The sequence below is a fragment of the Salvia miltiorrhiza genome, chromosome 2 (genome assembly GCF_028751815.1).
Source record: "Salvia miltiorrhiza cultivar Shanhuang (shh) chromosome 2, IMPLAD_Smil_shh, whole genome shotgun sequence".
NCBI lineage: Eukaryota > Viridiplantae > Streptophyta > Magnoliopsida > Lamiales > Lamiaceae > Salvia > Salvia miltiorrhiza.
This window is the reverse complement of record NC_080388.1, coordinates 20,098,941-20,170,717: the sequence shown is the minus strand read 5'-3', so window position 1 is coordinate 20,170,717 and position 71,777 is coordinate 20,098,941. Positions and strand designations below refer to the sequence as shown.

Below are 71,777 nucleotides of genomic sequence, written 5' to 3'. Positions count from 1 at the left end.
TCCTTATACAAGATGTTTACAGCGCTGCCCGAATCCATGAAAATACGGTGAATAATGCAGCCGGCAATGTCCGCCGTGATGACCAGCGCATCATCATGCGGATACATTAGTGTGCGTATATCCTCTGCTCCAAAAGTGATTGCCGGCTCCTCTTCCGCGCTGGTGACTTCCATGACCCTTTTAGGATAATACCCTGTTTTAACTGCTCTGACGACTTGCTTTTTAGCCCTATTTGATGTGGGCATCCCGTTCTCCCCACAAATCATGTGAACTTCCCTTCTATACGGGGGAGGAGGAAGAGCTTGCCTGTCTGCCCCCTCTCTGCGATTATCCTGGTTGTCATCAAGCCTCCGATCTCTGTTGTTGTTCCCCTGTTCTCGCCGCTGATCCCGGTTATTTCTTTGATCCCTCTGATCTCGCTGATCTCTCTGATCCCTCTGATCCCTCTGATCTCGCTGATCTCTCTGATCAGTCCTCCTCTGACCTTCATTTCCCCTATCAATGAGATGGTCGAGATATCCCTGACGCACCAGTAACTCCAATTGGTGCTTAAGGTGCCCACAATATTTCGTGTAATGCCCGAAGGAATTGTGATATTCACACAACTTATTGTTAGGCCCTTCCTGCGGCGGCCCAGTCCGGTAGGTCCCCGGTGCCCTAAAGAACGGCTGATCCTTTATCAGATGAAAAATTTCTTCTTGTGGTTTAATCAAGGGCGTGTATTCAGTAAACCGCGTTACTTCATTCACTGTGCGCTGTTGATTAGATGGCATTCCTCCCTGGGGTGGGAGTACCCTGGGAGGCAACCCTCTGAATGGGGCCCTATCTTGCTGTCTCTGTCTTTCGGGTGCTTCCTCAGCTTTCTTGACTCTGTGTTTCTCATTTTCCACCTTCCTCGCCATTTTGGCATCCTCCAACTGTAGATAACCCGGCAGCCTTGCCATGATGTCATCAAAATCCCTTGCTGGTCGAATTTGTAATTCGTCAAAAAAGATCCCCGGCCTGAGTCCTCTGACATAGGCGCAGTTTTTAATTTGCGATTCTGCCTCTGGCACCTCCAGAGCGGCAAGGTTAAACCTCGCTGTGTACTCCCGTAGCGTTTCTCCCTGCTCCTGCTTAATATCCATCAGCGAAAGGGCTGACTTCCCTACCCTCCGTGAACTCGCGAACTGACGCAAAAAACGAGTTTGTAATTCTTCGAAAGAGTGAATGGAATTTGGGGGCAGCGTCCCAAACCATAATTGAGCTGGTCCAGTAAGGGTAGTGGAGAAGATCCGGCACTTGATGCCCTCCGTGTACATGTGCAACGTAACCAACCCTTCAAACCGATTGAGGTGTACCTCCGGATCGGTAGTGCCATCGTAATCCAGTGAGATGGGCTTGTAGCTTCTAGGTAAGGTATCTGTCAAAATATTGTCCGAGAAAGGACTGCGGTTGTTAATCGGGTGGAACCTCGATGTCTTAGCTCTCTTGTCCCCCTTATGCCTCCCCTGTTCCCTCCTGTCCCTGGGTACTTCATGAGCGTGGCGCTTGTGGACTCTATATTCATGTCTGCCAGAGGAATACTCCGGCTCTCTTTCCTCTGACCTCTCTGTATAGCGCGATTTTTCCGATCGATGGGACTTCTCCACCCGGTGCGATTTTCCTGACCTTTGTTCCCTGTCCTCCCTTCGGGATTTCTCCCTCAGTGATTCCTCCAGATCCTGGAGTTGATGTTTCAGCTGAGACACTTGGTTTTTTAGCCGAGCTTTCTCCCTCGGTCTCTCTTCCTCGAACACCAAGGAGACGGATTGACTATCAGACTCGTCAACCCTCTCCTTTCTCACAACACTGTTGAGTCTGACCCGGCTCCCCTCTGGTCTTCTTTCCACTTCCCTGTCAGCCGGGTCCCCTTGCACTTCCAGAGGCATCGCAGCTTGTTTGTTGATCGCTAAAGTGTTTACCTCCTGAGCAGCGGGAGGTGGGGCCTCAGTGCCCTGCAGAGTAGCCGTTCCCACCAGTGGAGCTACAGTGGGAACAGTGGACAACATAGGAGTTCCTAGTGCTTGGCGCACAGCGGAGTAGTGAAGCAGCGCCATCATCTGTTCCATCGACCCAAACATGAGTTGTCCCGCTCCAGACGCGGGAGTTAAGCATGGCATGTCAGATCCTGGAGTCACCAGAGCAGATCTCTGGAGGCTTGCATTCAACCCTGTCAACGGAGTGGCGGAGATAGCCTGAAACCCTGGTGGGGCAGTGAAGGTAGCATTGCCCTGTAGGCCGGTGAACAATGAAGGAGGCACCTCAGTGGTAAGAGCAGCGGAGTCGAACTCCCTCTCCAGGTTGCGGTGAGCATCTGATGATCCCATGGTACCTACATGTAAGCAAAGTGAGAAAAGTTCCAAGGACAAAAGAACAAACCCTCCGTTACCGATGGGAGTCCCAATATAAGAAATCCAATAAAGAATCCCGAGCACCGGTACAAAGACCGTTAAAAAGTTCCGAGTAATTCTACACTCTGGAAAATAAACCCAGAGTATAGATTGAGAAAAACAGAGCCCTCAGTAAAATCCAGCAGACGCGAGATACCCAGAGATAAGTACAAACAGAGCAACCACCAGAAGACATGTTAGCACGATTCATTAAACATGATAACAAAAAGAATTATGTAAAATACTACCATAATATGAAGATTAGTCAAGGAAAACATGGAGAACATGAATAATAGTTTCCCATAAGTGAAGATCGTCCACAAAACAACGATACGAATTTCATCGCAACAAAGACAAAGTGTTTAATTATCATATTACTGAGGTAAATCCCTTGCATCGACGACAATAAATACTCTTGAGATCGAAGACTAGCCACAAAACCCATAGATCCACAGCAAGAAACCCCAATATATCAGGAACAGAACAGAACTTCCAATTCAATCATCGAAATCGAAGATCAACCACGAAAAACATGGAAAACGCCCATAAACCCCTTCCCTTAAACGAAAAACGTCTATAAGCCCCCGGCACAGAACTTAACGTAACAAAAACAGATTATCACCCCCGATTCAGCGATACAAAGCGAGGATTAGTCACCAAAACATAGGAAGTAACGGTAATTATCAATTGCAAACAAAGAATACCCACGGATTAGCAACGCGAACCCGAGCACAACAGAAGCAAAGTATTAATCGGCGTATTATCGATGTAAACCCATGAATTAACAGTAATAACCACACGCGTTACCGAAAACAAGATAAAACACGAAGATCGCCCACAATTATCGTATTAACACGCAAAACAACCACATACAAGCAACATAAACCCAAAATATCGGGGATCCATAAGGAAACGACGAACACAATCGGAACAGAGCACCCAATCACAATTTCCTCATGCAAAACATTAGATCGGCGAAGAGAACCTCAATTCTACAAGAGAACCCCTTATTCGCAGATAACTACCCCAAACAAACGGTAAATAAACGTAAATTTCCCATGATTCATGTTTTACGCCCGTCGCCACCTTTCCCCATGCACCCAAAACACAAATCAACGCAGAGCTCAGCAGATTAACCACATATTAAACCAGAAAACGCAATTAAACGATTAAACACAGTTGGATATCCGGATTATCGGACCAATCGGTGCCAACGCCCGCAAATCCGATTGAATTCACAGATCTGCGTACGCCGGCGACCGTAACCTCACGTCTTAATTCAGTAGCTTTCCCACAGACGGCGCCAGTTGGTGTTTACGGAACCAACACCTAAATCTATAAAGGGAAAACATAAAATTCTACCTAGTCGAGAAGGCTGGAAAGAGTAAAAATAGCTGATCGGAAACCTTGCACGAGAAAGAAAACAACTATTGTATTCGAAAATATGAGAGAGCGTAAAATCACAGTACACGAGCTCGGGCCCTATTTATAGATTTACAAGCGGAGGGGTAAAATAGTAAACACATCTTCGGTGCATGCGTCTTGCGTGGTGGAAGGGTACGCTGGTAATTTTGATAATACGCGGGAGACCTTCCCGCGCATTTAACAACTCCTCTGATAAAAAATGTCTCCTCTGGCAAAAGCGTCTTCTCTGGTGATGTTGACATCTCTGGCGGAAGTGACTCTTCTGGCGAACACATCTTCTTTGGCAAGGACGTCTCCTCTGGCGGTAGTGGCTTCTCTGGCACGGATATATTTTCTCTGATGGCAACGACTTCTCTTGGTATTGACGACTTTTCTGACGATGACGACTTCTCTGATGGCATTGACTTCTCTGGCGAGTGTGTCTCTTCTGTCATATTTGACCCGCCAGTGGGGTTGATTCCTCTGATTTGTATTCTTCCCCTACTCTGCACATATTACTCCTCATCAACCACTCCCCCCTCTGGTCTGGTTGAACCGGGTATTCTTCGTGTTCAACCAGTGGGGTATTGTGAAAGCCCAAACTATGCTGTTTTCCTTGATCCCTGCAAGTCATGAAGACATAAGTACTCTAATTTCATAAGAAAGCAAAGATAAACCCTGTAAATTGCCCTCTGGTATTTTTATTATTCCCACCCTCCCTGGTCTGGCTAGTTCACTCTGGAGTATTGCCACTAGCCAGAGGACTCGCCCGCGTGGATGACGTCACCTGCATTAAATGCCTGCCCGATCTACAGTACTTTTCCCGTATCCCGAGGTTACTTTTTAACCTTTGCGTCCTTTCGTCTCTCCGTAGGAATCCTCATCCGTCGATTATTTCCCGTGTGCCACGCGTCGTTCATCCCGTATGCTGGTGGTTACCCGCGTACAATATTACTTAGTCGATTCGAACTCCCACTTTTCACTATTCTTCTTCTCCAAGCTTTCCGAACGATTTTTCTGCATTTTCCGGCGATTCCCTCACTGTTCCGGCATCCTCCCGCGACCCTTCCGCTCCAGGTTTTACCGTCCATCTTTCTCTGGCCTAGGTAACTCGCGCATCCTCTTCACTGCAATTTTGTGTTTAATCGTAGCGTAGTGGTATAATTGTTGGTGCTCTGATTGAGCGTGTTAGAAACCCTAGGATTGGCATTTCCCATCATGGCCTGCACCTCCACCCCTCAACCCTCTCGCTCGCCTTCTCCTTCTGCCCGAGACCCTTCATCTTCCTCCCCCTCGCAGCAAGATCTCGAAAATCTTCCTTCCCCCTCTGTTTCTGACGAATCTCAAACTGCGCCCTCTCCCCCTCCACCTAAGAAAAAGGGGAAGAAGACCCCCCAACCCCCCAAAAGTGTTCCTCCATCCCGTCTTAGTGTCGCGGAGGTGGAAAAATTGAGAAGCAAATGTAGGCGTCCTGATGGTTTAAAGTTCGAGGCCTTCTCTAAGGGTTCAACGCCTCCCGAGAACCTTCACCATCCCAAGATGATAGTTGTTTGGAAAGCCCAGATAGATGCTGGTTTAAGGCTCCCTCCTCCTACCTTGCTGGTCGATGTTTGTAATTATTTTCACATCCCTTTCTTCCAAGTCGCCCCTTCTGCTATCCGAAGGCTATATGCCTTCCATGTTTTGTGCCGGGCTCACGGTGTTGGGGACACCGCAAAACTGTTCTGTCAGACCCAGACCCTTCGCATGCAGGGCAGTCCCCTGTATAGCTTTGCCGCTCATCCAAAACATCCTACTACCTTTCTCTCCTCTTTGAATTCTTTCGATAAGGGCTTCCTGAAGCATTATTGTTATGTGCGCACCCTTTTCGGCACCTGGCGCGATTATCATGCTTTGGAGCTGGAATGGCATAAGCTTCGCACTACTTATAAACCAGCTTCTCCCGAGGTCCCTTCTACCCGTGACCAGAGTATTATAACCCACCTTAACGCCTTGAACAAGGCCCAGCCCCTAGACTGTAGGTACCTTGCTGAGAATAATTCATCTCTGGCATACAATGGTCTATTTCCCATGTACCCAGAGAAATCAATAGGTAAAAAATATACATTAAAAAACATATTAGCTTTTGTTACCCTGATTTTAATGTTGTGAAATTTTGGTTCGCAGATATGGCTTGGAGGCGCAAGTGTGGGGACAATTTGCCCGACATTCCCTCTCTTGCTGGCAGCGGGGAACATGGCACAGGTGGTTCTGCCTCCGGGACAAATCCCTCGGAGCAGCCTACTGGGGCCAAGCTGGCCTCTATTCTTCCTGTAGTTGAAATCCCAGAGGGGAATGTGGAAGCCTCACGTCCTTTTGACGCGGAGGAAGTTGATGCGGGAGCCCTTGTTCATCGGGGTAGACGCTCCAGCGCTGGTGATGCTGCTGGTACCTGTGAAGAAGATATCCAAATCGTGGATATTACTGATGAGGTTCCTTCGCCCGATTCAGCTCCCGGTGCCCCCCTTGCTGAGCTTTCGAAGAAAAGGAAGAGGGGCTCCCTAATCTCTGTAGGTGAGAAGGAAAAACAGGAGGGCCTGAAAAAGGCCGGCAAATCTTCAGAGCCAGCAAGGAAGTCTGCTGGTGGTGTAAAGATTCTCCCCTCTGCTGGGGATAAGGGCAAGGGGCCAGCTAAGAAGTCAGCTGGTGGCTCTAAGGTTCTCCCCTCGACCGGTGGAAAAGGTAAGGGCAAAGATGTGGTGCCCTCGGCTGATGAACCAGAGGATCTTGTTCCTGGGCCGATTTCGAGTTTATCGGGGCAGGAATTGATTGATGCCTTGATAGCTCGTGTCCACTCAAAGGACCAAGAGAAAATGGAGAAGCTGTCCCGACCGGCTTTAGCTACTCAGCTCTGCCGGTTGGCTCTTCAGGTATCCTGCATCTTATACTCTTTGTTAAAAATTTTAAATTACTAACCTTTTATTGTTTTGTTGGAACCCATTTTATTTTCCTGCAGGTGGAGTCGGGGATGTGGGGGGCTGTTAAATGCATCCATGACTACGAGGTGGCAGAGAAAGAGAGAGAGAAGGAACAAGCGGACGTTGCCAAGCGTGACGATGCTGTCGCTGGGGTGGTGGAACGCCTGAGTAAAGCTGAAGCGGAGATTACTGATTTGAAGGCCCGGCTAGCTCAAATAGAAGTAGAGAAGTCCTCTCTGGTTTCTGAATTGACCAGAGCAACTAAAGAAAGCCATACGAGCCTTGCCAGGTTCAAGGCAGAGTATGAGCAGGCCTATAATGCGACTCGGCGTGATTGGAAAAAGACATCTGCAGAAGCTCAGAATCGCGCTTATATCCTGGGGGTACGAGATCAGCGTCTGGAGTATTTCTTATCTCCACAGGGCCAACACTTCCTGGGGGTGATGCTGGAAGGCACTCTGGAGGCTTTCAAAAAGACTCCCGAATACCTGGAGGATTTTGGACCCCTTTTTGCTTACGTGATAGAGCGTACTGCTACAAAGGCATTGGAGATGGCGGGAGCCACCCCAGAGCAACTTGCTACCCTGAACCTGCACGCCTTGATGGACAACCTCAAGGATGAGGAGATAAATAAGCTGATGGGAATCCCTGCAAATTCTCCAGGGAAGCCAGAGTGGTGGTATCCAGTGCTGGAGAAGGCCATTCCCTATTTTACTCTTGGGATTGGATCTGACTCGTTGCCTTATGCTCCCATGTATATGCCTGCTTTCTCCGCTTCCCTGGTGCATTTTGTAAATCGGCTGCGGGATCCCTCTGGCCAGGTCACCCGAACGTTTTCTCAGTTCGGCATGGAGCCTCCCCTACCCTCTGACTTGACATCTTCTGCCTTCACCGACTCCGCCTCTTCCTCTGCTGCAGTGGATCAGCTGTTTGACCTGTACAGAGATGAGAATCTGTATGTGCAGGAGGCTGCGAAGCTGTTGGATCTGGGAGCTCGTCTTCCGAAAGTGAAGAAAGCTAGCATGATGCCAGTATTTGCAGGGGGAGCCTCTGCTAGCCAGCCCTCCGCAAGTGGTGTCCCTCTTCTGGTCTCCTCTGCCTCTGTCCCTGCTTCCTTTACCTCCCCTGCGAATGCCTCCGTCCCTCCTGCCTAACTTGATGACAAATTTTGTAATTTCTCTAGTTTGTATAAATTGGATACTTACTTCTTGTTTTGGGGTGTACAGCTCTGCCTCATTGGCATATTTATGTAAAGTTTTTTCCTTGCTTGTGCCGCTTTTCTCCCTTCGTTCTAAACGTTGTTCTCACTGCTCATTGATGTTTGAGTTTATATTCCCGTCTTTCCCCTGCTGATTTGAGTTGACTTGTCATACTTGTTGTTGATGCTTCTCTAATCCCCTCCCTTGAGATTTCTTTTAATTTCCGCTATAAGGATCCCGTTGACTCCTCTTGGCGAGGATTTGGACGACACCTCTGGCGAGGATTTCGATGATTCCTTTGGTGAAGATTTTGATAACTCCTCTGGCGAGGATAGTGATGACTCCTCTGGCGAGGATTGTGATGACTCCTCTGGCGAGGATTTTCGTGACTCCTCTGGCGAGGATTTTGATGACTCCTCTGGCGAGGATTGTGATGACTCCTCTGGCGAGGATTTTGATGACTCCTCTGGCGAGGATTGTGACGACTCCTCTGGCGAGGATAGTGATGACTCCTCTGGCGAGGATTTGGTTGACTCTTCTGGAAAGGATTTCACCGCCTACTCGGACGAGGATTTGGTTGATTCTTCTGGAAAGGATTTCACCGCCTCCTCTGACGAGGATTTGGTTGATTCCTCTGGAAAGGATTTCACCGCCTCCTCTGACGAGGATTTGGTTGATTCTTCTGGAAAAGATTTCACCGCCTCCTCTGACGAGGATTTGGTTGATTCTTCTGGAAAGGATTTCACCGCCTCCTCTGACGAGGATTTGGTTGATTCCTCTGGAAAGGATTTCACCGCCTCATCTGACGAAGATTTGGTTGATTCTTCTGGAAAGGATTTCACCGCCTCCTCTGACGAGGATTTGGTTGATTCCTCTGGAAAGGATTTCATCGCCTCCTCTGACGAGGATTTGGTTGATTCTTCTGGAAAAGATTTCACCGCCTCCTCTGACGAGGATTTGGTTGATTCTTCTGGAAAGGATTTCACCGCCTCCTCTGACGAGGATTTGGTTGATTCCTCTGGAAAGGATTTCACCGCCTCCTCTGACGAGGATTTGGTTGATTCTTCTGGAAAAGATTTCACCGCCTCCTCTGACGAGGATTTGGTTGATTTCTTTGTTGGCGATTTCGTGCTTCCCATCCAAGCTGCTTCCCATCCGCGCTGCTTCCCATCCAAGCTGCTTCCCATTCAAGCTTGAGCACTCTGCGCGGAGCATGGAAGACCCGGGGGGTGCAACCAACTTTCACGGCTTACGATTAAATAGTAACCCTCTGCGTGAAGCATGGAAGGCCCAGGTGGCACGACCAACTTTCACGGCTTACGATTAAATAGTAACCCTCTGCGTGGAGCATGGAAGGCCCGGGTGGCACGACCAACTTTCACGGCTTACGATTAAATAGTAACCCTCTGCGTGGAGCATGGAAGGCCCTGATGGCACGACCAACTTTCACGGCTTACGATTAAATAGTAACCCCCTGCACGGAGCATGGAAAACCCGGGGGGTGCGACCAGCTTTCGTGACTTACGGTTAAGGACAACCTCTGCGCGGAGCATGGAGGACCCGGGGGGCGTAACCAACTTTCGCGGCTTACGATTATGTGCCACCTCTGCGCGGAGCATGGAAGGCCCGGATGGCACGACCAACTTTCGCGGCTTACGATTGAAAGAACACCCTGCACGGAGCGTGGAAAACTCGGGGGGTGCGACCAGCTTTCGTGGCTTACGGTTAAAGCAACCTCTGCGCGGAGCATGGAAAACCCGGGGGGTGCAACCAACTTTCGCGGCTTATGATTAAGTGCTATCGCTGCGCGGAGCATGGAGGGCCCGGGCGGCACAACCAACTTTCGCGGCTTACGATTGACAGGAACACCCTGCACGGAGCATGGAAAACCCGGGGGGTGTGACCAACTTTCGTGGCTTACGGTTAAAGCAACCTCTGCGCGGAGCATGGAAAACCCGGGGGGTGCAACCAACTTTCGCGGCTTACGATTAAGTGCTATCTCTGCGCGGAGCATGGAAGGCCTGGTGGACGTCGTATCCCACCAAAATAATTCCTGCAGAATTATCAAAATATATTAGTATCGTGATAAGCAGGGTCGATCCCACAGAGAGCAGATAAAATCATTCAATTCCCTAAATCTATTAAATTTTGGTGATGCCACCACGCCTTAACCTTGAGAAAATATTAATTAACTAGGAATGCAGAATTAAATCAAATAAAATACGCTTGAAATAAATATATGAAAAGGGTAATTCGGCTCAAATAAATCCACTCTAATTCAACTCTGATCCTCGACGCAATAATTAATCAATCCCTATCAACCAACCAGTTATAGGATACCGTGAAACGCAACGGACGTACCCCAATTCCTACTTACTGTGTCGGTTGATAGGGATTGATTAATTATTGCGTCGAGGATCAGAGTTGAATTAGAGTGGATTTATTTGAGCCGAATTACCCTTTTCATATATTTATTTCAAGCGTATTTTATTTGATTTAATTCTGCATTCCTAGTTAATTAATATTTTCTCAAGGTTAAGGCGTGGTGGCATCACCAAAATTTAATAGATTTAGGGAATTGAATGATTTTATCTGCTCTCTGTGGGATCGACCCTGCTTATCACGATACTAATATATTTTGATAATTCTGCAGGAATTATTTTGGTGGGATACGACGTCCACCAAATTGGCGCCGTTGCCGGGGAACGGTGTTAATTAATTTCTTTTTCCTATTGATTCTATTCTATTTTATTTTATTTTTCTGTTGTTTTTTTTAGCAGGATTAAAAAAAAAGACTCCAGGTTAAGGAAAGGAAGCTGCAAGGTCTGTTGGATTCGGAGATTGCTCTGTCTGCCCGAACGGAACCTTTTTTTTTCATGGCTGATCTCAGTGCCTCTACTGCGGAAGAGGATCTGTTTACCCAAACAGATCCTGATTCAGAGGCAGAAACAGAAATCGAAGAGGATCGTGAATCTATTTTCATGACTGTGATTGATCCTTTGGTTGATGATGTTGTTGAGAATTTCAGGGAAGAGGAGCTCGATCAAGTTATTTTCAGTGTGCTGAATGATGAGGATGCCAAAATAGAGGAGAATGATGCTATTCGAGAGATTATCATGCAGCTATACTCCACGGACGAAATTCCAATTCGGCACCTATCGAGCAGGATGCCCAAATCGACCAGCACAGAACCGATTATGCCAGCTGTTGTGAAGCCATCGAAGGTAGACTTGAAAGAGGTAGGGTTTGAGTGTCATTTTGAAGATTCTGGAGAATTTGGGGTCAAATTGGACACTATGTTAAGTGTGGTGGAGTCAACTGCAATTCTGGGATTTGATGGAGGATTTGACCTAGTCAAAATTTCCCCCATCGTTTCCCTCTCAATTCCACCTCCTTCAAAACCCACTCCAGCCATCTCCACTCGCATCTCTCCGCCTGAAACACCGCCGCCGCCGCGACCCACACCAGAACCGCCGCCGCAGCCACATACCTCCAGCCTCCATCTCCAACCTGCACCCGCCGCTGCTCTCCAATTCCACAATCTAACACCTCCCTGTTCCCGCTGTCATATCTTTTCATCTGCATCTGGAAATTACCACCGCCAGCCTCCATTACTGCCCTCCATCTCCACTCGCATCTCTCCTCCTGAAACACCACCGTCGCCGCGACCTCCTCCAGAACCGCCGCCCTCCGCCCTCTGTCGGCATCTCCACAAGGAAGCGTGCACGGTGATATCCTTCTCTTGTGTTTGATTTTTCTTTTTGTTTATCTTTGTCTTGTTTATTGTCTTGTGTTTTTGTTAGTTTTTTGTGTGCTTCCCTTTTTTATGTTTTTTCTTGTTTGCTTGAGGGCAAGCAATGTCTAAGTGTGAGGAGGGGGATGCATCTTTGTTTTTGTGTGTCTATGTTGAGTTGTTGTTTTCTTGCATGTTAGCCAAGTGAGTGTTAGTTTGTTAGTTTTGTGTACGCATGCTGCCAAGTTGCACTTTGTAATGAAGTAGATGACTTGATACTTTTGGAATTGAAGAATTGTGATTTTTTTGGATGAATCTTTATTAGATGAAAATTGGGATGACAAATAAAGGCAATAAGTGAGTAAAAAACCACACATAAGTGAGATTTGAGCTTAATAGAGTAGAGCACTCTCTACTATATTCCCTTTTGAGTGATTTGATGTTCATGAGGTCGTGATATTAAGTGTGTCATATGTGACAAATGATAGAAGGCACTAGGAAAGCCCATTTGGCCTGCGTTTCATTGCCTACCCATACATTAACCCCTAGTGAGCCATTTTTGAAGCCTTGACCATTTTTGTTCTTACTAGTCACTAAATAATTAGCCAAGGCCTGTTTTGGACTCTCTCTTTGGCCCAGTGATGCATGTCTAATTTTGAATTTCATTCCATTAATTACTAGAGAAAGTTAAGCTGTGGTTACATATGCCGTTTGCCCAAACTGCTGTCTTGTGCTAGATGATAAGGGTCTGTGATCCGTTTGGCCAAACAGTGGCAGTGAATTCAGATGGGTTTGGGAGATGATTTGTGGGGATATTTTTGTAGATGATGATTGCATGTTGATTGGGGATATAGAAAAAAGAAGGGTGCTGCTGTTTAAAAAAAAAATGAAAAAAAAAAAGAAATAAAAAAAAGAAAAAAAAGAAAAAAAAAGGAAAAAAAAAGGAAAACAAAATCGAAAAAAAAGAGAAAAAAAAAATTGTTGCACCAATTTGAGTTGAGCATGTAGTATCATTATTATTGTTGGAGTTTTCCCCAAGATTAGTTGGTTGCTTTCTTTCTCTATGAACTTGAAATTGTGGATGATGATTTGGATTAGATGTGCACACTTTGATCTTCATTGCTTGAGCCTAGGAACCCCTTTAGATCCTTCCAATCTTATGAATGGTCCCTAGCCCCATTACGCCAAATGAACAAAGTCCTTTTTGAGTCACTATTTGACCGCGATATATCTTGATCGAGTGGATCTTTTCTTGTGTGTGTGTGAATTACCTCATATCTTATGGATAAAATTGAGCGAATGAGTGAAACCGTGAGCTGTACTTGCTATTGCCTTATTTTGACTAATTTGATGATAGAGATGCGTTCTTGAGATTCTAAATTTTTCATTTTGAAGGTTGAGAGTTATTTATGAATTATTTAGTTCATCTTGGCAGTATAAGTTACAAGCTAGCAGTTGGCATTTACTTGGCTGTTGTGTTTTCGTGTCTCACTTCTTATCTTCCATATTTCTTTTTCCTTTTCGTGTGTTTTTGTGTTGAGTCGAGGGGAGGTCGTGTCTAGATAGTTTTTCCACTATTGAGTCTTTTCTTCACTTCATACTTGAGGGCAAGTATGATTCAAGTGTGAGGAGATTTGATGTGTGTGATTTAGTTGTCTAGATTCGAGTTATTTATCGTGTGATTTTATTTGATATTACCCAAGTTGTTGGTATTTTGGGGCAGGAATTGCGTGGATGGAGAATGAAGATGGCAGATGTCGGGAGATGATGAAAATCGGGAATTTTGGATCAAGTTGAATGCTTTTGGAAGAGAATTAGAGATTGGGCTTGAAGTTATTTATTTTACATTTAATTGAGCCCAAAACTCTTATTTTAATAAATATTATTATTTATAATAAAATTTTATTTTTAATAATAAATTATTATTTTAATAAATATTAAATTAAATTTAATATTTTTTTATATTAAAAATATAAAGCGAAGCTTATCCAGGAGATGTTTTTTATTTGCATTCACGCCTTTTAGAAAGAGCCGCTAAATTAAATTCTAGTTTAGGTGAAGGGAGTATGACCGCCTTGCCAATAGTTGAAACTCAATCGGGAGATGTTTCGGCCTATATCCCTACTAATGTAATTTCTATTACTGATGGACAAATATTTTTATCTGCCGATCTATTCAATGCTGGAATCAGACCTGCCATTAACGTGGGTATCTCCGTTTCCAGAGTAGGGTCTGCGGCTCAAATTAAAGCCATGAAACAAGTAGCCGGTAAGTTAAAATTGGAACTGGCGCAATTTGCAGAATTAGAAGCCTTTGCACAATTTGCTTCAGATCTTGATAAAGCTACTCAGAATCAATTGGCAAGAGGTCAACGATTACGCGAATTGCTTAAACAATCTCAAGCGGCCCCCCTTAAGGTAGAAGAACAGGTAATGACTATTTATACCGGAACAAATGGTTATCTTGATTCATTAGAAATTGGACAGGTAAGGAAATTTCTTGTTGAATTACGTACTTACTTAAAAACCAATAAACCTCAGTTCCAAGAAATCATATCTTCTACTAAGACATTTACTGAAGAAGCAGAAGCTCTTTTAAAAGAAGCTATTCAGGAACAAATGGACCGGTTTCTACTTCAAGAGCAAGCATAAATAAATTGGTCACTTTTATCTTATCTTCAAAAAGGAATCAAGTGTCTCGGGTTCAAATTATGCAAAAAGTCTTTTTTGTTATCGAAATAAAAAAAATAGATGGAAATAAATTGCGTCCAATAGGATTTGAACCTATACCAAAGGTTTAGAAGACCTCTGTCCTATCCATTAGACAATGGACGCCGTTCATTTCGGTTTTTTCGTATTTTTCTTGAGTTGAAAACATAAAAATCGGATTATATGTGAGAGAATTTTTGGAATTGTATATTCAACGATTCACTAATCATAATCAAATATCAAGTCATAATGTATTATCTATATTCTAGAATAGAATTCTAATAGAATATTTCGAAAAAAAAAAGAAAAAGCGGGTAGCGGGAATCGAACCCGCATCGTTAGCTTGGAAGGCTAGGGGTTATAGTCGACGTCGATTCAGTTCTTTGAACGTCTCTAATTCAAAACCGAACATGAAACTTTGGTTTCATTCGGCTCCTTTATGGAAAGTGAGTAAATTCTTAGATCTAAGAGGTGAACAAAACGAACAAAATTATCCCCATAACACCTACGTCAGCTTTTTATTTGAATACAGACAAAACGAATCGCTTTCTAGATGATCCTTCTAGGAGAAGGTGATTCTGACAACCTTTCTAGTTACTTCGTTCTCTATTTCTATTTCATAGGATCCTAAGGAAAAAGATTTTGTTTCCACCGAGCTAAAACAATACGCCGATGTCTCTAGTAAACCAAAGTCATCGCTGAATAGCTATTTTGCTCCAATTTATTTTTTTAGAAAAAAATGGAGGATTTAGTTACGATTAGAAGTTTCTTTTTATCTTTAGCCATGGATCCTTTACTCATACTTATTCAATTGGAAGTCTTGGTCCAATTCAAAAATTATGTTTCGCAATTTCATAATCCAATTTTTCAATTTATTAAGTGACTCATGGATACAAATCACGAGAATTCGTATTTTTTCTCGAATTTCTCATTGAGAGGTAAAGGATTGAATCCTCTTAAGAAATAAAGTTTTTGATCGGAATATGAATAAAACCGAAAGACCCTTTAACTCTATAAGGGTTAATAGAACGAGTCGCACTTTTACCACTAAACTATACCCGCTACAATATGATTATTGTATACAAATGGACCTTTTGTCGAGCATGTTAATTGAGTATGATCAAGATAGGATTATCAAAGAATCGTCAAAAGGAGCGTGCTGAACTTTTTCACGAGTAGATCCAAATTTAATGAGATTCGGAAAAGAGGCTCCAAAAAATTATTTAATTGAAATTATTAAATAACTAAAGTTTTCGCTGAAGAAGTTAGATACGGATCAAAAAAAACATTAAAATCATAACACAAAAAAGTATTGTAGAAGAATCGATAGTTTTTTTTAGTTCGGGTAAAATCTAACAAGAAAATAATTGAAATAGTATTTTTTCTTTTTGTTGTTGCTTGAATATTTTATATTGAATTGAATATAATAATAAAAAGTCTTTTTTGTTTTCAAAAAAAAATAAATCATTATTTCTCTATAATTTGTTGGAACAAAAAAAAAAGAGCCCGGCTAGGTACTAACCATGCCGGGTCGTGAGAATAAGAAGGGCCTTTCGAACAAAATCAACACAAAGAGGTCTTGCTTCTTTTTTTTGTTCGAGTGTTGGCGCGTTCGAGTCCATCTTTTAGATAAAGGAAATTCCTGATTTGTGGATCTCTATATAGAAATAATAGAATAGAGAAAGAAACGAGAGAAAGAAAAACTCTTTAGATTATGTGTAATGTAGTAATTCTCTTTTTCATTTGGGAGAGATGGCTGAGTGGACTAAAGCGTCGGATTGCTAATCCGTTGTACGAGTTATTCGTACCGAGGGTTCGAATCCCTCTCTTTCCGTTTCCGTTGGTTACTTTATTTTATATTTTTAATATAAAAAAATATTAAATTTAATTTAATATTTATTAAAATAATAATTTATTATTAAAAATAAAATTTTATTATAAATAATAATATTTATTAAAATAAGAGTTTTGGGCTCAATTAAATGTAAAATAAATAACTTCAAGCCCAATCTCTAATTCTCTTCCAAAAGCATTCAACTTGATCCAAAATTCCCGATTTTCATCATCTCCCGACATCTGCCATCTTCATTCTCCATCCACGCAATTCCTGCCCCAAAATACCAACAACTTGGGTAATATCAAATAAAATCACACGATAAATAACTCGAATCTAGACAACTAAATCACACACATCAAGGCCCGAATGGCACGACCAACTTTCGCGGCTTACGATTGTCAGGAACCTCTGCGCGGAGCATGGAGGGCCCGGATGGCACAACCAACTTTCGCGGCTTACGATTGTCAGGGACCTCTGCGCGGAGCATGGAGGGCCCGGATGGCACAACTAACTTTCGCGGCTTACGATTGTCAGGGACCTCTGCGCGGAGCATGGAGGGCCCGGATGGCACAACCAACTTTCGCGGCTTACGATTGTCAGGGACATTCTCTGTTCTGGTTGGGTGTAACCCCTCTGCTCTGGTGAAGCATGATCCCTCTGTTTTTCCCTTGGCTTGCTGAGAAGCAATTTTTGAATTTAAAAATTGGGACCTACGGGTATACACCCTACTCCCCCCTCTGGTGACATGTGCAATACTCCGTTATGAACATGTTGGCCCAAATACTTCTTACTCCCTTCTTCGGCCCATAAGTTCGTGCGGGCCCAATATCCCTTAGCCCATTTCTTAAGCTCCATATTGCCTCTATATATATCCTGCACCCTTCGCGATTTAGGTTACAATTCCCTCATTTCTTTTCCGCCGCCCCAAACTGCTCTCTTTTCCAACCCTAGATCTCCTAATCCTTTGGCATCAGCTGCCTCCTCATCCTGGTTGTAATGCCCTCAGTCGGGGGAGCGAGTCCTTTTGAGAAAGTACGCCGGCGCCCGTTGGTGACTGAAAAAACAGGACTCCCCCCCGCCTGAGGGTTTTATCTCCAAGATTCCTGAAGAAAATTTTCTCGTTGCCCTTTCTGCTCTCTCAAACCCTAGATCTGCCGACATTTTGCCTCCCTAGATCGGTTGTAAAGCACTCAAGTAAGGGAAGTTCCCCTCTGAACACTCACATCCCTGAGGGCTCCGCCCTTTCCTCTGTGCTTCTGGTGCAGATCCCTAACTTTGTGGTTGTAATGAGCGGACTTCCCTTGCTTGAGGGCGTTATTACCAGGTTTCCCAGATCTAGACGTTGGTCCTCCGGATCTGAGCGTTGATTCCTCGGATCTGGGCGTTGATTCCCCGGATCTAGTCATTGGTTTGCCCCTTTTCTGTATTTCTTCTTTGTAGCATTTTGACTTGTTATTTTTCTGGATATTCTGCAGGCATGTGGTGGAGCTAAAGTAGATCTGAGAGATGAGCATGTCCCGGCAGCGAAAGAGAACTCGAAGTATTGGATCGTAGAAGAAGAGACGTCCATCCCTGATGCTTGCTTTCCCTTTGACCTGCTAAGAAGCAGTTTTTGTATTTGTTTCTCCCTTGTCCTGCTAAGAAGCAGTTTGCATTTTGAATTTAAAAATTGAGGATTACGGGTATACACCCTACTCCCCCCTCTGGTGACATGTGCAGTGCTCTGCACGAACATGTTAAGTAGCATATGTAATGTAAGAAAACAAGAATTGAAATAAACAAACACAACACCAGGGAATTCCCTAGAACCACATATCTGTTTTATTGATATTATGGCCCCGGACCTCGTTAAAACCCCTGTGGGGAAAAAGAGTATCCGGTCTACAAGTGATTACTCCTGCTAAGAAGCAGTTACACATAGAACTTCTTGAGTGTGTTTATATTCCATGGTCTGGGGAGAGCTCTGCCATCTGAATCCGACAATATGTACGCACCGCTTCCCAAGACCTCTGTGACGATGTATGGCCCTTCCCAATTGGCCTCGAACTTGCCCACCGCCTTTAACGCATCAGCGCGCTTAAGAACCAAATCGCCCTTTGACAATTTCCTCACTCTGACCCGTTTGTCATATCCCGCTTTGATGATGCCTTTGTACTTGGCCGCTCTGATACGGGCTTCCTCCCTCTGTGCTTCCACCAAGTCCAACTCTGCTCGGCGGAGCTCCTCATTGTGCTCAGTGTTATATGTGGTAATCCGATATGATTCTAGTCGTGCCTCTGCTGGTATCACCGCGTTAGATCCGTACACCAGCGTGAATGGTGCCTCCCCTGTTGCCGTTTTTGGACTAGTTCGGTAAGCCCAGAGAACAGTGTCCAATTCTTCCACCCACTTCCCTCTGCTCTGAGTTAGCCTCTTCTTGATTCCCTCACATATGGTCCTGTTAGCTAATTCCACTTGTCCATTTGCCTGTGGATGAGCCACTGAGACAAACCTCTGTGTAATATCCATTCGATCACAGAAATCCGCGATTCTCTGCCCTGTAAATTGAGTCCCATTATCAGACACAATGATTCGTGGTACTCCGAATCTGCAACAGATATTCCTCCAGATAAAGCGTTCCACTGTAACTTCATCGATCTTGCTCACAGCCTCAGCCTCGACCCATTTAGAAAAATAGTCTACTGCCACAATGAGAAAGCATTTCCCTCCAGGTGCTGTAGGCAGCTTGCCGACTATATCAATGCCCCATTTGTCGAACGGACAAGCAGCATACATGACCCCCATGGGCTCCCCTGGTATGTTGATTCTCCCGGCATGCCTCTGACAAGCTTCACACTTGCGGACGAACTCTCTGGCTTCCTGGTTGATATGAGGCCAATAGAACCCTGCCCGAATGATCTTGCGTACAAGGTCCCGAAATCCCGTATGACCACCACAGCAACCTGCATGAATTTCTTGCAAAGCAAAATTAGCTTCCTCTGGAGATAAACATTTTAGCAAAGGTTGAGTGAAAGATCGTTTGAAGAGTTGATCGTTGATTAGACAGTAATTCTCATAACGGGCCCTCTGGTTGGACTCTCTGCTTAGCCGCTCCCCTGTCTTTAGGAAGTGTATGATCGGAGCCCGCCAATCATCCCTGATCTCTACCGAGAACACCTGCGAAGTCTCCATCTCTCTGGTATCACAGAGTAGAATAATCTCGTCGCTCCAAGTTTGCTCTACTGCGCTAGCCATGCGCGCCAGTAGGTCGGCCTTCGTATTCTCCTCCCGAGAAATCTGTTCGAGCTTAAATTCCATGAACTTTTCTTTCATTCCGTTAATTTTGGTATGGTACGCCTTCATCCTCTGATCCTTGATATTATAACTTCCCGAAAACTGTTGTGCAACCAGCTGGGAGTCTGTCTTTATAATAACACACTCGGCTTTAAGCTCTGACAAGATGTGAGCTCCTCTGACCACGGCCTCATATTCTGCTTCATTGTTAGATAACCGACAAGTGAATTTGATGGCGAACTGGTATGTCCCATAACCTGGTGAAGTGATATAAACCCCGATCCCACATCCTTCTTTCGTCACGGACCCATCCACAAAGGCCACCCAAAACTCTGGTATAGGATGTCGAGTTGTTTCTTGTATGAAGTCTGCCAATGCTTGTGCTTTGATTGCTGTTCTCGGCTCATATTCGACATCATACTCCCCTAATTCCACGGCCCACTTGACCATTCTTCCCGACAAATCCGGGAGCCCCAAAACTTGCTTGAAGGGAAGAGACGTGCGTACTATCACTCGGTGTGAAAGGAAATAGGGCCTCAACTTTCTGGCCGTGACTATGACTGCCAGAGCAGCCTTCTCAATCTTTGTGTAATTCTGCTCAGGCCCTTGTATGATTCTGCTGACAAAATAGATAGGTCTCTGATGACTTCCCTCCTCTCTGATTAGCACAGAGCTGATTGACTCCTCCCCCATAGCTATGTATAAATACAACGTTTCTCCCGGGACTGGCTTGGTCAGGGTTGGGAGTTTCGCTAGGTATACTTTAAGATCCTCAAACGCCGCGCGGCATTCCTCTGTCCACAGAAACTTGGTTCCCTTCCTCAGTACTTTGAAAAACGGCATGCTCCGTTCTGCCGATCTCGATATAAACCTGCTTAGGGCAGTGATACGCCCGTTCAGAGTCTGCACCTCCTTGATTCCTCTAGGCGGTGTCATTTCCAAAATAGCTTTGACCTTGTCGGCGTTGACCTCAATCCCTGCTGGTGTGACTTTATACCACAAGAATTTCCCTGTTGTGACCCCAAAAGTGCACTTGGCTGGGTTCAACATGAGTCTGTGATCTCTGACTACTGTGAAGATCTCTTCCAGATCAGACACATGGTCCTCTGCTCTGTCACTCCGTACGAGCATATCGTCTATGTATACTGAGATATTCTTAGCAAGTTGTTCTTTGAAAATTTTCTCCATCATTCGCTGATACGTGGCTCCTGCATTCTTCAGACCAAACGGCATACTTTTCCACCCATATACTCCACAACAGACGGCAAAGGCCGTTTTGGCGATGTCTCCCCTGTTCATCTTTACCTGATGATACCCTTGGTACGCATCCATCATGGATAATAAGGCACATCCTGAAGTGGAGTCCACCAATTGGTCAATCCTCGGCAGAGGATAGTGATCCTTCGGACAAGCAGCGTTTAAATCTCGGAAATCCACACACATCCTCCAGGTGTTTGTTTTCTTGGGTACCATCACCGCGTTTGAGATCCACTCTGGGTATTGCACTTCCACAATATGCCCAGCTTTCAATAGTTCATAGACCTGCTCTCTGATGGCAGCGTCCTTTTCAGCCCCAAAATTCCTTGTCCGTTGCTTTACCGGCTTGACCTTAGGGTCCACGTTGAGGCAATGCTCCGCCAACCCTCTATCGATTCCCTTCAAATCTGCGGTGCTGAAAGCGAACACATCCGCATTTCGCCGAAGACAACCAATGAGCTCTTCTCTGACTTGATCACTCATGGCCGATCCAATCTTGGTCTGGAAACCCTCTTTCCCTGGAAATAACTCTATCATATTGCAAACATCGCTAGTGGACACCAGCGCGGTTTTCTCTGTGGAGTCTCTGTCTTTTAATAAATCCGCCAACTCTTGGCGCTCCTCTGCTGGGGCATGCACCTCGCCCACTTTCCCCTTCTTCCGGGCGTTCGACCCCTCTGTCCATCTTTCCCTTTTCTGCCCCGCTGACTGTGTGAGCATTTGCACGTGGCATGCTTTTGATGTCGTTTGATCGCCACAAACTTCTCCCACTCTTCCACCCTCGATTGGAAACTTCATTTTTAGGTGAAACAAAGAGATAACCGCCTTGAACGCCGTCAAGGCGGGCCGGCCGAGTATGACATTGTACGAGGGTTTAGGCATATCTACCACTAAGAACCGTACCATCCTTGTTTTGTTGCCTGCAGCTGTATTGCCGAGAATCAACGGCAACTCTACATACCCCAGGGGCATGACCATCTCTCCTCCAAACCCAAACAGAGGAGCATTTGTCGGCTCAACATGAGCGTTAATTCCCATATTTTGGAGACATTCCTTATACAAGATGTTTACAGCGCTGCCCGAATCCACGAAAATACGGTGAATAATGCAGCCGGCAATGTCCGCCGTGATGACCAGCGCATCATCATGCGGATACATTAGTGTGCGTATATCCTCTGCTCCAAAAGTGATTGCCGGCTCCTCTGCCGCGCTGGTGACTTCCATGACCCTTTTAGGATAATACCCTGTTTTAACTGCTCTGACGACTTGCTTTTTAGCCCTATTTGATGTGGGCATCCCGTTCTCCCCACAAATCATGTGAACTTCCCTTCTATACGGGGGAGGAGGAAGAGCTTGCCTGTCTGCCCCCTCTCTGCGATTATCCTGGTTGTCATCAAGCCTGCGATCTCTGTTGTTGTTCCCCTGTTCTCGCCGCTGATCCCGGTTATTTCTTTGATCCCTCTGATCTCGCTGATCTCTCTGATCCCTCTGATCCCTCTGATCTCTCTGATCAGTCCTCCTCTGACATTCATTTCCCCTATCAATGAGATGGTCGAGATATCCCTGACGCACCAGTAACTCCAATTGGTGCTTAAGGTGCCCACAATATTTCGTGTAATGCCCGAAGGAATTGTGATATTCACACAACTTATTGTTAGGCCCTTCCTGCGGTGGCCCAGTCCGGTAGGTCCCCGGTGCCCTAAAGAACGGCTGATCCTTTATCAGATGAAAAATTTCTTCTTGTGGTTTAATCAAGGGCGTGTATTCAGTAAACCGCGTTACTTCATTCACTGTGCGCTGTTGATTAGATGGCATTCCTCCCTGGGGTGGGAGTACCCTGGGAGGCAACCCTCTGAATGGGGCCCTATCTTGCTGTCTCTGTCTTTCGGGTGCTTCCTCAGCTTTCTTGACTCTGTGTTTCTCATTTTCCACCTTCCTCGCCATTTTGGCATCCTCCAACTGTAGATAACCCGGCAGCCTTGCCATGATGTCATCAAAATCCCTTGCTGGTCGAATTTGTAATTCGTCAAAAAAGATCCCCGGCCTGAGTCCTCTGACATAGGCGCAGTTTTTAATTTGCGATTCTGCCTCTGGCACCTCCAGAGCGGCAAGGTTAAACCTCGCTGTGTACTCCCGTAGCGTTTCTCCCTGCTCCTGCTTAATATCCATCAGCGAAAGGGCTGACTTCCCTACCCTCCGTGAACTCGCGAACTGACGCAAAAAACGAGTCTGTAATTCTTCGAAAGAGTGAATGGAATTTGGGGGCAGCGTCCCAAACCATAATTGAGCTGGTCCAGTAAGGGTAGTGGAGAAGATCCGGCACTTGATGCCCTCCGTGTACATGTGCAACGTAACCAACCCTTCAAACCGATTGAGGTGTACCTCCGGATCGGTAGTGCCATCGTAATCCAGTGAGATGGGCTTGTAGCTTCTAGGTAAGGTATCTGTCAAAATATTGTCCGAGAAAGGACTGCGGTTGTTAATCGGGTGGAACCTCGATGTCTTAGCTCTCTTGTCCCCCTTATGCCTCCCCTGTTCCCTCCTGTCCCTGGGTACTTCATGAGCGTGGCGCTTGTGGACTCTATATTCATGTCTGCCAGAGGAATACTCCGGCTCTCTTTCCTCTGACCTCTCTGTATAGCGCGATTTTTCCGATCGATGGGACTTCTCCACCCGGTGCGATTTTCCTGACCTTTGTTCCCTTGTCCTCCCTTCGGGATTTCTCCCTCAGTGATTCCTCCAGATCCTGGAGTTGATGTTTCAGCTGAGACACTTGGTTTTTTAGCCGAGCTTTCTCCCTCGGTCTCTCTTCCTCGAACACCAAGGAGACGGATTGACTATCAGACTCGTCAACCCTCTCCTTTCTCACAACACTGTTGAGTCTGACCCGGCTCCCCTCTGGTCTTCTTTCCACTTCCCTGTCAGCCGGGTCCCCTTGCACTTCCAGAGGCATCGCAGCTTGTTTGTTGATCGCTAAAGTGTTTACCTCCTGAGCAGCGGGAGGTGGGGCCCTCAGTGCCCTGCAGAGTAGCCGTTCCCACCAGTGGAGCTACAGTGGGAACAGTGGACAACATAGGAGTTCCTAGTGCTTGGCGCACAGCGGAGTAGTGAAGCAGCGCCATCATCTGTTCCATCGACCCAAACGTGAGTTGTCCCGCTCCAGACGCGGGAGTTAAGCATGGCATGTCAGATCCTGGAGTCACCAGAGCAGATCTCTGGAGGCTTGCATTCAACCCTGTCAACGGAGTGGCGGAGATAGCCTGAAACCCTGGTGGGGCAGTGAAGGTAGCATTGCCCTATAGGCCGGTAAACAATGAAGGAGGCACCTCAGTGGTAAGAGCAGCGGAGTCGAACTCCCTCTCCAGGTTGCGGTGAGCATCTGATGATCCCATGGTACCTACATGTAAGCAAAGTGAGAAAAGTTCCAAGGACAAAAGAACAAACCCTCCGTTACCGATGGGAGTCCTAATATAAGAAATCCAATAAAGAATCCCGAGCACCGGTACAAAGACCGTTAAAAAGTTCCGAGTAATTCTACACTCTGGAAAATAAACCCAGAGTATAGATTGAGAAAAACAGAGCCCTCAGTAAAATCCAGCAGACGCGAGATACCCAGAGATAAGTACAAACAGAGCAACCACCAGAAGACATGTTAGCACGATTCATTAAACATGATAACAAAAAGAATTATGTAAAATACTACCATAATATGAAGATTAGTCAAGGAAAACATGGAGAACATGAATAATAGTTTCCCATAAGTGAAGATCGTCCACAAAACAACGATACGAATTTCATCGCAACAAAGACAAAGTGTTTAATTATCATATTACTGAGGTAAATCCCTTGCATCGACGACAATAAATACTCTTGAGATCGAAGACTAGCCACAAAACCCATAGATCCACAGCAAGAAACCCCAATATATCAGGAACAGAACAGAACTTCCAATTCAATCATCGAAATCGAAGATCAACCACGAAAAACATGGAAAACGCCCATAAACCCCTTCCCTTAAACTGAAAAACGTCTATAAGCCCCCGGCACAGAACTTAACGTAACAAAAACAGATTATCACCCCCGATTCAGCGATACAAAGCGAGGATTAGTCACCAAAACATAGGAAGTAACGGTAATTATCAATTGCAAACAAAGAATACCCACAGATTAGCAACGCGAACCCGAGCACAATAGAAGCAAAGTATTAATCGGCGTATTATCGATGTAAACCCATGAATTAACAGTAATAACCACACGCGTTACCGAAAACAAGATAAAACACGAAGATCGCCCACAATTATCGTACTAACACGCAAAACAACCACATACAAGCAACATAAACCCAAAATATCGGGGATCCATAAGGAAACGACGAACACAATCGGAACAGAGCACCCAATCACAATTTCCTCATGCAAAACATTAGATCGGCGAAGAGAACCTCAATTCTACAAGAGAACCCCTTATTCGCAGATAACTACCCCAAACAAACGGTAAATAAACGTAAATTTCCCCTGATTCATGTTTTACGCCCGTCGCCACCTTTCCCCATGCACCCAAAACACAAATCAACGCAGAGCTCAGCAGATTAACCACATATTAAACCAGAAAATGCAATTAAACGATTAAACACAGCTGGATATCCGGATTATCGGACCAATCGGTGCCAACGCCCGCAAATCCGATTGAATTCACAGATCTGCGTACGCCAGCGACCGTAACCTCACGTCTTAATTCAGTAGCTTTCCCACAGACGGCGCCAGTTGGTGTTTACGGAACCAACACCTAAATCTATAAAGGGAAAACATAAAATTCTACCTAGTCGAGAAGGCTGGAAAGAGTAAAAATAGCTGATCGGAAACCTTGCACGAGAAAGAAAACAACTATTGTATTCGAAAATATGAGAGAGCGTAAAATCACAGTACACGAGCTCGGGCCCTATTTATAGATTTACAAGCGGAGGGGTAAAATAGTAAAAACATCTTCGGTGCATGCGTCTTGCGTGGTGGAAGGGTACGCTGGTAATTTTGATAATACGCGGGAGACCTTCCCGCGCATTTAACAACTCCTCTGATAAAAAATGTCTCCTCTAGGCAAAAGCGTCTTCTCTGGTGATGTTGACATCTCTGGCGGAAGTGACTCTTCTGGCGAACACATCTTCTCTGGCAAGGACGTCTCCTCTGGCGGTAGTGGCTTCTCTGGCACGGATATATTTTCTCTGATGGCAACGACTTCTCTTGGTATTGACGACTTTTCTGACGATGACGACTTCTCTGATGGCATTGACTTCTCTGGCGAGTGTGTCTCTTCTGTCATATTTGACCCGCCAGTGGGGTTGATTCCTCTGATTTGTATTCTTCCCCTACTCTGCACATATTACTCCTCATCAAGTAGTAATGCCACCCCAGACGGCAGAAAGCATGATTACTATGCTAAGTATTACCCCCGACCTACGGTCGAGGATAGTCACCGCACAAAGAGAGGACGAGAAGTTTGAGAAGTTAAGATCGAAGATCCGAACCGAGAGAGTAGATGGATATCATGAAGCAGCCGACAACGCCATCATGTTCGAGGGACGATTATGTGTGCCTAGTATAGAAGTGTTAAAGAATGAAATCATGAGCGAAGCTCATGACATACCCTACGTTGCACACCCGGGAAGTACAAAGATGTACCAAGACTTGAGAACAAAGTTTTGGTGGGAGGGCATGAAACGAGAGATTGCATCCTTTGTTGAGAAATGTTTAGCATGTCAACAGGTGAAGGCACTTCACCAACGACCCTATGGCAAATTGCATCCACTAGAGATTCCCGAGTGGAAATGGGACCATATCGCTATGGATTTCGTGACTGGATTGCCAAAGTCGAAAAGAGGGAATACAGCTATTTGGGTAATCATTGATAGATTGACGAAGAGTGCACATTTCATCCCAATTCCGATCACCTATGGATCTGACAAGCTAGCCCAGATCTATATTCGCGAGATAGTGCGATTGCATGGAGTACCGATGACGATCACATCGGATAGAGATTCGAAGTTCACATCGAGATTCTGGATGAGCATGCAAAAGGAATTGGGTACTAAATTGAATTTTAGTACGGCGTTTCATCCGCAAACGGATGGACAATCAGAGAGAACCATACAAATCTTAGAGGATATGCTTCGAACGGTTGTGTTGGACCGAGGGGTCCAATGGGAGCAAGTTTTGCCCCTAATTGAGTTTGCCTACAACAACAGCTTCCAATCAACTATCAACATAGCTCCATACGAAGCCCTTTATGGAAGAAAGTGTAGATCCCCACTGTATTGGGATGAGGTAGGAGAAAGGAAGATACTTGGTCCCGAGGCCATAGATGAGATGATCGCCGTTGTCCGACAAATTCGGCAGAGAATTAAAGAAGCACAAGACCGACAGAAGTCTTATGCGGACACCCGGAGAACAGAGATTTATTTCGATGTGGGTGATAAAGTTTTTCTTAAAGTTTCCCCATCCCGAGGAGTGCGCCGTTTTGGAGTCAAAGGGAAACTGAAACCGAGGTATATTGGACCGTATGATATACTAGAGAAAGTAGGCCCTGTAGCCTATAGACTTGCGTTACCGCCGAGTATCGCGAATGTCCACGACGTTTTCCATGTTTCGCAATTGAGGAAGTATGTGTTTGATCCCAGACATGTCATCCACCAGGAAGAAGTATCTCTTGAACCAGACTTGAGCTATGAAGAGAGACCCGAAGCCATTCTGGACAAGAAGATTCAACAACTACGAAGCAAAGCAATTTCCCTGGTGAAAGTACAATGGAGACATCACGACAGAGAAGAAGCAACATGGGAACTTGAGGAAAAGATGAAAGAGAAATACCCCGAGCTTTTCCCGAATGTGAGTAACACAAATTTCGGGACGGAATTTTTCTTAAGGGGGGTAGGATGTAACACCCCGTATTTAGTTACCTTACAATAGTATCGAAATACTATCGAGAGTTAAAGACTAACGGACTATAGTCGTGAGGAAGTTATCGATGGATGGTGATATGAGTAAGATAGAGATGTTATGATAATTGAGAATGATGATAGATTGAGATGGAGATGTTTGTTTTCGAGTTGAGACGAAGAACGAGAGATAGAGTTGAGGTAGTAATTGAGAATTTCTATAGAGAGGATTAAGCTAGAATGACCATTAGATTAATGGCGAGTGATGATCTGTTATAATGTGATAATTTTGTGAGTAATTGTTTGATGTTATATGATTTAAATGTTATGTGCGCACTTATGTTATTTGAGTCAGTATGATTTTCAAAATCTTGGCTTATATGATTTTATTGCCGTCGCACACCCCTACACTCACAATCTTATTTATAATTCCTTTTCCCACATGTGTGATTAGCCGGATGAGACTTGCTGATTAAGGGGAGATAATTCACTATTCACGCATTTAATGCTTCTAATCCTTTGGGATAAGAATATTGTTAAAACCGAAGCGTCTCTCTCTCTCCGTCATTTCTCATCAGTATCAGCCCTTCAACTTCTTCTCTCTCTCACGATATTCTCTCTCTCCTCCATTGGAGACTAAGCTCAAAGCTTCACCAGTCACCACTGAGACCAAATACTCCGCTAAATCTAGCCTTAAACACTTTCCACGCCTATTTCAAGAAGATTTGCTGTGTTATAATCTGAAGAATCGAGAAAAGACGCCCTTTCTCTTGAAACTTTTGGAGTAAGTGTTCTGATTTTTAGAGTCTAGACTTGTTTGCGAGAAGTATGTGGTGATTTATGTGAGTAATAAGATGTATTAAGCATGAGAAACTTCCCCTTCTTCTCTTTTCTTCATTTTCGAAAAACTTGGGTTTGTGCCCTGTAAAAATCCTTATTTTCTTAAACCAAGTTGAGATGTGTGTTACGTGATGTTTTGTGTGTTATGTGATGATCTGAAGTGGTTAAAATGTGTTTTACAAAACTTAGGTTTGAGCATGAGTTTTTGCAAAACTGAGTTGGAGATAAGAGTTTTTACAAAATTAGTTGATATGTGATTTTGGGAAAATCTGCGAAACGATGTCTTGCATGATGTTTAAATGTTTGAGAGTGTTTGATATTTGAGGATGAAAAAGTTGATGAGTTTCCGAGTTACTCTTGATTGCAATGTTCTGCCTTGAGCCTTGTTCTCGGAACCGAGAAGTCATTCCTGGAGCATGCCAGGGAAATCGTTTCCCCACTGACATGCCAGAGAATTCATTTCCCCGCTGCCCTGTCAGCGAGTTCGATTCCTCTGGAGTTTGTTTCCTCTGGAGTTTGTTTCCTCTGGAGTTTGTTTTCTCTGGAGTTTGTTTTCTCTGGAGTTTGTTTTTCTGACGATCGAGTCCTCTGACGATCGAGTCCTCTGACGTTTGATTCCTCTGGCGACAGAGAGTTCGCCATTCCTCTGGCATTTCTCCGCTGCTCTGCCAGAGAGTTCATGTTTTCGCTGCCCGGGCAAGTTGATTCCTCTGCCCTGGCAAGCATTTCTCCGCTGTTTCGCCGAGCTACCCCGCTCTACTCAACTGAGTTTTTCCACTCTGACCACCGAGCATTCCTCTGCTCTGGTCCCCGAGTCAACTTGTGTCTATTCACTTATGACTTGTTTTGTTAAGTGTTTATGCATGCTTATGTGCTTGATTGCTTTTAATCTAGCCTTCTGAGCGTTAAGTTGAGGATAGGATTAGAATTTGTTTATCATAGAGTCGAGTGATTAGAGGGAGATAAGCTGGAGAATGAATATGAGGGGTTGTTATATAGGATTAAGGTTAAAACTTTTTGTGAGGAAGTTTCTAACATATTCCTCGCAACTACAGAGACCAGTCGAGGACGCAAGTAAAGATCTCTCGGAGATACCACCTGCAACACGCCAAGTTACTACAGGTGGGCAGTATGTTGAGAATATGATGAGTATGAAATCACCGAGTTTTCTAAAATGAATTATTGATGTTATGAGCTTATCAAATGTTGAGTTAAAATGATGCTTATGAACTGTTTGACTTGCCAATATTTCTAATGCTGAACTTGCGTGTTACCCTCTACTGATGAGACGAATTCGGATCCTGCCACAAGCGGGGTTGTGTACACAGAGGTGACTGTGAGCCGTCTTCGGGTCGGCCGGTCACGGTGCTTGAGAAGGATGCCTACTTCTCAGTACCTTGATGATGATAATTTGTAGATGCGGTACATACATGTTGATTATTTGTCTGCAGACACTTTTATATGATGATTTATTATGAAAACTGCATACACAGCCTCTTTGACGTTAACTTAATTTTTCTGTGTATTGCTGATGTTATGGCAAGCTTCAAACATATAGCTCTAAGAGCACTTTTCTTGTCTTTCAGCGCCTGCCCACTGAGTATTATGTACTCACGCCCTGCATATATTTCTAAATGTGCAGGTTAAGCATGGTCGGAGGATGGTATGGTGTTGGCAGGGATCGTTGTTTCGAGTGATCACCTTTTGATGCTTTTCCGCCTCTATGGCAGCATGATGTTTTGAAGTCATTCTTGGCTTAGTTAAGAAATATACTCTCGGCTATATGTCTCCATACATATAGTTCGATCACCTTTTATTGTGTAACTCTGTATATATATTAGAATCCTTGTACAGGTTTGAACTACGACCTTTTGTTTATGTTAACCCAAAATTCCGATGCTTGACCTTTATAGAAATGTCAATGTTTATAATCTAGAAGAATGTTAAAATTGTTACGAGTTGTTTACGCTTCCGCACAAAGACGAGATTAGTTTTTCAGCCTTCGTTTCCTACTTTCATTTAGTCGTATCGATACCCGGTCTACGCTATCAATGGCTAGGCGGCGGGCTGCGACACTGAGAGTTGAGAGTGATGGAGGACGGAGCTAGAGCAAGATTGAAGATTCTCGATTTCAATATGGTTTTTCATTGTTGAATGTTTATTTGTTCTATTGAGATATTGATTTTTAGTCATATGTCTATGTGTGGCTAGAATCTCTTTTTCCCAGGGTTTAGGGAGTAGACATGATTTGAATTTCTGACTGTTTAATTCAATTAATTGATATTGTTATTCATTTTTATGTTCTTGTTATAATTGTTTGCCTTATTGCTTGATCACCAATTTAGCATATTCATAGGTTTTAATTTGTGGTCGGGAGATGATGATTATTACCTGAACTAAGAACATAGAACACATTTATTTTAATTCTAAAGGGAATTGATAATTGTGAGGGCATAAATCCTAGGAACTTTTAGGAGTTACATGTTAGAAGTGCGATCCAGGGATGGTAGCCTTGCATGTAATCAACGGTTTGTATGCCACGGGAGTGGGTATGAACTAGCTTAGAGATTGCCTTAGGAATCATCTTATTAATTGAACTGAACATGTTAGTTAGGAGAATCTGTTGAAACCTTTACCTTGGGAAATCTTCTCTTATCTGTTTCTCTGTTTCGCAGCTTTATTTATTTTATTTCCTGTTATTTATTTATTTAGTTTTAAAAACAAAACTCATCTTTCCGATTTTCCAGATAGAGGAATAATAATTTAGGATAGGAATTAGTTAATTCAGTCTCGGTTGAATACGACCTTGCTTGCTACTGTACACAATTGCACCCGTACACTTGCGGCATGTCAAATAAAATAGCGAACAAGTTTTTGGCGCTGTTGCCGGGGACTGATTTTTATCAGTACTATCTGTTGATTGTTTGAGACTAATCTGAATTTTTATTTCTGTTTTTTTAAATTTCTGTTCTTTATCTTTCCTGCGGTTCTGATTCTTGCGTTTGGAGTTTTCTAGGTAGTGCATGAACACACGATCTCAGAATCTTCCTCTTGAAGATTTTGATCCCGAGATTGAAGCTACACTCCGCCGCAACAACAGCCAGGCAAAGCAAGATAAAGTGGATTCTATGGCTACCGCGGAAGAAGTCTGTGCTCTCAAGGAGCAACTGCAGCGTTTGATTGAGGCGTAGGAAAACCGCAATGCTCAGAAGCAGCCTCCCATCAATGAGGCGTTCGCTCCGCAGTATCAGTATCATGAGCCTCCAAGAGTCAACACGAATAATTTCGAGCTTAAGACTGGTTTGATCACCATGGTGCAGCAAAACCAATACGGAGGAAACGCAGTGGAGGACCCAAATGCGCATCTGGCGCAATTCCTGGAGTTGTGCAGCACTGTCAAGATGAACGGAGTCCCTGATGACATTATACGACTTCGCATTTTCCCATTCTCACTCAGGGATAAGGCGAAGCTGTGGTATCAAACTCTACAGTTGGGAGCCAATCCAGTATGGGGGGACCTGGCGGATCTTTTCCTGCGGAAGTTCCATCCTCCTGGGCTTACATTGAAGTTGAAGATGGATATTCTTCAATTTCAGCAATTTGATGGAGAGACTTTGGCTGAAACATGGGAAAGATACCAGGAGAAGTTGAGGAAGTGCCCGTCCCATGGCTTTGATGAGGGGACTCTGGTGGTCATGTTTTACAATGCATGTGGAGAGCGTACGAGGATGTTCATGGATACAGAAGCTGGAGGTTTCCTGCTCAAGAAAGGGAGCTCGGAGGCAATGGAGATCATTGAAAGCATGGTGGCTACCAGTTATCAATGGCCGTCCGAGAGGGTACAGTTGAAGAAAGTTGCTGCAGCGTCCAGCTCATATCCCATGGCATTGATCTCAACTCAGTTGGCAGAGCTAAACTCAAAAATTTCAGCGATATCTAGGGGGAATCATGAGCTGGCTGTGGAGATCCCAACAGGCGTAGAAGATGCCAACTATATCAATGGCAGAAACTATGGGAACTTTCAGCACGGGTAAGGCGGATACAATAGTGGACAGCAGTTTCATCATGGAGGGCATCCATACCCAAATTTGGCATATGGGAATCCCAACAATGCAATTCAACCTCCACCAGGCTTCTCGGTAACCAATGGAATGATAAATGAAGAGAAGAAGCCGAATATAGAGGAGTTGCTGATGAAGTTCATGTCCAAATTCGACGAGATGATGGAAAAGCTAGAGTCCAATGCCGCTGCTGTGGGGACTCAAATGAAGATGTTCGAGACCCAATTGGGTCAAATAGCCACCGCTGTCAACAAACTCCAACAGTCGGCCAACTTCATAAACAATGTCAAGGTGAACCTAAAGGAGTAGTGCATGGCCATTGGATTAAAGAGTGAAGTCACCTCTGAAGGTAATCATGGTTCTCATGAGATGGAGAAAGGAGAGCTCTCGTGGAGAGTCCATGAGGAAGGCCGACGACTTCCACCTCATCTGCGTCCTTCTGGGTGGATGTCGTTTCCCCAACGTCATTTTAAGATGGTTGATTTGCCGAGCGGGACTACGCAGGAAGGGGCCATGACGACAAAGTATGAGAGTGCACGGCTGATTGAAGAAAAAGCTGAGCAGGTCACTGTTGAGGTTTCTGGCAGAAAGAATGATGAAAAGCCAGAAGCTACTTCGCCAGCAACTGTGACTATACCTTTCCCTCAGTGCCATAAGAAAGAGAGGGTGCAAGAGCAGTTCTCCAAGTTCTTAAGGATCTTCAAGAAAGTGCATATTAATATTCCATTGGTGGAAGCACTACAGGAGATGCCTCAATATGCTAGATTCTTGAAGGACATTATCTCAAGGAAGAAGAGGCTGAGAGAGTTGGAGACGGTGAATCTCAATGAAGAATGCAGCGCGATTCTGCAGAGGAAGCTGTCGGCGAAGGTCAAAGATCCGGGCAGCTTCACACTTTCCTGCATTATTGGAGGCCAGCATTTCGGAAGGTCACTCTGCGACCTGGGGGCGAGCATAAATCTCATGCCTCTATCTGTTTTTCAGCAGTTGGGGATTGGGGAATTGAAGCATACATCTATGAGGCTGCAGATGGCGGATAGGTCGGTCACTTATCCTCGTGGAATTGTGGAGAACGTGCTCGTGAAGGTGGGGGATTTTATTCTCCCTGCCGATTTTGTGGTTCTAGACATTGAGGACGACAACAAAATTCCACTGATTTTGGGGCGCCCATTCCTTGCAACGGGAAAAGCTTTGATTGATGTGGAGAAAGGAGAACTGACGCTGAGAGTTCACAATGAAAGCCAAACGTTCTATGTCTATGAACCGTGCTGCATCCACAAGAATGAAGTGCCCAAGAGAGCAAAGGATCCGGGTAAGGTTAGAGTTGATGTTCTTAATACTTTTAATGAGAATTTATTTTCTTGGCAGGACCCAGGTGATCAAAAGTTTAAAGGAGGAGATTTGGATGAAAAGCATGGAGCAGGGAGCAGCTGGTCGCAGCACTGCTTGTACCAGCCTCCTTGAAGAGTTTGTTGTTCTGTCGAGCTAACGACGTTAAAAATAGCGCTTATTGGGAGGCAACTCAATCTTGGTTAGTTCGTTTCTTTTTGTTTGCTTGTTTGTTTTTGTACCCCACAATTCCTTTTCAAACTTATTCTCCTTGGTGGTGAATAAGTTTGGGGGATGTGTCTTTGTGGGTGCATTTTTTTATTTTGGTTGTTTGTTCTATCGTTGAGTTTGTTTTAGTCTTGCTTTGGTGGTTCTCTCTGTGATGTTACCTTGATGATGATGTGAGTAGTGTAGAGATTGGTTCGATAACTGGCTCATGATGATTTCTGTTTAAAACTTGTGAAATTGCATGCGTTTGTGTTGAGATTGAGCATGAGTGATGAATGATAAGCATGGTCTCATTGTGTTTGCAATCAATGAAATAAGTTGTGAGGATTTGAGCCTTGACTGTCATTAATTTACAGTCTTATTTTTTATTCTTGAGTGATTGTTCGAGCATGCATGTTTCTCACTAGAACTTGTCTTGGTTTCTCCCTCGAGGTCACATAGTGTGTTTAATAACTTTGAGATGATAGAAGGCCATATTTGCTAGCTTATATTTCCCATAATTGTCCTTTTACCATATATGATCCTAGTTCGCCCCTTTTGAGCCTTATTTTTCATTTTATTTGATTTAGCTTTGGGTGGGAGCTTGAAAATTATTGATATGGGATAGTTGGTTTGTGGAGATGTGTGATTATGGATTATGAATTTTGTTCTTGATTAGAAAAATCGTAGTACCCTGACTTGTTTGAAAAAAAAAAGAAGAAAAGAAAAAAAAAAGAAAAGGAATGGTGGAGAAAAGAAAAGAAAAAAAAAAACAAAACAAAAAGAGAAAAGAGAAAAGAATTGAAAAAAAAATGGGTACATAGGATGCATTAGAGAGACATAATGTTATGAGAAATAATTGTTGAGTTGTGATGGTTTTCGTATTGAAAAATTTGGTTTTGCGGAAGGTGGAGGATAGAATTGAGTAAGAATGCTATAAGGTTGGTGATTATGCTACATTGAGAGTATCTATTAGTCACTTAGCCAAATATATCCTACCCTACCAAAGAGCCTACATTACAACCCTCAATAAAGACCTTTTTGATCTTAGTTATAGGAGCGCACATTAAGTGGTGGAGAGGTGAGACGATTGACAAGCTTATGGTTGAGTACTTGTTTTTCTTGAACTGAGCGTATACACATCCATGTTGATTGACACTTGAGAGTTGAGAGTTCTTATATTCTATATCTTTTTGGTGAGGATTGCAAGTCATTGAGACCATAATTTGAAGTTTGTCATGTGTTAGGTCCGGGGGGGTCTCGAATAGGTGTATGGGGGGGGAATACACCTATAGGCTATTTTTTATCTATCTACCAACCTCAATCAGAGGGATCTCAGTCAGAGATAGAAAAGAAACTTTACAAGCAAATCAGACACCTGTTTAACCGAAATTAGTTTTGACCAACAGGGTTGACGACTGATACTGAAAGCTCTTCAGTAAAGAGTTATCAGTTATGTAATACCCCGAACCTTTTTAATTTATTTATAATTTAATTACAATATATTAGAGATGTTTATGCGTAAATTAATTATTTTATGACTTCATTAAAACTAACGGATTTGATTTTTAAATGTTTTACAGGTTGTCCGACTTAGAGCAAGGATCCGCCCTAGCAAAATTAAAATTTACTTATAAATAAATCTTAAAGAATAAGATTAATAAAATAAAATACAAGAAAACTCTAGAATATGTTAGATATTAATATGTAAATTGTTTATAGTAAAAGTATAAATAAATGGAATATTCTAGAATTGATTTAATAATTAATATCTAAGATTTTTTCTTAAACAATAATAAATAATTTAAATATCTAGATTATTTTAATTGTAATAGATGCATATAAATACAAAAGGGAATTAAACATTCTTACTAAAAAAGAAAAAGATTGCAGAAACTATCTCTCTCTTCTCTCGCTCGCTCACCTCCATCTTCTCTGCGTTCACCACTTTTCTTTCATCCCTCTCTTCATCTTCAAATCCCAACAGCATACTAAGGTAATTTCTCCTAATTCTTGTTTCTGCGATTTTGCTTGTTGAATTTGAAAGGGTTTTGCACTTCTCTTCCATTCTTGTTCTTCTTAATCGATGGCTAAAGGTCTTGAGTAGATATTGGTGGGATGGAGTCTGTTGTGTGAGTGAGGAGGAGGGATTACCGGAACAGTAGTTCCGGCGGCGTGGTGGCTGCCGGCATGACTTTTGCTGTGTTTTTATTTCCCCTGTTTTTGACAGCAGCAAGGTCGTATCTTGCGATCCGTTTTTCATCTGTTTTCTGTCATCAAACCCTATCAGTATAGGTACCATTGGAAAGCTATCGTCGTTGTCTTTCCAACGGTACCTTCGGATCGTCAATCCGACACCGGACGAGGGAGTTATGAGCCAATCAAGTCAGGGTGTCGGGTCTGTGCGCGAAGGTTTCCGCGCGAGTTTGAGTCGACCTTCCGGCGTCAAATCGATGCCGTGAGGGAGAATAAGTTTAGGGGTTTTGTAGCTCATGTCGTAGACGTTCTAATCATAGGTTTTCTTCTTGAAATCTAAGGTCGAATTGGCCGGAATAGACGTCGAGATGTAGCTCCATATGTGTCGAATATGAGTTTTAATATGTTATGCTTATTTTAATTTTTATTTGGGAATTTGAATTAGATTTTGATGATTGTTTCACCTTGAACACATAAATAGATAATCAAGACATTTGCTTTTAATATTATTAGCCAAGAATTGAAATAAATTATAAAGATTATGGTGATCTAAACTTGGTATATTATATAATTAAATTATATGATTATAATGAAGTTTGATTAGTATAATTTATACTAGTAATTGAAACTATGAATTTATAATGTGTAGATTCATAAAATGTTCAAATATGGTCTTCGGCTTCAAGTGTATTGTAGAATTATCAAGAATATATTCAAGAGAGATTAAAAATATTGTTTAAAGAAATGAGAGCTTATTCAGGAATAAGTGCTTGTAATGAAACTAAGTTTAAAGTGTTTCAAGTGCTAGGAGCGGAGCATCCAAGGCTCGAGGAGGACAACCGAAGCAAGCTTGAAGAGGTTTGAATTCAATCACTTAAGGTGGGGTTTACTTTTATCTGTAAGCGTAGTTGTTACATGGTTATAATCATTGTTGTGTTGTGCGTCATTCATATGAACTAATGGGACCCACAAGGGGTCGGATCCACAAGGGATCAAAGAGCTGAACGGCCCACAAGGGGTCAGGTCCACAAGGGACCGAGACTAGTCTCACAAGATGTCAGCTAAGTGAAAAATATAAGAGTTCAACATGTTATGATTCATTACACAATTGGTTATAACTGCTTGCAGTGTTTACCCCACTGAGTGTGCTTGCACACTCATACCCTATTATTTATGATTCTTTTCAGGTTAAGGAGTTGACGGCAAGACGGCAGACATGGAGCTCCACATTCTCCCGTTCTATTATATGATGAAGTATTATATGTTGTTGTTTTTGGTAAATATATCTTGCTACTAACCAACTTAGCCTCTTCCAATTTTGGTGGGTCGAGACTTTATATATATTGGTTTATGATCATGCATTTTGATGACGGCTGTGACCGAATATATATATATATATATTTTGTTTACCGTATGTGTAGTTACGAGCTGTGCCTCGAACACGTTAATTATACTTTTAAACTTGATGGTTTTGTATGTACTCCATCTTTTATATATATAAATATGATGCTTAGATAAAGTTATTATTGAATGTCGTTTATATAACTTACAGCTTCCGTTGCCTTTGAAATATATATATATATATATATATATATATATATATATATATATAGTGTTTTGGCAGAATTATTATTGTAGTTTTACAGCTTCCGTTACATATTTTTTTATTGGAAAAGAGAAATAAAATTTTGATAATTTTTCTATTACACATATAGTATATTTTAATAACTCATTGGTTAAGTATTATTACTTTTAATAGTAATATTTATTAGATTACTATATAATCAAAAAAAGGAAATATTTTCTATTTTTCTTTATAGCCTATACTTAAATTAATATTAGAGAAATGAAATAAATGAATATTTTTGGTAGCATCTCCTATTCGCAAGGGATGGGGGCGTTACACCTCGTATAGGATTTCAGCACCTACACAACTCGCGTAGGATTTCCCTGCTAAGCACACCTCGTGTGAAGGAATATTAAACTGAATTAATGCTCCGTTTGCCCGATGATCGTTTCTTGGATTATTATTAATTTATCATACAACGATTAATCCTAACATGCTCCTATGAATTTAACAACTGCACGTTGGAGTTAGAAAATACCTGAAGAATTCCTAAGAATTCGTCAATCTGTCGCTGAACAGGTCAGTCAGCTTCAAGCCTTCGTTTGAAGCCTCAAACGTCCTCAAATCGACTTCTTCGTCTTCGAGAGAGCTTTCCGTGGCCGCCTGATTCGTCTGAATCGGAGTTCTGTGGAGGAAGTTATGGCCGTTTTACGGAGACTGCCAGAACTTGGTTTCCTGCGAAAATCTGACTCCAGCTCTGATCTTCTCGACTGTATCCCGCTCAATTCCCAACGTTGGATGGACAATGAGCTATGGAAATTCCCAAGACAGAAATCACCTCACGTTTTCCTGCGCCTCTCTCTGCTCTCAAAAACCCTAATTTTATCAGTGTATTTTCCTGAGAGCTGACAGCTGTATTTAATAATACAGAAAACTGAGAGGGGGCGCCAGTTTCTATGTGAGGGCCGAAAATCTGCCCTACTTGGGCTAGGAGACATTGGGCCAGCCCAGGGACCAGATACAAGGAATAAAGATGGGCCTCAAATAAATTAATTTATCTATGGTCAGCCCAGACCATAATTAATTTATAAATATCAGTTCATTCCACTAGAGAACCGATACTGACTTACCCATTTATTGTCGGTGATGAGTCGGGGCTTGTATTTAGACTTATTAAATCTCCGTATTTAAAATATCCGACATCCATTAATTAATTAGAGCTCTGACAGCTTAAATTAATTAATCTCTTAATAATTCCTTAAGCAGTACCACTCAAACTTTATTATTACGCCTGAACTTAATCAACCTGCAGGGTTTAGCGTAATAAACCTTATTGAGCTCCTTAAGGGGATGTCATTATCCTATACTGGATACGGGTACTAATACAGATAATCAAATATCATATATTAACCGATATCACCCAAGATACAGAGTACTCGAGTTAGTATATAACTTTCACCCATAGTAAGTCAAAGTGATATACGAATTAATATATATATCTGAATACTTATTAGTATTAAGATTTATAAGTCACCGAGATCTTGATTCTTCACTTAAGTCAGATAGAAGAATACATCTCAAACTGTGATCCTATCAATACGTAATGACGTACCAGTATAGACAAGTAGCCAAGACAAACTACTTCCATCTATACTGCAGCCTAAACCAATAACTTGTCCTAGAGTTATTTCGGCTGTGATCATATTATATCTCTTAAGGTTATTCCAATTATATGGTCTTCTGTGATCTACAACACACCATATAATCTACTTATATAGAGATAAAGAACATACATATGCAATCATGAACACAATCAGATAGGAGATTAGATAGTGAACTTAGGAAATATTTTATACAAGCATAAAACGTTCTTGCTTTCAGTATACAAATCCAACATCGTGCTCAGACTTCCCTTTCAGAGTTCAGAGTACCTTCCTGAATCTCCGAGTCACTCAAACACTCTTATGGGGGAGAGGTTTAAACGAGTGCCAACTATACTTACAAAGAACAAGTTCTTTGAAGCAAGTTTGACCTTTTGGCTTCTGGGTACTCAGAATATATGCCTAGGGTCTAAGAGAATGTATGTAATCAGCAGTGACTGATTTTGGCTTTGGAATTCTCTTCTTCGATTCAAGCTTTGAGCGTTTAAGCTTTTCGGCTGAGTAGCTATTTCGGCAGAGCTTCAGCTTATGTTGTTGAATCGGTGAAGATTGAAGTGATCCTCGTGCGCTATTTGTAGGAGAACTCTTGAATAGATCCGTTGGCGTAAATCGTCCTCAAGATTTCTTCCGTTGGAGAGCAATTCGAATTTGGGCTGAGGCTTCAATCTTCGAGGTTCCTTGTCTGTGTGGAAACGGCTCTCTTTGAAGGACAGGAGATGTGACATCTCTGAAAAGTAACCACCAGATAGGAATGACCTCTGCAGAGATAAGATATGAAGATATCTCTGCATTTAATGCGGCTGTACTTGAGCGTATGTGGCTTCCTCTGAACGTTGGAAGATCAGTCCTAGGAGGAATGTTCAACTGATACTTGACTTTAGTATCAGTCTATGGCGCGCATTAAATAATCAGTCTTCAACTGATTCTTCAACTGATACTTCAGTTGGTAACTCCAGTCTTCAGTCTTCAGTCTTTGACACCGCAACTAAACTAGAAACGAACTCTAACACTTGAGTTCAAAACGATTCTAGTCTATTACATTTAAGTCCTATGAATTTTGGTATCATCAAAACAAGGGTTAGGATATTCCACAAGGTTCCCAACAATTTCCCCCTTTTTGATGATGCCAAAACCACACAGCAGTTCTAGACAATAAAAAGACTGAGCTCTCAGTACAAGTTCTAGACGAGGGGTGAAAACAGTTCCCCTTAACAATAGAACCTAAACAACTTATACTTAGAGCAAGAACGAAAACAGTTCTAAACACAGAACTTTAAAGAAGACAGAAAAACCATAAATCAGAGCCTGGACAAAGAGTCATTGTCTTCAGGGTGAGATCAATAAGAAGTTCATTTCATTAAAATGACTGATAAGCCATCAGTCGAGGTACAGAGCAAGACTTACATTGGAGTAAAACGATAAACAAAAAACATCATGGTTAAACCATGGACTCCAGCAGTCTGCTTGGCTGCGCCTTGAACTTCTTGATCTTCATCTTCTGTCTTCGTGTCTTCATGTTCCTAAGCTTGTTCCACTCTCACTTGTTTTCCGTTGAATTGAGGTCTCATCCTCTGGTGTATCTTCCTCATGATCATCGGATGAAAGGATGATCATGTTGCTTGACCGACTTAAGTTCATAAGATTGTGCAACTTTCCCCCTTTTTGGCAACATCAAAAAGAAGGATGAACCTAAGAAGGAAGCGAAGACCATGCGAAGGTAAGTTCGCAGGAGGAAGATATTGGGGTCATTGGGGATGAAGAAGGCGAAGGCTTAGAAGGAGGTTAGGAAGAAGAAACAGATGACGAGGAAAAAGAAGAGAAGCAGAGGTTTTGAGAGATGAGGGGTTGTCAAAACAGAGGAGATTGTGAGGGTCTCCCTGTTGACATAGCGCCGGTTGACAATGAGTTCCAGCTCATTGTTGTTGCTCCGCATCGGTTCTCCACAAAGAGCAAGAAGCTTTTTGGTGAAGATGAAGAAGTCTGTCCTTTTTCAAACAGGTACTACAAACCAATGCACCGGGCATGAGGATAGAAGACACTCGCTTCGCTGGATACAAGTGAGGGTAGAGCAAACTTTGACGTCGGAGAGACGTTGTGATCCAGTGGAAGGGTCCGGTGAAGACCAAGACTATGAGCGTCATTCTTCCACTCTATGACTTTGCAGTCATAGATTTCTCCTTTAGTCGGAACAATTTTTTTTTCTCTGCAACTTTAAAAGAAATTGAAACTTTTTCTCATAGTGAAGGCTGTGGAGAGTTGTTAGTTGATGCAGAAAAATCGTGAAGACAGCATGGTGTATAAATAGACAAGATGTGAACCATGTAGAAGATGAAAAGGTTTTTCGAAAACTGTGCCTAAATTGCAATTGAAGAAAAATTTCGCGTCCGCCGTCACTGCGAAGGACTTTGGAAAAGCATCATTACATATGTCATGTCAATGAGCATTTCTAGAAATTTTATTGCAGAGGCAAAAAGGTTGGAAGGATTTTTGGCAAAAAGATCAGGACAAGTTCAATCAAAACATATTTTCTCTTTATAAAATTCTTGTCCTTTTCGGATATTCCATTTTCCAACAATTCCAACAATCAGTTAAAGTTTTTGAAGAAAATTGATCAGTTAGAGAAAAGGTTTTGAACTAAACACTTAAAGCTCTAAACTGAAATAACTGAATTTTGAAAAGGTAAGCATTTAAAATACTTACTGATCAACTGAACATAGTAGTCAGTTGATACCACGTGATCCTGGTTGAATCATCAGGATGACTTCTTCTTCAGATGAGTATTCGGACTTCATTGCATTCCACGTTGGCGATCGTAGAAGCAGCAGTTGATTGACCACCAGTCAGCAAGATTGTTTGAGAAAATCTTCAAACACAGCATCACTCTTCAGGGTTGATGAGGCCGATCTTTGCACATAGATCATTGAACCTCTCTTCTGGAAGAGCCTTGGTCAGCAGGTCCGCTCTCTGAATAGCAGTGGGAATCCATTCCACAGAGATATTCTTCTTTTCGACATGATCACGAATGAAGTGATGTCGAATCTCAATGTGTTTGACTCTGGTGTGATGAACTGGATTCTGGGAGATTGCAATAGCACTGGAGCTGTCGCAATAGATAGGAACTTCCTTTTCCTCGATCCCATAGTCCTTTAGTTGATGGACTAACCACAGGATTTGTGAGCAGCAGCTTCCGGCAGCAACATATTCAGCTTCAGTTGTAGAGGTGGCGACTGAAGTCTGCTTCTTTGAAAACCAAGAGATGAGCTTGTTGCCTAGGAATTGACATGTTCCGGAGGTTGACTTGCGATCAAGATTGCATCCACCGAAGTCGGAGTCTGAAAATCCGGTGAGCTTGATGTCGTCGTCTGCTGGGTACCACAATCCTAAATTGGGTGTGCCCTTGAGATATCTTAGAATCCGCTTAGCTGCATCCAAATGAGCTTCCTTAGGATCTGATTGATATCTTGCACAAACCCCGACTGCAAATGCGATATCTGGTCTGCTCGCAGTCAAATACAGCAAAGATCCAATGATTTCTCTGTACTTCTTCGAAGAGACAGAGCTTCCTTCTGAACCTGGATCAACTTTCCAGTTTGTGTTCATTGGGATCTTGACTGATTTCATGTGCTGAATACCGAACTTAGCTATCAGCTCCTTGGCATACTTGGACTGGCTGATCAGTATTTCTTCTTTGGTCTGCTTGACTTGCAATCCGAGAAAAGAAATTCATTTCTCCCATCATGGACATTTGGAATTTGTTCATCATGATGTCAGCAAACTTATTGCACATGCGTTCGGATTTGGATCCGAAGATTATGTCATCGACATAGATTTGAACAAGCAAGAGATCTTCTCCTTCTTTGAGAGTGAACAAGGTTCTGTCCACAAATCCCTTTTTGAAGCTTTGTTCAATCATATACTCAGAGAGAGTATCATACCACGCTCTTGGTGCTTGCTTCAATCCATAGAGCGCTTTCTTCAGCTTGTACACCTTTTCTGGTCCAGCAACCTCAAATCCGGGAGGTTGTTCTACATAGACTTCATCTGTGAGCACTCCATTAAGAAACGCACACTTAACATCCATTTGGTGTACCTTGAAACCTTTGTGAGCTGCGAAGGCTAAGAAGAGTCTGACTGCTTCCAATCTGGCAACTGGGGCGAATGTCTCGTCATAGTCGATTCCTTCTTCTTGACTGTATCCTTTAGCCACAAGCCTTGCTTTGTTTCTCACAACGTTTCCTTCTTTGTCTTCCTTGTTCTTGAAAATCCATTTCAAGCCAATCACCTTTGCATCGTCTGGTCGATCCACAAGCTCCCAAACTGAATTCCGGTTGAATTCATTGAGTTCCTCTAGCATTGCGATGACCCATTCAGTGGACTTCAGAGCTTCTTCAATATCCTTGGGCTCTGTAGTTGATAAGAAACAGCTGAAATTCTTATCTTCGTTGATGCAGTTCTGGTTGATGTCGAAGACGAGGTTGCACATTGATCTCGGAGTCTTGACGCCATCTGATGGTTCTCCAATGATGTTCTCCTTAGAGTGGAGTTCAAACCATCTTCGATACTTCTTGATCTCTTCAGGGAATGGTGGAGCTTCTTCGGTCAGAATAGCTCTGGGATGTTGAGAACCTTCTGGAGCAGGGGTGAGTTGAGCTGGGGCGGCTTCTGCGCGTTCAACTTGAACTTCAGCAATTGGAGTTCCCCCTTGACTGATGCCATCTGTATTGGCTCCAGTCTGGACTTCAGACCGTTGGTTGATCTTCTGATACTGAAGCATCTCAGTAATCTTCATCTTTGCCAGGTCCCCACACCAAGACAGTAGAGGGCTCGACAGTGTGGATTTCAGCTTTGGAACCTTCAGCGATCTGAACACCCTTTTCAGCATCTTGTTCCCTGAAACAATCTGTAGACTCATCAAAGATCACATGAGGTGTTTCTTCTACACAAAGAGTTTGAGTATTGAACACTCGATAGGCTTTGCTTGAACGTTCTGTTCCAGAGTATCCAAGGAAGACTCCTGGCTCAGCCTTGCTATCGAAGGTGTTCAACCTCTTCTTATCATTGTTGTGTATGTAACACTTAGAACCGAAAGCATGAAAGTAGGCAATCGATGGCTTTCTGTTCTTCCATAACTCGTATGGAGTTCTTCCATGTCTCTGAGTGAGGAAGGAGCGATTCTGCGTGTAGCATGCGTTGTTGATTGCTTCAGCCCAAAACTTCAAGGGAAGTTTTGACTCGGCTAGCATCGTCCTGGCTGCTTCCTTTAGAGACCGGTTTCTTCTTTCTGCGACTCCATTCTGCTGGGGAGTTCTTGCTGCAGAAGTTTGATGACTGATTCCTTGTTCATCACAATACTCACGAATGACAGTATTGAGGAACTCAGTCCCACGATCTGATCTGATGCTGATGATGTTGCTCAGTCTTCTCAGCAGCTTTGGCAGTTCCTCCAGTGTCTCCTTCTTTTTGAAGAGAAAGATAACCCAAGTATATAATCATCCACAACTACCAAGGTGTACTTCCTACCGTTGTAGCTTCCTGGAGTGATCGGGCCAAACAGATCCATGTGAAGTAGATGCAGAATCCTTCCAGAGAAGTGTCCTGTCTTTGACTTGAATGACGTCCGCGTCTGCTTTCCTCTGAGGCATGCTTCACATTCTTGCTTTTTCTGGAATACAATAGAAGGAAGACCTTCTACCAGTTGATGTTTAGCAAGTTTGTTGATCGTCTTGAAGTTGAGATGGTTGAGTCTCTTGTGCCATAGCCAATTGAGCTCCGAGCTGCTCTTGCTGATGAGGCATGTTTCTGGTGGGCTGTCTTCCCAAGAAACGACGTAGAGACTCCCTTGTCTGAATCCCTTCAGAACCACCTTCTTCTGATTGTTTCTAACAGTGAATTCATCCTTTTTTATTTTCACTGTGAAACCACTGTCACAAAATTGACTCACAGACAACAGATTATATTTAAGACCAGAAACAAAGCTAACATTACTAAAACTGGCGTTACCCATGTTGAGCACACCGTAGCCTTTTGTTTCTCCAATCGAGTTGTCTCCGAATGCAACTTTGGAACCAGCTTTCTCAACATACTGGGATAGATATTCTTTGTAGCCCGTCTTATGCTTCGAACAGCCACTGTCCAGATACCACGTTCTGATTGAAGCTTTGGCCTCTTCCTTCTTTTTATGTTTCCTGACATTGACCTGCAAGGAAGAGTTGCTTCAGGCACCCAATCAAACTTTGGGTCCTTCAATGTTAGTTCGAGTTCCCTTTGGAACCCAAATCTGCTTCAGAATTGGTCTGGCTGATCTTTTGCGCTTTGTTGGATGTCTGATCGATGTCGTTGGCGCTTCAGGTGGCACTTGAGCATTCTTCTGTTGAGAAATCCTTTTGAAGGCCTCACTCTTGTAGCAGTTCTGTCTGATGAGTGGTTGAGGTCTTCTTTGTTCGGTGAAGTATCTTCCTTGAGATACTTTAGTCTTTGCAGACTTATGGAGATTTGTCTGTCGTCCAGTGGCTTGTCGTCGAGGAATTGGCATGGCTCGACTGGACTCAGCATTGCTTGATCTCCATGGATGTTGTTCCTTCTGAAACTGAACTGAGGATGTCAGTTTCTGACTGATGTGGCTTTTCTTCCCCCTGGATTGAAGAGGAAGATTCTTCTTGGCTCCAGATGTTCCTTCCCGGATCTTTGACTGAAATCTGCTTTCCAGCCTTTTCAATAAGATGATCTGGTTGGGAGCCTCCTTAGCTCGTCTGTAGCTTCGTAGAGGTGGAACATTTGATCTGGCCATCAGTCTGCGCTTGTGAACTTCATCCATATCATGATCTCTTGATTCTTCTGAGGTTGTGATTTCAGAAGGATCATTCTTAGAGATGATCATGATATTCTTTCCTTTGGCAGCTGCAACCTTTCCTCCGATGTTGTTGACCAGTCCTTTCGATGGAAAGTTGCTCATCATGGGAGACTGCATCATGCAGTTCTTGACTGTTTCTTCCAGCTTGTGATTGAGCCTCTTGATTTCATGAGATGCTCTTTCACATTCTGAATTGGAGACTCTGAGCTTTTCTTCCAGTCGGCTGTTCTCCATGATTAGCTGATCAAGACAAGTTTCATCCGGAAAGTAGATGATTGTCTGATGTTTAGCTCGTTCATCATTGATCTCCTTATCCATTTTCTGATTCTGCTTGAGGAGATCTTCGAACATTTTCCTCAGCTGACAGTGATCAGTCAGGAGCTGATCAAACTCGTCAGTTTCAACGGATGAGCTATCTCCAGATTCTGAGTGGTCTCCTGAAAGCATCAGGAAGTTATCAGTATATGGAGTTTTTGTGAGAGATTTTACCTCTGGGCCATTTATTCCATTGTCGTAGCTGTTGTCGGCTACACTTTCTGATTCGTTGGCCATCAGGGCTCGGCTCTCATCATCTGAGCTGGAACTGTCGTAGTCGGATGATTCTGATGTGTCGTTGGAAGAATCAGCATCATCAGCAACCATCGCTTTCTTCTTCGAAGATCTGCGATCTTTCTTCGCTTTCAGTTCCCTGCGCTCAGCTGGAGTCAATTCAGGGCATTCATGTCGAAAGTGCCCTTTCTTTCTGCATCCAAAACATTCCAATTCTTTGATGTCGTAAGCGGCTGACTTCCTTTCTCCGCTTCGATCTGTGGAATGTCTGGAGTCCCCTTCTCTTTCTTTTCCCTTGTAGTGCTGCTTGTGGAACCTTCTGTACTTCCGGAACTTGGACTCCATCTTGTTGAATCTGTCAGTCAATAGGGCATATTGACTGAAGAAGTCCTCAGGGTTGAGTTCCGTTGGCTCCTTGATCTGCTTCTTGCCTTCTCTGGTCGAGGCCTTCAGTGCAACTCCTCTTAAGGTTGATGGACCATCTTCAGTCTGATCCTCCAGCTTTCTTGTTACCAAGATTTCTCATAAGGTCGAACTCATTTGCCATGAGATCGGAGAAAAGCTTGTTTGTCGGAAGCTGACTGAATTCCTGGCTTATGCTGATGAGCGACTGAGTAGATCTGCCATTCTCCACGTGGCAGTGCTCGAAGAATCTTCAGGTTGATTTCTCGTTGAGTGTATTTGTCTTTGGAAATGGATTGAACTTCATTCAATATAAGATTGAATCTTTGTTCCATTTCTTCGACAGATTCATTCTTGAGCATGAGGAAGGAGTCGAATTTCTGGCAAGCTATGGATAGCTTATTCTCCTTAATTTCCTCAAAACCTACGCACATTCTTTCCAGAATGTCCCACATCTCCTTTGCTGTTCTGCACTTGATGATCTTCATGACATACTTGTCAGGAACGGTGCCGGAGATGATGCTTTTGGCGAGGTTGTCTAACTCATCTTGCTTCCTTTCTTCTGTGGTGAAGTCTGCCTTTGACTTGGGCTGGTCCTCATCGTAAGGTTCCTGATGGATGTCAGTAGGAACCCTTTTTACAGTTTCAGTGATGATGATCGGACCGCTGGTGATGACTTCCCACATTCTGCAATGTTGGGCGGTGAGGAAGCTTTCAAGCCGAAACTTCCATATGTCGTATTTTTCAATACTAAACATAGGTAGAGAAGATAATCTGCTGTGGTTAGTCTCCATCAAAAAAGAGAGAACAGATAACAGCAGATAGAGCAAATAGCAAGCACAAAAATAAGAAAGAGTAAAACTTCTTCGAGACCTTTAAGAAAGGATCTAGTTCAAGTAGGAACTAGTCAGAGACAGATAGTTCTTGCGAACAACCTGCTCTGATACCAATTGTTAGGTCCGGGGGGGTCTCGAATAGGTTATTTTTGATCTATCTACCAACCTCAATCAGAGGGATCTCAGTCAGAGATAGAAAAGAAACTTTACAAGGAAATCAGACACCTGTTTAACCGAAATTAGTTTTGACCAACAGGGTTGACGACTGATACTGAAAGCTCTTCAGTAAAGAGTTATCAGTTAAGTCACAAGAACTTAACTGATCCACGTAAGGGCTTCAGTCGTGTTTGCAAAGATAGAGATGATATCACTCTTCCTTACTATCAGAGGATAGTTCAGTCGGATTGATATCACACGCAGCGGAAATTAAACTTAGTTTCGAATAGCCTCGGTGGAGCAGATAGTTGGATTAGGGTTTCTCTAGCAGTCAGTCAGTGTTCAGTTTTATCAGTAGAAATAGCACAGTAAAGAATGTAAAACTAAAAGCTGTAAATAACACAGAGACTTTTACGTGGTTCGGAAAAACTCTTTCCTACATCCACAGGCTTGCCTGGTTCACTGCAAACCGTAAACTGAAGATAAACTCTCTTCAGCACCTACACACCTCGCGTAGGGTTTCCCTACCTACACACCTCGTATAGGATTTCAGCACCTACACAACTCGCGTAGGATTTCCCTGCTAAGCACATCTCGTGCTCAGACTTCCCTTTCAGAGTTCAGAGTACCTTCCTGAATCTCCGAGTCACTCAAACACTCTTATAGGGGAGAGGTTTAAACGAGTGCCAACTATACTTACAAAGAACAAGTTCTTTGAAGCAAGTTTGACCTTTTGGCTTCTGGGTACTCAGAATATATGCCTAGGGTCTAAGAGAATGTATGTAATCAGCAGTGACTGATTTTGGCTTTGGAATTCTCTTCTTCGATTCAAGCTTTGAGCGTTTAAGCTTTTCGGCTGAGTAGCTATTTCGGCAGAGCTTCAGCTTATGTTGTTGAATCGGTGAAGATTGAAGTGATCCTCGAGCGCTATTTGTAGAAGAACTCTTGAATAGATCCGTTGGCGTAAATCGTCCTCAAGATTTCTTCCGTTGGAGAGCAATTCGAATTTGGGCTGAGGCTTCAATCTTCGAGGTTCCTTGTCTGTGTGGAAACGGCTCTCTTTGAAGGACAGGAGATGTGACATCTCTGAAAAGTAACCACCAGATAGGAATGACCTCTGCAGAGATAAGATATGAAGATATCTCTGCATTTAATGCGGCTGTACTTGAGCGTACGTGGCTTCCTCTAAACGTTGGAAGATCAGTCCTAGGAGAAATGTTCAACTGATACTTGACTTTAGTATCAGTCTATGGCGCGCATTAAATAATCAATCTTCAACTGATTCTTCAACTGATACTTTAGTTGGTAACTTCAGTCTTCAGTCTTCAGTCTTCATTCTTCAGTCTTCAGTCTTCAGTCTTTGACACCGCAACTAAACTAGAAACGAACTCTAACACTTGAGTTCAAAACGATTCTAGTCTATTACATTTAAGTCCTATAAATTTTGGTATCATCAAAACAAGAGTTAGGATATTCCACAAGGTTCCCAACATCATGATTGTGATATCTTGATAATAGAAGATACAAATGCATGTTGTTATTTTTGTTGACAAATCTGAAACCACAATGTTATCCACGTTTCTCTGTGCTCTTGTTGACTCATTCTTGGTTCATCTTTGTTTTGTCCGAGGACGGACAATAGTTCAAGTTTGGGGGGTTGATAAACATGCATTTTTACCTCTTGGTGTGTCATATTTGATGTTTAGTTATGAGGATTTTGTGTGTTTGATGGTTTATTTGAGCTTATATTGGTTTATGGTCAAGAACTTGTTACTTTCTTGTTGTTTGAACGAATTTTCAGAAATAATGAAGCACAATTTGGAAGAATTGGCTGAAATATAAGTTGTAGTTCGTCTCAAGAGGAGTTCGTGAGCACAAACGGATCGTAAATCGGAGTTCGGACGAGGGAGAACGAGCAAAAACAAAATTGCTACGCCAAGCTGTCAGAACCTCGTGGCGCCTCATGCGGGCTGGGCGCGCGGGCCGCGTGACAGCATAGTTTTTGTGCCATTTTTCTATTATTTCAGCTATTTTTCAATCCTACACGGTTTTGACCTATATTTTGAGACCTAGGGCATATAAATACTCCCCAGAAACATATTGAAAGAACCTTTTATCACTTTTTATCATATTTTTACTTTTCCTGAGAGCTGAGAGTGACGGAGGACGGAGCTAGAGCAAGATTGAAGATTCTCGATTTCAATATGGTTTTTCATTGTTGAATGTTTATTTGTTCTATTGAGATATTGATTTTTAGTCATATGTCTATATGTGGCTAGAATCCCATTTTCCCAGGGTTTAGGGAGTAGACATGATTTGAATTTCTGACTGTTTGATTCAATTAATTGATATTGTTATTCATTTTTATGTTCTTGTTATAATTGTTTGCCTTATTGCTTAATCACCAATTTAGCATAATCATAGGTTTTAATTTGAGATCGGGAAATGATGATTATTACCTGAACTAAGAACATAGAACACATTTATTTTAATTCTAAAGGGAATTGATAATTGTGAGGGCATAAATCCTAGGAACTTTTAGGAGTGACATGTTAGAAGTGCGATCCAGGGATGATAGCCTTGCATGTAATCAACGGTTTGTATGCCACGGGAGTGGGTATGAACTAGCTTAGAGATTGCCTTAGGAATCATCTTATTAATTGAATTGAACATGTTAGTTAGGAGAATCTGTTGAAACCTTTACCTTGGGAAATCTTCTCTTATATGTTTCTCTGTTTCGCAGCTTTATTTATTTTATTTCCTGTTGTTTATTTATTTAGTTTTAAAAACAAAACTCATCTTTCCGATTTTCCAGATAGAGGAATAATAATTTAGGATAGGAATTAGTTAATTCAGTCTCGGTGGAATACGACCTTGCTTGCTACTGTACACAATTGCACCCGTACACTTACAGCGTGTCAAATAAAATAGCGAACAGAAGTTGTCCTTCGTTAACACTGAGTGTGTTATGCTTAACTTCATCTTCAGTTCGCATATTGCACTATCAGTCTGAGGTTTTTAATCAGAACATTTTTTTTAGTTGTATGGAATGTTCTTCGACTGATCAGGTGTACTGAAGAGTTTCCTTAATACTTGTACTTCAGTGCAGATGCTTCATTAACTTCAGCATTTAATTTAGGTGCACTTCAGTCCTTCATACTTCAGTCTACAAGACTTCAGTTCTTCGGTTTTCAGTTGTTGGTCTTCAATCCTTCAAACATCAGTGCTTTGGTTTTCTGTACTCTTGTTTTCAGTCCTTGCGACTTCAGTGCTTTGGTCTTCAATTTATACTAGAAAAATGAACTCCAATAGTTGAATTCAAAAGAAATTCTAGTCTATTACAATATAGTCTAAGGGTTTTGGTATCATTAAAACTAGGGTTAGTATATTTCTTCTTATTTCCCAACATGCTCACAAGTCAGTTATGGTCTTACAAGCTCCAGATGAGATGTTGCTCACAAGTCATTTTTTATCTTTTAAGATGCAGATGAGATGATATTCATAAGTCAAATCTCATATAACAACCTTCATATATTATTATGATTAGAAGTTTGACGTTCAAAAGTTAAATGTGATATTTCGAGCTACAGACAAAATGATGTTCAAAAATCTTGTAAGGTTCAGATATAAATATGTTCACATATAAGATGTGGTCTTAAATTTTACCCATCATTTTAAAAAAATTATACTCCTATAACATTTGTAAATCTTTCCTATATATGCTTAACAAAAAATACAATGTATCAATCCTTTATCATATCAAATATACCTATTTTTTTGTCTTATTTTTTAAAATCTCAAACCTCACATCGAATAAAAAATTATAAAAAGGCAGTCTATTTTAACTCTCAACAAAAAATTAACATGTAATTGGCGAAAATTGTTGAGATTATTATAGTTTGAACTATACCAACAATTTATTTTGATCAAATAAAATTAATTAAAAAATACTCCCTCCGTCCCGCGAAGCATGACACGTTTGAGTTCGGCACGGGAATTAAGGAATTGTAGATTAGTGTTTTAAGTGTGTAATTAATAAAGTATAAAATTGATAAAGTAGGAGAGAGAAGGTAATAAAAGTGATAAAGTAGGTGAGAGAATATAATAAAGGTGATAAAGTAGGAGAGAGAATTTAATAATTATTGACAAAAAAGGAAACGTGTCATGCTTCGTGGGACAACCCAAAATAGGAAAGTGTGTCATGCTTCGCGGGACGGAGAGAGTAATTTACATAAAGGCCATTTCATATGCCATGATTATAAATAATGTAAAATGATAATTATGAAATAAAGTGGTTTCCCGTCGAATTTCGACGGGTTACACACTAGTTAGTCTTCGTAATTGCACCAAAAGTTGTTCCCACAACAATCAGAATTGTTTCATCTTAATGGGACGAGTAGGGGTTACACCAATTACTTTAACGTGTTGATGATGACAATGAGAGTTATAGTGGGTAACCTCACTGTCATAATGAGACGATGGGAGTTATAGTGGGTAACCTCCCCATGTGACTTAATTTTGCAGGCTCTTGTCATTATGAGATTTAGGCGTGCAAAGTGGACTGTGCTTATAAATAAGATAGTCATTCGTACATTTTACGTACTGGAAGTTCTGCACACAAGCTCTCTGCATAACATAATCTCGAAATTCTATTCTCGTCTGGTTTCAGTTCATCTGGTTTCAGTTCATCGAAGCTTATTGATAAGCAATGTTGCAACCTACGAGACGAAATTATTTCATATTTGATGACCATACGCAATCTATGAGTATTACAGAGAGACATATCTCATCTTACGAATAGAGTGATTACTGGAATCGCTTCATTTTGTAATTTGTTCAATTCAATTTATTTCTTGATATTCTCGTCTTCTACATATTTTTGTTGCATCTTAAACATTCATTTTCCAACTTTGACCGTACAATATGATTTTGAAGTTCCTACTATTCGTCTCGACGTCGAATCCATCTACCCTAAACACACGGCACACTGAGGGCGTGTTTGATATGGGTCGATAACCAGGATAAATTAAATTAGTATGGATCTATGTGGTGTTTGGTATTATGTGATAATAATGTGGTCAACTCTCACTTTATCCTAAGAACCTGGCTTATTTTGTGGGATTAACCCACACTAATAAACCCACCCCCCCCATCCGATAAATTTTATACTGATCTGTTTGAATAAAAAAATGTTACCCTTTCACGCCAATCGATGCAAGCATATGGTCGCCCAGCCCTAGTTCATGCGCCTCCATCATTCACCATTTTTCGAATATCTTTTCTCTCTTCCCAGCGGCAGTCCAGAAAATTTTTACCAGAAGCGAGGGGTTGTCTAATCTGGTATTTGAGGAGACGGCGATAAGGAATTTCCCTGATTCAGCGTTTCAGGCGCCGGCGATATAGTCATCTTCCATCTCACGTCTGAAGATTTGAAGTTGCGGTATCACATCAACGATTGGAGCACCAAGCTATTCCTCCACAAAAGGTAATAGATTGTATGATTATTCTCTCCCTACTGTCATTTTGTCAAGTTTTCGAAATTGAAATGATCGATTGTATTGGTCTTGGCTTGTGTGTGTCTACGAGAACGGGTGGTTCCATTACGATGTGGTCTTCTATTTCCTAGTAATTTAGGGTTCAATTTGGCTCGATTGTCTTTAAAAATTGCTGCACAAATTGTATGATTTCAGATATTCCCTGCGGTCGTTTTATCAAGTTTAAGGTAGGAGTTATCTAATTTTTAAGGTGTTCGATTGTGTGTGTCTTCTATTTCCAGTAATTTAGGGTTCAATTTGGCTCGATTATCTTTAAAAATTGCTGCACAAATTGTATGATTTCAGATATTCCCTGCGGTCGTTTTATCAAGTTTAAGGTTGGAGTTATCTAATTTTTAAGGTGTTCGATTGTAATTTAATGTTCTTATTTCATGTACAGATTGTATGATTCTTTTATCCTGTCATTCGTTTCATCAAGTATAGGGTTGGAAGTTTCGAATTTTGAAGGGCTTGGATTGTGTGTGTCTGCAAAAAACTTATTTCCATGAGGTTTTGGTGGCCCTTCTTTTGTTGTAGTCACTGCTCCCTTTGGGAATTATGCAGCCACAAGTTATTGGGGGCTATTTATTCAAAAATGACATTAATCGCTACCATCTATTTACTTTATGATTATTTATCAAAAAATGACAGCGGTCGATTACTATTTTTGCTGCCATCTTGTCTTACTTGTTGCCATCTTGCATTAGTGGCTTACTTGCGACTTATTTATCCTAAAAGTGATATTGCTACTTCACCTAATTTGGCTCGGTTGTTGTTTTATTTGGGACAGCAACAAAGGGGAATTGCCACGAAGCACAAATTCAGAGGACAACTCCTATACAGAGGTATTGTAATGCGAACTTACTTCATAAACTGCGTGAATATGACAGTTTAGGAGTTGAGCAGCATGTGTGTTATTTATCTTTTTTGGACAAAATCGATTTTCCCGTTGGCTGGCAGTATATTATTTGATCGAAGGAAATTCAATTGCCGTTTCTGCGACCTCTCTATTTCATTAGACGAACTCTATTTGATGTCAACGTGACTACATTTGCTGTCATTAAAGTTAGATAGCGTGGGCTGTTAGTTTATTTATTCTTTTGGTTTTTACAGTTTTTGATCATTTCATTATGAAAATAAACTGATGGAGTTATGGGTCCCTACTTTTTTGGTTGATAGGCAATTGCATTACCTGTTACAGCTGCTATTACGACCGTTGTATTGAAAAATGCCTGGAAGGGAAGATAGTCGAATGCGTGATATTTCATTCGTTGTTTTGCAAGAAATTTTGCGCGTACATGCGATACAAGTTGCATTGTTGTTTGTCTATTATTATAAGACTAGACTAGGCAAAAGAAAGCGACGTACCGAACCCCTAAAATATGAGATAATAAGTAAGTTGTCCGACCAACAAAAACATTTAAGCCGTCTAGTTGGTCTTAATGATGACGACTGTATTTCCAACCTTCGAATGGACCGTAGAACTTTTGCTAGGCTTTGTGTTATATTGCGAGAACGGGGGGGTTTAGTTAACGGCCGGTTCGTGACTGTTGAGGAACAAGTAGCAATGTTTCTTTCGATTTTAGCCCACCATAAAAAGAATATAGTGGTCCGATTTGACTTTTGGCGATCCGGTCAAACAATATCGCACTATTTACATGTTGTATTACGTGCTATTATACGTCTTCACGACTTGTTCCTGACCAAGCCTGAGGCTGTTCCGGCGGATTGCAATGATCCACGGTGGCGGTGGTTCAAGGTATATGTATTATGAAAAAAGTTATATTTACTTTAAACCGATATTTAGTGTTCTTGTTGTTTTCACTAACATGATGTATGCCTTGTGAATAGGGTTGTTTAGGGGCCTTAGACGGCACGTATGTGAGTGTCATGGTTGGTAATGAGGACAAACCACGATATAGAACGAGGAAAGGGTAAATATCTACCAATGTTCTAGGTGTATGTGATCGCAATCTGAACTTCAGTTACATCTTAACGGGTTGGGAAGGTTCGGCTGCGGACTCTAGAATCCTACGGGATGCCATAAGTAGACCTCACGGCCTTAAAGTCCCAAAGGGTATAAATTGCTATCTCGTGCCTTCAGTTCTTAACTATTATTACATTACACCATTATGATTAATTGTTCTCTTTACTTTATTGTTACGTTGATAGGGAAATTACTACTTGTGTGACAATGGTTACGCGAATAGTGATGGTTTCCTAACGCCATTCAAAGGCGTTAGGTACCATTTAAAAGAGTGGGGCCCAAACAATGCACGTCCACAAAACAAAGAAGAACTCTTTAACTTGAGACATAGTAAAGCAAGGAACGCGATAGAGAGAGCCTTTGGGATATTGAAGATGAGATGGGGTATTCTTAGATCACCGTCGTTTTATCCAATCCGAATTCAAAATAGAATCATAATGGCTGCTTTTTTACTTAATAACTTTATTCGGATGGAGATGCCGGTCGATCCTATCGAACAAGAACTAGATGCCACGCCTCAAGACAACGGTGCAACAATGGATGCTCCACCCGAGGAGTTCATAGAACAAGTGGATAGTTCACCCCAATGGAACGCGGCTAGGAATGCCTTGGCCGACTGCCATGTGGGTGCAATATGTGAACAATAACTAGATTGGTTGCCAAACAATTTTAAATTTACATTGGCTGAACCCATTTGTCATCATGTTTCATGCCAAACTATTTATGTATAAACATCATGAAATTTTTATGCTTTTGGATTATGGATGTTTTACATTGAATACACATATGTACGGATTGTGACAGATTTATTATTTGTGTATGAGAATTAAATGACACTTTTTTGAAGAGTATCTCGCTTGAGCTGTCTTAATTTCGCGGCTGCTATGTTGTTTGTATGTGTTTGATTTAATTGTGAATTGGGTTGTCTTAATTTCGCATCTGCTATTTTTTTTTTTGTGCTTAATTTAAGTGTGAACTGTGCAAATGATATGAATTGCTAGTTGGATAACACAGTTGTAGTTTGTATGAGATTTAAATGTGAACGTTGATAAATTAGTTCAGCACCATGTTTGCTGATTTTAGACTGTTCATGTGTGACTTTAATTTCCAGTATGATGCTCATTTTTTTATCATGTATTATGCTGCACAGTAACCGCCCAATATTGACTTTATTTGTGAGTAATGTGCGCGTATGATTTGCTGCTTTTTAATTGTAATTACATTTTTCTTGGTATTGTATTTATAGATATGGACGCCTCTTCCGAGATATCCACACCAACTCCAAAATGCAGTTGTGGCAATGGAAGTATGAAGCTCAAGTGTGCCGGCTACGGCTCAAGGAACCCCGGGAGACTCTACTACAAATGTCTTATGGGTGGTAACCATTGGGATGGATTCCATTGGTACGACGAGTACCACAGGCTTGGAACGCAAGATGTGGCTTCGACATCCGGCTCCCCCCGAGGACAAGGCTCTAGTCAACTTAATAGGGGTTCCCCATTCCCGGATATGGGTATGGGTTTGAATGTGCCGCGTGGAGTTTTCGAAATTTTATGTGCGGCGCTTTGCTTCACAATATTAGTTTTAATTCTTGGTATCATCATTGGTAAAATTATGTGAATTAGGAGTCGGTACATCATAGTGGCGTCGTGACACTATCTTTCTTTATTTTCATTTTGATTTGAAGAGTTAGTTTGGCACATTGTTACCCCCGTTTTATTTTTTGACATGATCGTGGTTCATTTGAAACTTGATGGGTTGTTCATGAATTATTAAATAGTGTGGTTTTTATTATGCCTTGGTATTTTGTATTCGTGAAGAGTTATATTGATAAATTGGTCCCCCCTTTGGATTGTTACCAATCATAAGCTAGTTCATAACTCCCTTAAACAAAAATTAATTTCATGCGTGAATTCAGAATAGAATGTCAAATAGGATGCCATAATGGTTAACACTTGGGTAATAAAAAAAAATTATATTACCAAGATGCATGAAGGGTTTGACCAAAAAATTATAATTGATATGTGTGCACCAAAATTTGGTAATTTTCGATGATGTTGGGTCTTGAATTTTCGAATTTCTATACAAACATTTGAATTGATAATTGCTCCATTATGTTGCCTTTTTTTTTTTTATAGTAGTCACTACTCAATTGGTGGTGCTTAACATGCATATCCCACAACCATCAACATCCAACAAACCATAATAAATATACCATAAAAAAATCACCCCTTCCCTAACTATAAATAACACATCATATTTGTTGGTATGATACACCTCATTCTTACGTCCTAGGCTTTTCTTCCAACTTCATTGTAGAGTTTAAACAATTTACTTCGGCTTACCATCAACATGAGTTTCTCACCAATTGGCCCACAAGCTTTGTACCTATATCCTTGCAAGTGGGATCAACAAATGGATAACTTGCTCCTTGTTTGTTTGATTGAAAAAATTGAAGAGTGTCGGCCCACTCCACCCCATCTATCGTCTCATGCCCTTATCCAAGCGATGCTCAAGCTAAATGCCCAACTACGCGCGGGCGTATCGTTGAATGAAGTTGAGGGTCGGGTCACTTTTCTTCACGAACGGTATGTGTGCTTTAAATGGTTGTGCAACGTCAATGAGACACAATATGATCGAATAATCAATTTCGTTCACGCCGTGGACGAAGTGTGGCAACGCTTGTTCAAGGTATAATAGTAGTACATGTTTTTTATCATTTGTTTACATTTTTTTCGATGTTTTCTCTATTCATGATGATTTTTTTTAATGTTGTAAATTAGGAAAACCCCTTGGCCCGAGCTTACTACCATGCGGGTGAGCCGGAGTTTTTGCTTTTATGCAATTTGTTTGGGATTCATGACGTCAAAAATGAGTTTTCCCATACACTAATCTTAATTGAGGACTCCACCACTGTCAACAAACAAGCCGACACTAGTGACGACGAGGTCACCTCGCCGATACCCAAACCGGTCGCTAGGAAGCTATTCGTTGATGATGCATGTTCTAGCGTTATACCGTCCGTTCCAAACCCATTCAAGGGAAAAATGGTACCTTCATGGAAGGCACTCAAAAATAAATTTACCCGCCCAAGCAAACCCCCCGCAAAAAGGAACGATGGCGGAAGTTCGTGTGCCTCTTCGTCGCCATTCAAGTAGAGCATGGGCGTGCATTTGAATTTCAGCTTTAAACTATTTGCGAATTTGACTGTGGTGCTTCGTTGTTTTTCGATTTGCTTGTTTTACTTAATTATTGCTCCTCTTATGTTTCATTTTAGTCGCATGGGATTTTGAATCAAATTCTTGTTTTCAATCGAATTGTGTCATTTAGTTTCCATTTTAATATTAGTAATTTGATCTTAAATTATTATGCTGCTTTGTCTAAGGAGATGGATTGCTATTTGATAAAAATGTTAAATCAACTTGCTGTTTTCGAATTTTGCATTTCATATTTAACAGATGAAAATTTTCATCTATTTTATGACACAATTCATATTTGCTGGGTGAAATCTTTCTATGGATTAATTTTTGAAGGATGAAATTAATTTTCCACCAATATTTGTTGATCCATGCTACCATTATATGTTGTGCTACATGATTTTAAAACAGCATGTATTCCAACCAATATGTCAAGGCAGCGTGATTTCAGTTCTTAAACGAAGTCAAATTTGCAAAACAGAATTTGGCTTTCAAGTATAATGCTAAAAAAAAACATGAAGCTTGGGAAGATATGAGCCGCCTCTCGCTAAAATATGAAGAAAAACAAATATATTACACACGAGTCTGTAACATAATGAGCATATAGATAAAATGAAACTCGAAGACCGTCGCTTACATAATCCAAAACAACACACAAAAGTCGAAGGTAGAAGAATGTCATTCCACGCAGTTGCAAAACTGACTTCGGACATAAGAAGATAGAAATATCAAACTACGACAGCAAGTTCAAAACCAAATATCAACCAAGTTTTAGTTGCATACTAGCCAAAAAGAGAGCATTTCAATGGTTACCATAAACTATGCCATCAATTCTTCTTCGATCGAAGAAGGAAGAACACATAGTCTTCCTTCTCATCTTCGGAGAGACTCGTGAATATGTCTAGGAGCTCCACTTGCATGGCAAGCATGTTACATATCTCGAACCTATCGGTTCTTGATAACCCGGGTATGGCTTTCAACTTCGCATTTACTTCTTTGCGCGCATTTGAAATATCAAAGTCATATCCCATGCGATTCGATATTGTCTCGAGTCTATTTTCGATACCCCGACCCACCTCGTGTAAAGCCTCGAAGAACCTATCATCAAAACCAGTTGAACGACGCCGTTTCCTACTTGAGATCGGAGCCTCGTTCTCAACAAGGTTTATTCTCTTGTTGATTGCGTGTTTGGCTTACATTGTCGGCTGTCACGTCGTTCTCCAATATGTCGTCAAGGGAGACGTGATAATCACCACCATCGTTGACTTGGGTGAGGTCTATTTTGCGGTACATATCATGTGTCGCCTCCATAAGGTCCTCCGCCTCCTCCCCGGTAGCCCTGTCCTTGCTGAAGATAATCTTCCAATCCTCGAGGTAAGGCCAACTTTTGTAACGGTAGTTACTCACGTTCTTATCGGCCTATACAACAGTGGGAAATTATCATATAGTCATCACAAATCTTAAGTTCGAGTGAGGTAAAAGAACTTACAGCCACAAAGTTTTCCCATTGTTCATCATCGCAGTCAATCATATGCTTCCCGTTAACTGTTGAAGCCGACTCCGCTAACCTTGAGAATGTTCCATAGAGAATAGTACGTCTTCTTCCACGTCGTAACCTTGGAGTTGATGTGGGGCATTCCTTTCAAGTCCGTCGCCGGGAACTCCTTCCGCATAGCTTCCTCTAACTTATTCAAGTAACCACCGCGAAATCCATTGTCCGATTTCCACCCGTTGGCAACAAGCTCTTTCAAGGAGGCTAGCAAAACTTGTTCTTCGTGACGAGACCATGAACGCCGCTTCTGGTCCGGCTTGGTTCCCCGACCCGAAAGTGATGTCCCGTTGCTGCCTGTATTGCACATCGAAAATTCTTCAGAATAGTACCAATACTTTGTTTGACTTAATCTGTAGATTTGCTTTCATAAACTGATGAAACGGTTGTATTCAGTCTATATGAACGCGAATAATCAGATTTGGGTCAACTCTTCAATATGAGGAAATATATAATAGACAAAATGAGTGCTAATGGGTTACGAAAGGTATAGATTATTATCAGCCAAACATTCTCCGCCATTATCAAAATACAAGCCAAACAAAGATATATGCCAAACATAGATATCAGACTATAACTCATATATGGAAGATGCGTGGTTGGTATTTTTTTTGAATAAAATTGCGCTACAACAGTGGGATAACTAGACAAGGCAGAAAAAAAATTATTCCCAATATAAATACAGACGCTGGTTCTTGTGACGGAGAATATATGGAAAAGATAGCCAACCTTGAGTAGCTTGGCTCATATTCACAAATTCTGTATTGAACTTGCAGGTTTGGTTGAATGGAACCGCAGATGCTTCTTCTTCGCAACTCCAGATTCAAGCACAGTCGCTGGCGTCGTTTCTGTTTCCAAGTTGATGAATGAAAAATATTGTTCAAAGAGGAAGTAGGTTTCTGATATGATGGGCCGCGCCTAAACTAAAGGATGCGCATGGAATTTTGAATTTTTTAGGGGGATATTTTCGGTATTTTATTTGCTAATCCAACTTTTACCCATGGATATCAAACATAATAAAGGATTAATTAGACATGATATCAAACACACACTCAGTATTAGTAAGCCAGGAATAACCCACACTAAATTTCTGGTTAATTTTTATCCTACTTATTACATTACAGAAAACCAAACAGGCCCTGAGGGCATATGCAAAGTGTTATATGTGTCCAAAGGAGATTGGTTGTGTATCCGACGTGTCAACATATCATTAGCTACACGTAAGAATTCCATAAACTAAGACTTGAGTTGAGTTTAGTTAAGTTTTGTAATTTTAAACACAGCAAACCAGAGAGAGAAAGAGTGAGAGGAGAGAGAGAAGAGAGAATGAAAACATGAAGAGCAAGACGCTGAAAATTGTGCTGGCTCTTTTCGCACTCAACTCCGTCTCTCTCTACCTCTACTTCTCCTCCCACCCCGACCACCGCTCACCCCCAAACAACTACGCCGCCTTGGGCTATTCCCAGCCCCACCGCCCCCTCTCCGTCAAACCCTGGCCGATTTTGCCCTCCTACCTCCCCTGGTCCCCCAACCCCGACACCAAATTCCGCTCTTGCGAAGCCTTTTTCGGCAACGGCTTCACTCAGCGCGTCGACCCTCTTAAACCCTCCCCAGAACCCCACCGGAAAGTCCTCCCCGGCGGCGTAGGCGGAGGGTGGTTCCGATGTTACTACAGCAAGACGTTGAGGAGCTCGGTATGCGAGGGAGGGAGAATCCGGATGATCCCGGAGAAAATCGGGATGTCTCATGGGGGAGAGAAATTGGAGAGCGTGATTGGTAGAGGGGAGAGCGAGGAGTTGCCTGATTTTGAAGATGGGGCGTTTCAGATTGAGGTGGCTGACAGATCGAGAATTGGGAAAGAGATGGTGGATCAGGGATTTCTGAATAAATTTGTTGAAGAAGGTGCTATTGGCAGGCATACTATGCGTGGGTTGATCAGTTCGATCCGGTTAGTTGATGCCGATGAATTTGTTTGCTCTCAGGTTGGTGTTGGAATTGTACAAAATCTTGATTTTTGAGTTTTGAATCTATGTATTTAGATGTGGTTTGGGTGAGCTTTTTTGGATCTTTTGTTTTGCTCTTTTGTTGAATTCATTAATTATGTTTGAAGGTTGGATTGTTTGGAAGACGTTGTTATAAAGTTGATGAGGACTATGAAAAGATTCTCCTTGAAAGCAATAAATTTGTCCTTAAAAGATCTTCAAAATTGTAGATTGTCATTTTAAGCAAAATCATGCCTGAGATAATCTAATCCGAAGATCTGAGTTTTGAAGCTAATCTGTGTTTTAGTGATCTAGTTTGTAGTAAAGCATGAAAGAGATGTGTATTCGAGAAATTTGTTGTATATCGTAGAGAGACGCTCATATGTATAGAGTAGAAAACTAGGTTACAATCTAATCCTAAAATAGCAGATATAAGGAAACCTAAACATACCGGAAACTCTACGACAGTTCATATGAGATTTCATGCTTCCCAATCTAGAATTTTTCAGGCAAGACAGTATTAAGAGTGGAAAACAGTCCGAGTTTGAATATTGGAAGGATTCCCAATTGCTGAGTAGAGATATCCATCCTGGTGCAACAATTGTGACCATTCAATATACATATTTAGTGCTATATGTCATGTATGAAGTGCTTTTTGTTAATCTCCTTATATAATGTAGGTTTTATATCTATAAAATAGAAGTTGTTGCTTATAATACTTCCAGTTGTAACTGCATGATTTGGCTTCTATATATTTTCGTTTGTCTGAGGTGTATTAATGGGGATTTGTAACATTTGTAAGGTGTTTTCTTTTTTCAGTGGATTGAGGAGCCAGCAGTCTTGGTCACTCGTTTCGAATATGCAAACTTGTTTCACACAGTTACTGATTGGTACAGCGCATACGTGGCTTCCAGAGTCACTGGCTTGCCTAATCGACCTCATTTGGTGTTTGTAGATGGCCACTGTGAGGTATGCTGCCTTGACTTGATTTAGCTTATTTTAAACCCACTGCATATATTTTGTTGTGTAACCTCTTAAAAATATATTAATAAAATCTATTGAAGTGTACTAGCTTTTCAACAGGATAAGAATGCACTTTGATGTTTCTTTTGATTCATGTGAATTCCCTTTTAGTATCTTCACGGGCATAGTTCCATTTTACTTTTGTTTGTAATTGTTTTAGCAACACAGGAGTTAAGTTGGTTGCGAGCTAAGATGTTACAGTATTATTCATTTTTGGATCACTAGCAAATGATTAAAATCAGGATACTTTAGCCATGCTTCTAGTTAAACTTAAACATTTAGTACTACCATTTTTGGAACAATGCAAACGACTACATCCAGAGTCGTATCTGGTCGCCTCTTCTGCAATTAGTATGTCTGAAATTTACCTTGTTGAGTCCCTAAGATCTAGTTAATCTGGTATATCACTTATGATACTTGATGATCTTACTTATGTAAAGAATAACAATCCTGTCTGCTGTTGCGTTACAAAAATGTACTTAAGAACTAGTGAAAACCGATCTTATGATCTGTAGTAGTGCAAAGATAATTAAGGTCATGTAGTTCACCTATGCCTTTTGCATGGTGGGCTTTAGATTATGTAATGATGGGCAAGCAAGTTTGGCCGAATGTTGTGTAGAATGATTCTGTTATTGGGCGTGTTAAATTTGCTAATGAAGTAAAAAAGAAAAGAAAATTTAATAAACAATCAATATCTCAGGAAAGAACTTCTGTGGTGTCATTTTGGTTAAGTAGGTCGTGGTATATTATGTGTTCATACTTCATACAACAATTTATCATCTTGGATCCTATGCTACAGTTGTGATTTGGGAGGTTTAGGTTGTGTGTATTAGTCTATCATCTCTGAATGACCGATTAATATGGCCCATATGTTAGTTCTTGTTCATGTTTGTGTTCTTTCTCTTTAAGTGACCATCATTTTGTGACGAATATCAGGCTCCCTTGGAAGAAACATGGATGGCATTATTTTCAAGCCTTACCTATGCCAAGAATTTTACTGGTCCAGTTTGTTTTCGGCATGCCATTCTTGCCCCATTAGGGTATGAAACTGCTCTTTTTAAGGGACTCACTCAAACTGTAGACTGTCACGGAGCTTCTGCACATGATCTGTGGCAAAATCCTGACGATCGCAAGACTGCTCGATTGTCAGAGTTTGGTGAGATGATAAGAGCTGCTTTTGGTTTTCCAGTGGATAGACACCATATCCCCAAGCCAGACTCCGCTCATAATGTCCTCTTTGTGCGACGTGAAGATTATCTAGCTCATCCTCGTCACGGTGGTAAGGTACAATCAAGGCTCAGCAATGAACAAGAAGTGTTTGATTCCATAAATAGCTGGGCATCAAATCATTCCGAGTGTAGATTAAATGTTGTAAATGGACTGTTTGCACACATGCCCATGAAAGAGCAGGTTCGAGCCATCCAAGATGCTTCGGTTATCGTTGGTGCTCATGGAGCTGGTCTCACTCATATAGTATCTGCTGGCCCGAAAACGGTGATCCTAGAGATAATTAGCAGTGAATACAGGCGGCCCCATTTTCAGCTGATATCACAGTGGAAAGGTTTGGAGTACCATCCCATTTATCTTTCTGGATCATATGCTGAACCTCCACGAGTAATTGAAAAACTGAGCGACATTTTAAGAGGCCTGGGATGCTGAAACGTGAACATTTCTCTGATTTTATTCAAGAGAAGAAGTCTGCTAATGCACAGCAGTGGTCGTCCATACATGACACTTGACAATGATCGTCCACTCGGAACCACAGGTGGTCTTAACTGAGAATGATGCTCTTTCTTGTGCCACAGAATGGTGGATTCAAACCCATGAATGCTCCGCCAAGTAGCGGTGAATACCTCAATCAATTTTCTTCCTATTGTTAGAATCGGATCTCTCGACTGATGTGCCACTTAACTCTAAACAGACCGCTCAATTGGATTACAGGAAACTGCGAAATACAATGTAATTTATTGAAATTGATGGCTGATTTTGTGAATCTCAATACTGTGTCAATGATTCTTCCTCTCCTTTCACACGTTCATGTGTTTTAAGATTTCTATTTATTTGATTAAAAAAAATTCAAGGCAAATTTTACACACATGTAAAACATTTGCTATGGCCTACGTGAAGGAACCACATTTTGACATATGATTCACGTGCCCGTGATCCATTTCGGATATCAAACGAATACATACAAAAATCATGTGCCTATAGCAAGAGGATAGAATCTTACTTGCAAATCCGGCAATTATCGACTCCAGTGTTGATCTTCCAACTTGTTCCCACGGCAAGACTTGACGTTGGGTGGCAACGATCTTCAAGTCCTCTCCTTTTCCTAGGGAAACGCGCCGCCTCACTTCTCTGTGCTCTCACAGATTTCTCTCTATTTTATCTCACGTAATGTCGCAAGTAATTAGAATTAGGGCTGTACCTATTATTTATACTGGGTATTAAAACCCTAAATAATAAGCCCATCATCTAATTAAACTAAAAGGGTTAAGGTGCAGATAGGCCCATCAAGTGGAGGCCCTTAGAGCATTTCAGTCCCCTTACTAACTGTGTGTGCAAATTGGCCCCCGAACTCAAAAAAACGGTGCAGATCGGCCCCTCTGACTTAACACCGTTATGGGCCGTTAGTCAAGGGGGCGATCTGCACCGTTTTTTCGGAGTTCAGGGGCTAATCTGCACCTTTTAACTTTTTAATTAATTCATCTCTCTCGCTCAAAATTTGATCGTCGTTGTCGCTGATTCAAGCTCCGGCGAGGCCGACGGAGGGCACCACCCCTTTTTTTCTCTCTTGGGCCCTAAACCTCGGAGCTCGCTCGACTGCACATGCTTAGCGTCAAGGACGAGCCATAATTCTCCCATTCCGTCGGAAATCGCCGCCGCAATATCCGGTGAACCCGCCGCCTGGCTTTTCTCGATGAGGAGTCACCAAGCTTTTCTCGATAAGGAGTCGCCTCTTTCTCTCAAATCCGGCGAAATCCGGTGATAAAGGCCGACGATGCCCGTCACCATTTACACTATCGGCGTGCTGTTGAAGAAGGACGCCTTCAAATCAGAGACCATGGCCAACATGATCTCGATCTTGATTGAGGTCACGATCACCGCCTACGGCGAGGCGAAGTTCGATTCGTTGGGGGTGATTCTGCAATTGGGGGGCGGTGACGTTCGAGGGAGAATTCGAGTTTCCATTTCGATTATGTGATTTTCGGGAGCAATGACGCCGATTTGGAATTCCCGATTTGGGGCTTGGGAACTTGATTTCGTGATTTTCCTCATCTGACGGCGATTGACGCCGGAAAAGTTGGTCGGAGAAGATGAGATGTGATTTTTTTTAATGAACGGTGTGCAGATTAGCCCCCGAACTCCAAAAAGATAAAAGGTGTAGATTAGCCCCTGAACTCCAAAAAAACTGTGCAGATCGCCCCCTCTGACTAACGGCCCATAACGGTGTTAAGTTAGAGGGGGCGATCTGCACCATTTTTTTGAGTTCGAGGGCCAATCTGCACACACAGTTAGTAAGAGGACTGAAATGCTCTAAGGGCCTTCACTTGAGGGGCCTATCTGCACCTTAACCCAAACTAAAATAAAGCCCAAAGGCTTAAGTGAGAAATAGATGGACGGACGCCCCATATGGAGTGAAGCCTTTATTGGGCCAAGCGGGGATCTACTAGCTTGAATAAAGTTTGGCCTCCCAGTGCTCGATTTTCCTATTCAGCCCAGAATAAAATCGAGACACAAGTATTAATTTATTCCACTAGAAAATTAATACTGAATTCCTTCTTTATTCTTTAGGTGAGTCGGGGCTAATATTAGACTTAATTAATCCCCGTGTTTAAGATATCCAATATCCATTAATTAATTAATTCATCTGACGATCAATTAATTAATTAATTAGTCGTTTAATTATAAACGACATCTCGAGTGCTACCACTTAAACTTATTATCGTATCGGAACTAATTCCACCTGCAGGGTTTAATACGATAAACTTATTAAGTTCCTCGAGAGGATATTATCATCCTGTTATTAGCAGGACACGCATCCTTATTGCAATATAATCGCATGTCAAATAATAATTGCTATCACCCAAAGTATCGAGTATATTGAGCTTCAAGAGAACTCTCACTCATGATAAATCAAAGCAATAGTCAATCTATTATTCACACCGATTAATCCAATTCAATCTATTATTCACACCGATTAATCCAACTAAGGTTAAGACTATTTAAGTCGCCGAGATCTTGATTCTTAATTAGTCATAATATAAGAATTCATCTCACTGTGATCCTGTTCAATACACGAAGGTACTAGCATAAATAAATAGCCAAGACAAACTATTTATCCATTTATGCTACAATCTAAACTAGCAACTCGTCCATAGTTGCCTCGATTGTGAACTCAATTTATATCTCAACTTTTTCCAATTATATTATCTTCTGTGATCTACAACACACCATATAATCTATAGTATGAGATATATCAACTTTTTTCAATTATATGATCTTCTGTGATCTACAACACACGTATGAGATAAATTGGACTATAATAGGATTATGCAATAACAATATTTCAGATAAAAGAATCACAGTGAACTAAAGAATCAATATATACAAGCATAAAGTCTTGCTTTCAATATACAACCCTTCACTACGTACTTCTTAAGCTAAATAACTCAAATTCAAATTCCCATGATAAAAACAGCAGATATACTGCTGCAATGAAATGTGCCACCCTAATGAATAAATTAACCATTCCCTCTCTCTAGCTGGTAATCATATCAACATCTTCGGAGTCACCACTTGAATCTTTCCTTGACAATGTAACAGAAATAAAGAGCTTATGGAACCATGAAGAATGTACGCATTAAAATTGATCTTCAATGCAACAATAGAAGGAAGAAGAAAAGAGTATCACAACAGAAACCTCCTTCAAAAAGCTATACAGCTTTATATTCGATAAAGGTTTAAGCAGAAATATTGGCCTCGCAAGTAGCTTGCTGATTCATCTAAAGCATTAAAAAGCTAAAAAGCAAAGACATGCAACAAGCCAAGGCATCCAATTCATAGCCAAAATGTCAAAAACAAAAAGATAAAGCTCTCAGAGTTGATATTGTGATGCAGAAATGATGTCTCGACATTTTTGTTCAGTAGAACAGGCGAAATCTCAGAACAATTTTGAACTGCAAAATTTTAGTTATCATTACAAAACTTATGCAGCGCCTGCACCTTTTCCCTTCTTTCTCTGAAGTTTCTTCATGTAAAATTCCAATTCCTTGCCCTCCAAAATATAACTGAAACCACAAATAATTAAAGGCATATTAGAGGCAAAGCATATGATGTCTGCTGAGTGTAATTAAAGCATGCATAACGAGCAGGCGTATGCATCAGTTGCACAATCAAAATATAGTATTCCGATGAGATTCAAATCCCTCACATCAGAAAGAATAATTCAAACAACAGACGTCATAGCTTTCTGTAATAGACTAGTGGAAGATTAAATTTGCTCACTCAGCCCACTAATAAGATGCAATATGCTGAAGCCCCAAACCAATATTTTGTCTCATTAACAGAATCAATCAAAGGAAAGATGCCTTAGCTTTCTTTAACATGCAAAACCAAGATAAGCACTTTCATAAGAAACAAGCAACTTAAGAAACCATAAACAAATTTTACATGATTATAAGCATGGGATGGTTAGAATTTGTAATATCAAGTTAACAATTGACAACAGAGTATGGCCTACTGAAAGTTCAGAAATCAATCTTTTGAATCACAAGAGTTAATAGAAGATGGCAGAACACATACCCATCACATCGCCCACACTGTCCTGGGCGAGAGGAGATCGCAGCTAACAGACGGCCACCGCCGAATTGTTCCTCAATATGTTGGTCAATCTTGCGGTCCTGCTGACGTTTTTCTAGTTTTCTCTGGACATGGTTACTCTTCTTTGCCTCTTCAGTTACAGTAGTCTCAGTCTCCTATAGTCCAGTAAAAGCATTGACAAAATTTATATAAAGTTGACACATTTTGGGAAAAAAGTATCAAAATGAAAATTAAAAGTATAAAAAGTTCCCTCAAAAGATCTGGCAACTTCTAGATGACAGTGATTTAAGGGTACAGAGGCCAGGAAAAGGTAGAGAACAATTTTAGTTGTTTAAAACCTAGGGACTACAGTTGAGGAAAATAAAGTCGGTAATAAATATCAGAGAAAACTCATTTTCATATTGGGTCGCGTAGAATATGATAGACCGCAATCAATCAATTCCCTCCAGACAACATAATTGAATTGCTTTGATTCAGAAGTGTCATTCTTTACATTGCAGTATTCCTATACATTAATACAAATTAAAATGTATGTCTTTGATTTGTTTTCTTGCAGGCCAGAAAACTAGCTTTCCTGATGAACATACTGCAGTATTCCTATACATTAATACAAATTAAAATGTATGTCTTTGAATTGTTTTCTTGCAGGCCAGAAAACTCGCTTTCCTGATGAACATACTTGAGAAGATCTATATGGTTTACCATATATTGGAGATTTTAGCAAAGAAAAACAACAGTGTAGTTTCATCATAAACTAGTCTGCCTAATTAACTTGAAACTTCAATGCGAGAACAAGGAAAAAAGAATTCTACCTCTCCTTCCTTCTTTGCAGCTGTCTTCTTCTTGCGACCAATTTCAACTCCATAATGCTGAAGATACCACTGCTTGAAGGGTGCAGCATCCACTTGCACAATGGCACCCTTCACCAAAGTCTGGGTTCTGACAAGCTCATTGTTGGATGCATTATAAACAACATCCAGAATACGAGTCTTTCGGGTCACAGCCTCACTTCCCCAAGAGTAGTTTCCTGTATCAAGCCTCAATGCACGCCATTTCACATTGCCTCCACGAACTCTGACCCTGCGAACTGTCTTGTTACTGGACAACTTCGTGTTTGCTGGTTGTCTTCCCAGCTCATACCTAACAAGTACAGATAACACAACCATACAATTAAACAGCAGTACAAAACTATTTTAAAAGAAGATAAATATATCCAATGAGTTTTATACTTACGTCGTATTGAAAATTTGAAATTTAAAATCCATATTTCATATTTTCTGCTTATTGATTACAATAAAACGAATCTCTGTAATCTACTTCGCAGAAGACCAATATGACAGAACATACAAATCAGACAACTTTATCATTAGAAAAAGCGTAATTGAGATATTGAACGAACAGAATACAGTTAAATAGCAGAATAAGCACCAAAAGAAATTGAAAAAAAATAATAATAAACGAATATTTTAAATAATGAAGAAAAATTACTTTCTCTTCTTCCTCCACGCCTTCTTCTTGCCTCCAGTTGCACGCCTCTTGTGCATAGAATCCCTAGAAATACCTGTACATAAGCAACATTACTGTCATAAATCTCTCCCTATTCCAAACAATCGCCATCTCCACGAGTTACGGAGTTTGTCTGTAGAAGCTAAGCATCAGAAGATATCAAGACAAGAGGAATGAAGAAGAAGAGAAATATTACCCATGATTGCTGGTGAATGAGCTCCTGTACGTCTACCTGGGAATGCAGGCAGATATGTAGCTCCGCTCTTCTCAAACCCTAGAGATCACTTCAATTACAATGACAACTTCAACTTATATATTATTCTCTTGGGCCTTCTCATTGGGCTTTGTAGACGACATCACATTTATTTGATCCAAAAACCAGCTTTTCGGCCCGACTAATAATAATAAAGGTAAATATCATATTAAACCTCGAATTATACTCGTTTTATCAAAAATATCTTGAAAGTTTCAAAATATTCTCTAAACCCTCAAAGTATTAGGATTTTATCAAATATATCCTGCATTTATTTTCCGATCGCCAAAAACGTGATGTGGCTCACCGAATGCCACAGTGTAATTTATATTTTATTTTTTTAAATCCATGTCATTTTATAAATGAAAATTCATCCCAAAATTAAAATCTATTATAGCCTTTTTAAAATTACTAAAACCTCTCTCTCACTCCCTGTCATCAGTCTCGCTCTCTTCCTCCCTCCCCCTGTCACACCGTCACATGCTCCGGCGAAGCCGTCGACGTCGGCCACCCTCATCTCCATCTCCCTTTTATTTTCGCTTCGTCCCTACCTCTGCTCCTT

The 71,777-nt window shown here is 41.7% G+C and overlaps 2 protein-coding genes, 3 long non-coding RNA genes and 2 other non-coding genes across 8 annotated transcripts; 4 read left to right on the top strand and 3 right to left on the bottom strand.

Moving 5' to 3' along the window:
• Positions 1-14,466: 14,466 nt before the first annotated feature.
• On the bottom strand, positions 14,467-14,538 carry TRNAR-UCU (transfer RNA arginine (anticodon UCU)). Its single transcript has one exon. It is a non-coding gene; the product is annotated as a tRNA-Arg (tRNA).
• A 1,620-nt stretch (positions 14,539-16,158) lies between these two features.
• TRNAS-GCU (transfer RNA serine (anticodon GCU)) lies at positions 16,159-16,246 on the top strand. The gene has a single exon. It is a non-coding gene; the product is annotated as a tRNA-Ser (tRNA).
• A 19,419-nt stretch (positions 16,247-35,665) lies between these two features.
• Positions 35,666-37,865, top strand: LOC131011512 (uncharacterized). Of its 2 annotated transcripts, none has more exons than XR_009096978.1 (2): positions 35,666-36,140; positions 37,149-37,865. It is a non-coding gene; the product is annotated as an uncharacterized LOC131011512 (long non-coding RNA). The 2 variants fall into 2 exon arrangements; XR_009096977.1 differs by having other exon boundaries at positions 37,143-37,865.
• Positions 37,866-53,416: 15,551 nt separating this feature from the next.
• On the top strand, positions 53,417-55,967 carry LOC131011511 (uncharacterized). Its single transcript, XR_009096976.1, has 4 exons — positions 53,417-53,846; positions 54,686-54,740; positions 55,075-55,654; positions 55,747-55,967. It is a non-coding gene; the product is annotated as an uncharacterized LOC131011511 (long non-coding RNA).
• Positions 55,968-59,674: 3,707 nt separating this feature from the next.
• LOC131011510 (uncharacterized) lies at positions 59,675-61,729 on the bottom strand. The gene is made up of 3 exons (XR_009096975.1): positions 61,358-61,729; positions 60,569-60,925; positions 59,675-60,498 (listed from the first exon to the last, which is right to left on the bottom strand). It is a non-coding gene; the product is annotated as an uncharacterized LOC131011510 (long non-coding RNA).
• Positions 61,730-61,869: 140 nt separating this feature from the next.
• Positions 61,870-65,632, top strand: LOC131011509 (beta-1,2-xylosyltransferase). The gene is made up of 3 exons (XM_057939288.1): positions 61,870-62,610; positions 63,430-63,579; positions 64,570-65,632. Exons 1-3 carry the CDS (start codon positions 61,963-61,965, stop codon positions 65,290-65,292), a joined length of 1,521 nt encoding a protein of 506 aa, XP_057795271.1. The 5' UTR covers positions 61,870-61,962; the 3' UTR covers positions 65,293-65,632.
• Positions 65,633-68,671: 3,039 nt separating this feature from the next.
• LOC131011508 (40S ribosomal protein S8-like) lies at positions 68,672-71,299 on the bottom strand. The gene is made up of 5 exons (XM_057939287.1): positions 71,159-71,299; positions 70,945-71,017; positions 70,269-70,596; positions 69,439-69,611; positions 68,672-68,924 (listed from the first exon to the last, which is right to left on the bottom strand). The coding sequence occupies exons 1-5, from the start codon at positions 71,160-71,162 to the stop codon at positions 68,843-68,845; spliced, it is 660 nt and encodes a 219-aa protein (XP_057795270.1). The 5' UTR covers positions 71,163-71,299; the 3' UTR covers positions 68,672-68,842.
• Positions 71,300-71,777: the final 478 nt, after the last annotated feature.

Coding starts and splice junctions, on each gene's coding strand:
- LOC131011509 (XM_057939288.1), top strand. CDS start 61,963: ATGAAGAGCAAGACGCTGAAAATTGTGCTGGCTCTTTTCGCACTCAAC. Junction 62,611..63,429: donor ATGAATTTGTTTGCTCTCAG/GTTGGTGTTGGA, acceptor TTCTTTTTTCAG/TGGATTGAGGAGCCAGCAGT. Junction 63,580..64,569: donor TTGTAGATGGCCACTGTGAG/GTATGCTGCCTT, acceptor GACGAATATCAG/GCTCCCTTGGAAGAAACATG.
- LOC131011508 (XM_057939287.1), bottom strand. Junction 70,597..70,944: donor GCGTGGAGGAAGAAGAGAAA/GTAATTTTTCTT, acceptor TGTACTTGTTAG/GTATGAGCTGGGAAGACAAC. Junction 69,612..70,268: donor CTGCAAAGAAGGAAGGAGAG/GTAGAATTCTTT, acceptor ACTGGACTATAG/GAGACTGAGACTACTGTAAC.